The 72089-nt window shown below is 32.4% G+C and overlaps 1 protein-coding gene across 2 annotated transcripts; it reads left to right on the top strand.

Moving 5' to 3' along the window:
• The first annotated feature begins 14280 nt into the window (after nt 1-14280).
• Nucleotides 14281-66588, top strand: LOC125070868 (nephrin-like). Of its 2 annotated transcripts, XM_047680866.1 has the most exons (18): nt 14281-14536; nt 45194-45326; nt 45692-45900; nt 48729-48839; nt 51289-51492; nt 51837-51988; nt 55767-55908; nt 57460-57590; nt 58257-58416; nt 58956-59112; nt 59723-59862; nt 60146-60282; nt 62455-62617; nt 62725-62869; nt 63397-63554; nt 64453-64544; nt 65309-65464; nt 65766-66588. In XM_047680866.1, the coding sequence occupies exons 1-17, from the start codon at nt 14404-14406 to the stop codon at nt 65414-65416; spliced, it is 2475 nt and encodes an 824-aa protein (XP_047536822.1). In that variant the 5' UTR covers nt 14281-14403; the 3' UTR covers nt 65417-65464; nt 65766-66588. The 2 variants fall into 2 exon arrangements, with proteins under 2 accessions (XP_047536822.1, XP_047536820.1); XM_047680864.1 differs by having other exon boundaries at nt 65309-66588.
• Nucleotides 66589-72089: the final 5501 nt, after the last annotated feature.

Raw genomic sequence — 72089 nt, 5'->3', positions numbered from 1 at the left:
CAACATTTCGGCATAAAGACGTCCACTACTGAACAAAGGCCTCCCCCAAAGATCTCCACAACGGCCTTGCACTACTCGCATCCAGTAAAGTTTGCTTATTTGTGTATTATTCTGTCCTACAAAATAAAACAACGTGATTTTTTTATGGCTGTTGTTGATGGAGAGGAGTGATATATATTTTTTAAATGTATAAGCATGAGAGCGAATCGGTATATAAAATCTGTACGGCATATGTACCTCAATAAAAGTGAAAATTAATTCGAACGGGTATGTGTAAAAATATTTTATTTTATTTGTATTCAGTAAAGTCTGTTATATTTCGATGCCCGTCCAAATATATTTGGACGGGCATAATTAATAACGGAATATAATTATAATTAAGGACATACTTACAAAATTTGTGGTTATTAATTTTGGTGATGATTGCGTCGAACACTGACATGCCTTCTTTATTGAATTTGATTAAAACGTTAAAAAATTTTTTTGATATTTTTTTACGATTTTTAAGCAACATTTAAGGCTTACATGGAAGAATTAATGGTTAAGTACTCCATCGATTATATAATGATCCCCTTGAGTTGTTTTCCGGTGTGAAGTAATAAATTATTGCAAAAAGGTCAGGGTACATCTCCCCAACCAGCCATCCAACCAATTCCCTAATTGGTAATGTATATAAACTAACTCTTGTCTGACGTTTCTCTTGGACTATATTTATAAAACATGGAAAGACAGATATCAAGATCCAGTAAAGATCATTCCTAAGTCATACAATTATTTTTATTGGGCGTATAATATAGGTAGGTAGATGTGATCCACTTGTTGGTAAGGGGTCAGTACTGCCCAAAGACATCACCAATGCGGCATCAACCTTGGGATACTTCCCAATGTATGTAGATGTTATTTCCCTTGAGCTTGTACTACTGGTTAACTCATGCTTCAATCCGAAACATAATGCTACAAAATATTGCTGTTAAAATCATGAGTTACCTCGGATTTACCAGTTTTTTTTTTGTGTAAAATCGAAATTTTATCTCATGAAGTTGCATAAAAACAGTACTTTTATAAATCCAGATTTATAATTTATTATAAATGTTAGAGACGAGATTCATCAGGTATAGAGTTACTGTTTTGTGGTAGTTTTTAATCTAGCATAACATAATTCAATTCAAAAGTCCTTGCAAGCAAGAGTCTACTTGAATAAAGTTTATTTTCATTTGCCTTTCAGGAATCAAGGTCAGATAAATTGCTACAACCATAACTAAATATTGTGCGTTTACATCATTATCAGTCCAATCTTAGATCAAAGGAGAATAGATATTTGTCTTTTTTTTATTCTTTTCATTTTAATATAAATAGCTTCCAATGTGACGATTTAAGCAATGAATTATGTATAAAATCTTTTTTAAATCTTTCAGCGGGGAATTGGGGTCACGTCGTCGAACAGCTCCGATGAGTTTAACGAGTGGCTTAATACCTTCCGATAAAATGTACCTTTGTTAACTGTTGTTTCTATTAAAATATATGAATATACTTTATTTAAGTAGGTTCTTACAAGCTATTTTGGATCATCATTATACAATTTCTATTTAATTTTAAGTTGTTATTTGTTCGCAATGTTTTTGCAAAAATCACAATTGAATGGCGCAAAAATCAAATGCTACCAAAATAAGCTATGTATGTATGAGGTTAGAAAATAAGTATACCGATAATATAATATATTATTAGCTATGTATTCTATTTACTTACGGATTTGGTGCTTTACAACATGCCTTTTAAATATGCCTCGTATAAACTTCTACTATGAAAAGTGAAACGTTTTTTGAATAGAAACTGGGCATTAATCAACGAAATTTCGATTGATTAAAATTACACGAATCCCGTATAGTTTAAAATGAAGATTCAGTTCGTTGGTAAAAGTCAAATACTGATTTTTCATTTTCTCCGTCAATAAAGCAACGATATTACATTTGTTAAATAATTTTAAGATGCCTGCAGGGGTAACGAGTAGGATAAACACATCTTCCCTCTCCCTCTTACTTCAGCTTCAAACCGAACATCATCCATTTGTTCAACGTTGTTATTCAAATTGAATTTTAGTACAGTGATGTAGAATACTAAATTATTTACGAGGATACCGTTGTAATAAAGCGTTAACAGTAGATTTTTGTAAAAAGAGGATAGTTACTACTATTAACAGTTTAACGTAACTTTCTTTCTTCCTGTGGCGTCGAAACTTTTAAGCGGCTGAAGTTATTTTGACATATTTTTTGTTCTTAACAACGATTGAAAAAAATATGTTCAGTTGTTTTAATCCTGATCCTGATATCCTATTGGATTACTGGATTCAAATTTTTGTATCCTTGAACTAAAATGATGTTACAATAAAAAGGTCATCCTGACCTAAATTTGCAGCAGTATCAGGATCTTCGGAATGTCTAACCATTGGACTAACTTACAGTTGGACCGATTTCATTGATTTTAGTGTATCTAGTTGAGAAGTGTCTGACACCGAATTAGCGCTTGAAGAAATTAAAATTCTTACTTCGACCTGAATTCAGAACGGCCAATTTAAAATCTAATCAATTCCAAATATTCTTTATTTAAGTAGACTCATAATGGTAATAGAGCTTTTGAAACGTCATGTTACAGTACTGAATTAAATGTTTACCCGTGCAGAAAGTAGATTCTATCGAGAAGGACCAATTTTTAATTTTTTCAGTAGTTATCAAAAAGGGTACCATTGAAAACCAGCATTAGTTGTCCACGCCTATTAATTGCTGAATGGTACACCTATTTGGGACACGTCATATATGTTTATTATAATATAGACATTTTTTTTTCTTTTAATCCTTTTTTGTATCAATTCATAATAGTAATTTAAGTTGTTTTTTTTTCTTTGGTTAACTTTTTTTTATTTTCGTTCTAATTTTGAAGTAACTTATATATATTTTTATAATTTTTGTACGGTCCCAAATAAAAATGTTCTTTCTTTCTTTCTTTTCTTTCTTTCTAATTACAGTGTAAGTCAGTTAAGTACAATTAAATTTATATACATATATCCGACTTAGAAATCAACAAACACTAAGTCCACGCTTTTTATTTTTAATGTAATCTTAATTTTATATTGAGCTTTAAATGTTTTTAATTGGCCCAGTTAAAAATAACTGTTTTATAATCTTGTTATGGAATATAACAAATTATAATATTAATGTTTTATAATTTGTTAACGAATATCGTGCCCCGGAAGGGATGATTTAATTTTGCGAAATCGGAAACAAGGTGTTAATATTTTTTTTTTCTAAAAAGACCAAACATTTTTTGTAATATGGAAAAAGTTTTAATATCTGCAGTACGGCACCCCCCCCCCCCCCCCACCCCACAAAGCAAAATGCCGTAATACATAATACTACGAAAGTAACCAAAGTATACTAATCAAGCAGTATCAACATCAGTTAGTTGTCTAACTTTTCTAACAGTATTCTGCAAAGCTGATTCTCGCTGTCAGAGACGATAAATGAGGATTCCACTGAAGTTTGGAGCTTAAAGTGATTCCTAGAAATACTGTAGTGTTGGTTACATTTCGATCACGATTGTTTAAAGTTAACTTGAAATTTTGCTTTCTTACATAAGGTAAAAAAAACAATACGCATTTTGTCAATTTAGGATTTAGATAAAAAAAATACGTTTTTAACCAAATTTGTACCGGTGATAATGGATTGTTTACATCGTTATAATTAGGTTATTTCTTATCAAATTTAAAAGCAAATAATACATTATTTGTATTATTGTTTTAGTAACATAAAAAGGAAGATCATTTAGAAGAAGAAAAGAACCCAAAATTGATACTTGTAGAACGCCCATTCTTAGTAAAGTTTCAGAAAACTTTATTCTTTTATAAGACACCTAATCAATTCTTAGATTCAAATATAGAGCAATAAGATTAAGGGATCTATCATAAATACCGTAATGTTTTAATTTTTACAAAAGCTTTTCGTGCTATACACAATTGAATGGCTTGGAGAAAATCACAGAATTTGCCATACACATGATTTCATTCAATCATTATGATTTCTCCCATACATCGTGTATATGTCTAAGTAGTACCATTCCAGCATCAGTTGTTGAGCGACCTCTATTAAAACCGAATTGTTTACTATGAAAAAATAACATACCTATTTAACATAATATTTATTTAACAATTGGAAATACTTTACTACGTTTTAATAAACAGGAAATAGACCCGTTTCTAAGCAATTGTTAAAAAAAATTATATATTGATTATATGTTTGTTTAATTTTCATAGTGTTATTTACCAATGAACTAGCATCTACCTCTAAGCGACTGAATATTAAACAAAGGCCTTCTGTCCTTTGAAGGAGAAAGTTTGTTGCTTATTTCACGATAATCTGACAATCCGACGCGGCGGCGATGCGGGTTGAATATACGGAGTACACGTATATGGAGTACACGTGACGGAGTTACAACCGGCTACAATCATTTTATTTTCACCGCTGAATATGAAACACGTTGCGGATATAACGTTTGAAGTTCTTGTTAGGATTTGAATCTGAGACCTTTAATACCTAAGCACTACATTAATTAGACCAAAATGTATGATTGTTTTTAACTAAACTGTATCGAATTGGCTCTGGCACCTGCAAGCCTTCCAATATTGCAGATGTCCATATGTTTGTCACCTTTCATAAAAAAACATACTTTTTTAAAACTAATCTTACACTGACCTGCGATTTAAATCTAAGAATGCTTATTGAATTTAAGCCCAGAACTGAATTTGGTATAATATTATCAGAATATAACACAATAATTGTGTGGATTTATTAAACAACTTTAACTAGAGATTGTTTCTTCGCAATTCTACAGTTTTGTAAATAATAATTCATGTGTTTCATCAGTTATCATCATAATCAACATTCAGCCAATCACGTATCAGAACCAACTCTTCCAAGGTTACTTTTCGACAAGCTCGAGAAAAATCAACCCTGTTGTAATCTTTAATATAGGCGAGTCTTTAAGAGAGGCTTCTGTCGCCAAGAATCTATCGAAAAATCATTCCTTTACGATTTATCTTAGAATTTGTACCACGATATACATTCTGAACCAATATTATCTTCTGCGTGAGATAAGTGAAGAGTAATCTTACTTAAGAATTCCCTTTGAACTTTTAGATTTCAACTAATTTTACTCACTACTCGCAGTTAATATATCACGCAAACAAACATCGTTGAAAATATGTTATTAAGTTAATTAAATTTAATGAATTAATCCTATTCGGTTTGCACAGATTTTATCCATAACAGTTCCGAATATGCTGTATTGGTATAGCTGACAAATCAAATGACCTGTAGCCGACTTTACGACCTGTTTACTATTGACACTCCATTAATTACCAATACCCTTTATTGCCTTAGTAATAGAGTTCAAAATAGAAACTATTAACGCAATTATTCACGAGTTCAGCTCAGCCGTGTTATATTTTTATAGACGTCGTTTATCATCATTTTAAAGTTTTTTTTGACTGTAAAGGTATTAACTACGAGTTAATGCAGGGATTTTATTTTAAAAATGAAATTTTTGTTTGCGATTGTTGTATCTCGTTTCATTGTTCATTCAAAAATTGTGGCAGTTATTCTAGCAATTGAATAGAACTTAAATCTGCCTCACTACGATCAGACTAATATTATAAATACTTTCCATGAACTATTTACAATGTGATTAGATGTCCGCAAATACTGAGATCCTGCGCTCAAAGTCTAGGGTGGGTGAATAAAACTAAGTTTTTCTGTTAAGTCATTCTCAGTAGCAGATTGGAGTCTGGAATTTGGTAGTACTCCAAAACTCTTACCGTTCTTGTTGGATTTGCTGTTCCATCGGATTGTACACGTCTGAATTGATAATGGGCTGGCCGCCTTGGTTGAAATTTTTAGTTTAGTTAGATTGCGAACGGGCAATTGGTCCGCCTGATAGTCAGTAGTCACCACTGTTAATAGATACTGGCGCCGTAAAAAAATTAACCATTTCTTACTTACTGGCTCACGTATCCTTCAAGCTGGAACACAAAACTACTGCTGCTACTGCTACTTGGCGGTAAAATATCTGTTGAGTAGGTGGTACCTATGCAGATGGGCTTGTATAAATCCCTTCCAAGTAAACACACAACATCATAAATGGAATGGAACAAACAAAGTACCTACTTCAAGCAACACTGAAAATAAAAAAAGTCGAGCCCAAAAAAACACTCGTGATTTGTTACTCTTGAAGTGCTATTTTTTTATTTTATACATGAAATAATTTTCAAAACAATTTAATAAATGAACAAGTTTTGTGGTAACAAACTTTAATTATTTATATGTATTGTGTTATTTTAAAACTTTGTTAGAGAAAGAAAGAAGTTTTTTTTTTAATAATTATTTAATTACAAGTTATAAATAATTTGGTGAAACAGTCGGCTTGTCTCCAAGTCAAGATTGTGGGATATATACACACACACGTAGACTCGACTCTGACGAACCAATTCCACACGTTAAAGGACTCTTCAAGCATATAGCCGGTAATTGAGGTAACTGGAATTGACAGGGCGAGTCATTTTTGTCTAGTAAGAAGCAACATTAGCAAGAGAATATAAATAGGCCCCTAAACAAACCCACCGCTTGAAGTAGTCGACGAGATACTTCCGGTCACCAATTAGCAGCACGGACACACTGATATTACACATACGTGGCATGGCGAGGCAGCCTCGCGAGCCCGTAAGATACGCTCGAGCCTTTCTACCACGGGCGCCAAGCGGAAAAACAATTTCTTTCTCATTGTCTGACAGGTCAATATAATTTCCACCGGCATTGGTTTAACATTCCAACACTTATTGCGGCAAGGCTCGCTTGGGTGCTGACTGTACGATGGCTGGCCTCAAAACGCGGCTGCAAGCCACTTTATGAGTTTTTCCCCATGCGTACGATGGTAACAAGCCAGATGATTAATTCTACCACCAGATGAATAGATAGTCGCTCAGATATTCCTTAGTCGCCTCTTATGACACCCATGGGAGGAAGGGGCGGTGAATTGTATTCTTCCTCCGTCACTGCACGGATAAATATTGTATTAGATATTTCTTTTCAAGTGCGACGTTATTATATTATTATGCATATATATTATTGCATTACAAAAGTTTAATACAATTTATAATAAATATATTTTAAAAAGGTGAACGCTCTTTTTATTTTGATCGTTAAATTAACTGATACATGATTGACACGCATATATATTTTGTCAAGAGGCTTTGTTTGGTCAACCAGTAGATTGATTATATTGACATACTTTCCTGACATATCTGAGTAAAATTTTCGACCATTAATAAATAAATTAAAAAATATTATACACGCAATCATTCACACTGATATTATAAATGAGAAAGTAACTCTGTCTGTTACCTCTTTACGCTTAAAACGCTGAATCGGCTTAGGTGAAATTTGGTATCGAGATAGATCGAGTCCCGAACAAAGTCGCTTACCGCTGTCTGTCCCTATGTATGCTTAGATCTTTAAAGTTACGCAATGGATTTTCATGCAGTTTTTTTAATAGACAGATTGATTCAAGAGGAAGGTTTATGAGTATAATACATGCGCTTTACATTGGAGAAATACTGATAATTTTAGAGATTTCTAAAGTTATGTCGTAAATAATATACTTACATTGCAAACGCCGGCTGAACCGTACGAGATATATCAAAATAATGTACTACAGTATTGTACACCTTAAAAAAGTCTTCAAAAAAGTCCGCGATGGTATGTATCTATCTCTATCTCTTAGGAATATAGCCCAAAGCAATCATTTTTTATCCTTTACTTTTTACGAGAAATAATGGCTTATTTTGAAAGCTATTTAAGCAATATCGCATTAGTCCTTATCCAATTAATTAAATCCTCAAATACATTGCGCATTTAATATAGATCAATATGGCCCTTTACAGCATGTAATTTAAATGAATATTTTCGAAGGTATTATAGATTTAAAAGGCTGAGACACAGCGGACATCGTTGTACGATATTCTGTAGTATATTCAGTGGCAGCATTGCACCCGTGCGAAGCCGCGGCGGGTCGCTAGTAATCTACAAATTATTATTTCTCTTGCGTGAAGAACGATTGCAACGCTTTCATAAATTCAATATTTTATAGAGAAATAAATTTATTTATCAACATGTTTTACTGTGATATTTTAATTTATTAATTTGCAGAGCTTTAAACGTCAATTTTCGCGGCTGCTTTTTGTTTATGTTACGAAATATTATTATACATTGCGACTGATTGATGAGAATTTATTTTATATATCAGAAAAAAATTATAGGAAGGATTTCCATGTTAAACACGCGAACCAAAAACTATTTTGCTATATATTTTCATGACCTTTTAAACTAAATTTCATACACAATTAAAACCCATTCAAAGATTTATTGAAAATAGTTGTAAAGTTTTTCAAACAGGATAGAAGCAGACCATACTCTTTTTTTAAAGTCGGTTAAATACAATTGTCAAATCTGTCTGATGTTAATTCGGTAATTCGACCAGAGCCAACTATATTCCCGTTTATATCTTGGAACTTGAAGTACAATGAAGATGGTTGACCCGTATTCTCAGAACTGGACCAGTTGCCGCCAGCGAATAACATTGTAGTTAAATTCCGGTTTATTGATTTTGCTGCACTAAAGAGGCTTAATAAAGGTTAGGTATTGCAAATTGTGATGGTAATTTTAATACTGCATAATAAGCAATAGCTCTCGTCTTTGCTTAAATAATGTATATTTTTATACAAATATAGTCAAGCTTATTAAACCGATTTGGAAAATTATGTTAAAGCCATCTGATGGTAAGTGATCACCCATAGACAATGGCGTTGTAAGAAATATTGACCATTCCTTACATTGCCAATGTTCCACCAACCTTGTTCTCAATCTAATATATTATATCCCTTGTGTCTGTAGTTACACTGGCTCACTCACCTTTCAAACGGGTATATAACAATACTGAGTACTGCTGTTTGTTTTATGAGTTAAACCTGTTTGAGTCAGTGGAATAAGTTCCATCCCTTTATCTCAATAGACGAGGAGGCTTTTATACAAGACACATTTACAGGTTTTACTTGTAATTCATTCATACTGCCCAGTATATAACAACAAAGATCTCTTCCCTTACAAAACTAAAGAACTAAATATTTAGATGTGTCGGTTTATTTCACGATAGCTTTGTATTTATACGGATAAAGATAAATATAAATTATGACAATTGGCCACTGCGCCATTCTCAAGCAAGACAGGAAATATTATAATGTACAAGTGTCGGCAAACAAAGGTGCATTCTCTCGAACGAGCGCTCTCTCAGTAACTCGTTAATCAAACGTTCATGAATACTATCGTGTTGCTGAGTTTTATGCGTTTCGAGTGATATGATAATTAAAAATTAATCTAATTTTTCATACATAATCGTATTTACGAAACTGACAGACAACTGTCACGAATTATATTATATTAGTAAAAAGTAGCAAAATTGCCTATGAGTATAATATATTTATTAGTATATACAGGGTTATTGGTAATTCGATGTATTCCCGTTAGGAGGTGATAGGGGTGACTATTTGAGATAATGTTAATTATAATTTCCACCAACGTCTTATGTGGTCATATTTTTTTCGGTTGCTTTGATATAAGTTCCTAGTTATAAATTTTTGGAGAGCTTATAAAACGATTACGGTTTTAAATTAATCTGCAGGACAGGTTTCATAGTTTTTTTTGGATTTTAAGGCATTTTTGTAGAAAAAAAAGGAAAAAAATATTGAAATAATATCGTTTTCCTTCTCGGATTTTGAAAGTTGTTTTAATGTTGATAAATGACCAGTGTTTAATCATTTTTATAAATCAGAACAAAAAAATAGATTTATTCTTTTCTTAAATACATTTTGGTACATTCGGTAGAAGTCTTTGAAGGGAAGAATAGGGTCTATACCGGGGATATATTATATCATTACTATTCGTCGCCCGTGGCTACACTCGCGTTTTAGGGATTGGTAGTCAGGTGTACTGTTAATATAGATAGCGTGTCAATATTTACTAAATAAGACTAAGAACTCAATGGTGATAATTATACATCGACCTTCGCTAGTCGGAGAGGCATTAGAAGGAGGTAATCCTACCCGATGAAACCTCTGTCAACTGTCTTTGTAAACGCGAAATAAAAATTAAAATGAATAAACAATTTATTTAAGACGTCACTTATAAACACGTTGAATTTTAAAGCTACCAACAGCTCGTACTGTAGATTCTATGGAGGAGAACCGGTAATAAAATGAGTATTTGGAGTTTTTTTTACTGGCAAATGGGCCACCTGATGTTAAGTGGTCGCCACCGCCCGTAGACATTGGTTAGAAATATTAACTATCCCTTACTCCACCTTGGGAATCTTGGGAACTAAGATGTTATGTCCTGTAGTTACCTGGCTCACTCATATTTCAAACCCGAACAAAACAATACCAAGTATTGCTGCTTGGCGGCAGAATATCTGATGAGTGGGTGGTATCTATCCAGACAGGTTTGTACAATGCGTTACCCCCAAGTAACGTTTCTAAGTAATTACAAATAAAATATTATTCATTCGGTCAACTTGTTCTTTATAAATGTTTTAAACGCTTTATTTATCAATGTTAATAAAAGATTTATATTTATTAACTGGCAAAGTTAAATGTATTTGAGGAATTTTATTATAGAGAGAACACCTTGCCCGAGGAAGGATGAATCGACTACGTGGACACGGGAACTCTGTGTTCTTTTAAAATAATATTATATAATACACATAATATTGTTGTAAAAACTCTGCGATTCTACTATAAGTATGCCATCTTCGTTAAAACATCCCAAAGGGAGTCGAGCACCGAGCTCTGATTAAGTTAACGATTCTTAGATGGTCGTTTTGTATTTCTGACTCCTTATTCCTATTTGATTTTGTGCGAGCCTCAACTTTAGCCGGTCTGTTTGCGAAGTTAAAATTTAACCTATTTATTAAACTAATTTAATTAACTAATTTAAGCCGCCATAAAAATATATAAAATTAGCTATCTTATTTCAATCGTGCTATTGGTAGCATTTACGCTAAAAAAATCACATTAATTATACACTACCATAAATTGAGTCTACGGAGAAAATACTAGGTCTGTCAATGCAGTCTGTTAAATGATCGCACTACGTATTTTGACAACCACATTCAAGTTGGTAATATTTAATTGTTTCTCAAATCAAAGGCACGTCTCACAATTATATATTTGGTAAGTACATTTAATATGGTAAAAATATATTTTTTTTAATTAATTTGATGGAGAACTTTAAGGAGTGTAGTGTTGTAGTAGGTAGCGTATTGTTATAGTATTAGTATGTAAATGTATACGTAATGAATTAACATAAATATATGAAGTCGTTGTACATGTTTTTATAGTGTAACGAACGAACGTAAAAAAAAAAACATTTATTATGTATACAAATGCCACATCCACAAAAAAATAATTTCATGTATTTAACTAATGATGCGACGCTATTAAAGTATTCTGCTAGATATTAAAAATAGTGCTCTCAGGCAGACTGTGCATATTTTATACGTAATTGTTTGTACTAAGACTAGCCTAGGTCAAAGGACCGACTACCTCAGTAGCCATATTACTAAGCTGTATATGCTTCAATAGGACGGAGCCATCACGGTTCATTCGGTTTAGTTGGTTTTTTCATTGAATAAGCAAAAACATATTTTCGTTAATAATTATATTATTATAAGAGCCGAGATAGCTCAGTGGTTAGAACGCTTACATCTTAACCAATCATTTCGGGTTCAAACCCAGGCAAGCACCACTGAATATTCATGTGCTTAATTTGTGTTTATAATTCATCTCGTGCTCGGCGGTGAAGGAAAACATCGTGAGGAAACCTGCATGTGTCTTTCGACGAAATTCTGCCACTTGTGTATTCCACCAACTCGCATTAGAGCAGCGTGGTAGAACATGCTCCTAGCCATCTCCTTAAAGGGAGAGGAGGCTTAGCCCGGCAGTGGGAAATTTACAGGCCGCTAATGTTAATAATAAAAATACCTTTTTCATATTATTATTGTAGTATATAGTAACCAAAAAAAGGGAGTAGAGAGCGGCAGCGGAAAAGGAGTACGATAGGATAAGAGTGATACACAGATCACAGCCGGCCTTACCCCAAAGCGCGCCAATAGACGTATGACATTGATAATCGCAAACAGGCAAATCTCTTAGGAACCACTTGAACTATAGTCGAATCTGTATATTTTAATTGTATTATTAAAATAACAAAATAAAATAAAGCAAGTATATTCTGTATTATATAGTAGTATTTTTTTTTATAAACCAGGTGCGTGGGTTTGATCTCGGCTAAAATAGACTCATCGATTTCCATAAATTTTTAATTGCTGCGAGGCTCCTTTGAACATTTTCCTTATTGCTTTGGATTTGGATATTGACACACTATAAAAATATAAAAAATAAAGTACAAAGTTTAAAATGTATTTTATACGTTTAAATACAGTATCACCTCACCAGTTCTCTAACCTAACACTTTTTCATGTTTTAGATTTTTTTTTAAGTATTAGAATTATGCATCTAGTAAGTGCTTTTGCCTATTATATAGTTATAATATTCATAAAAAAATATTAGGTCAGAGTTAACGCATGACGTGTTCAACACTGACTCTATATATTCGCATCAACGCTTTCCACAATCAGTTGTACATTTATTAAAAATGACTTTGAATAATACTTCTAAAACGTTTTTAACACACAATTATATTAAATGTAAAGCATGTACCATCGATTAAAAAAAAGGTATATTAATAAACTGTAACTAAATGTATCTTGCCTAAAAACGATACAAACGAACTCCGCTTTTTATCATTTAGCGACCCGCTAGCTCTGCACGGGTGCAATGCTCATACCTACTAAATATACTACAGAATGTCTTATAACGTTCACAGTTTTTCAGTCATTAGACAATACAAACCGCCATGTACCTGCGTTTTATATCTGTGATATCTTCGAAAACATTCATTTCAATTACACACTGTAAAGGGACGATCTATATTAAATGCAGAATGTATTTAAGGTTGGATAAGGAATAACGCTGTATTGCTTAAAATCGCTTCGAAAATAAGACATTATTTCTCGTTAAAAGTCAAGGGTCATCGCGGACTTTTTTGAAGACCTTTTTAAGGAGTACAATACTGTAGTACATTATTTTCATTTATCTCGTAGGGTTTAACCAGCGTTTGCAATGTAAGCTAATCAATATATATAGGTATCTATTGAAAAGAACCGCATCAAAATCCGTTGTGTAAATTTAAAGATCAATAATACAAAGTCGCTTACCGCTGTCTGTCCCTGTGTATGCTTAATACACAGGGACAGACAGCGGTAAGCGACTTTGTTTTATACTATGTAATGATATAATTTTGTATTTACTAATCGTGAGTACTAGTAAAATATACGACGTATGTAATAACATTACGTGGAATATTCTCAAATTATTGTGACGTGACGCGGGTAAATAATATTCGCGTTTATATTTTTGTCTAACAAGCACATAATAAAACTTGAAGTATTAAGTCCTAACTCATAAATTATCCTACTTCTAGAGAAGGCCTCCTCTAAATTATGTTTTAAATAGGTAGGCAGACTAGCATTTGGACCACCTTAATGTACGTCGCCACCATATAAATAATATAAATTCCTTAGTTCGGCTATGCACTCTCAGTCTTAGGTATGTCCCTTGTGCTGTTAATCACTGTGGCTCTCCTCGTCTTTCCAAATTCAAAGCTTCTTTGCCGGTCGGTGGATAACTGATAAACATGTGGTCGAATTAAAGCGGACCTCCACACACTTAGTCACAATGTTGTCTTTCAGAAAATACGGCATGATTTATTTATTATATTAACAAATTATACACATACATCAGTAAGTCTTGAACCAACAAACTTCGGTTAACTCCACGTTATCTATTCACTAAGTCATCTTGACATAAAAATATCAGTTGATTAGTTACACTATGTATAAATTATAAAGCTATCATAGGTATATAATAAAGAAATAATAAACTATTTGTAAGCCAATCGCAATGAGAGTGTGAATTAATAACGATTTAAAATAAACTTGTTTATAACGGAGCGCTTTCAGCTTTAATATTATATCGGTGAAGTGATCAGTTCGCCGCGCGCCGCTGTAACGCACGCACGCAACTTAACGAGACGATTTTTATGTGTATACAATCACGTGTTAATAGCCGTTTATGGACCAAAACAATATTGAGATGTGACGTTTAATTGAAGATGGTTTAAAGTGTGTTAAATGGAGCGAATAGGTGTTGCGTGGGGCAAGTCGGGCGTTTGTATGCAGTGCTTAGTGATTTTGGTTGCCTTATCAACCATGGGTCGGGGGCTTGTGGAGACGGAGGAGTTCATGAGTGACCTGGACTTACCTAGTAAGTATGGGACTTAAGGCTTAAATAATATTGCAATTGAATGATTCGTTCGCTTTATATATAAATAATGTGTTTATTGTCTTTTTAATATATTTTGTAGGGATACTAATGTGTTATAATTTAGAATATTTAATTGGAATGTAATTCTGAAATTATATAATTAATCATTGATTTAACTTTATGTTATTTTACTTATTTTACTTCTATACATAGATTGTATTATAGTTGTTTTTGTAGTCGTTGCTTTAGAAGCATTTTTGGTTAATATATTATAATATTTTTTTAGTTATTTATTGATATATAGCGTATATACAATGAAATCGTCTGACTTCCACTGATCATCGCGAAGGCGTTCCCCAGATTACGAGAAATTCAATGTTGCAATTTTCTTACAGTAAGTAAGCTGATCACAAATGTTGCTCAATGATGAGTTGATTCGGAAGTTCACTTTTTTATATTGACTTTTCCATATATACTTATTTTGTATATGTGTGTCATATACAACTTCAAATCGACTGGATAGAATTTGACGATTGTTTTTAAGTGTGAGATGTTGTAGATTGGAACAGGTGGGTACTGTTTAGAGAATATATATTCTTTTAAAATAAAAATCTTATTACACCCATTTTAATTTTTAGTACGGACATTATGGATGTGTATTTATACAATACAATCATAAAAATTCTCATTCGTCATTTTGACGGGTAATATTAGACTAATATTTATGTGTAAATGATAAAAGTACCTTACCTAAATGTTAATTGAATGATAATGATTGTAATTGACGTTTTATTTTTTCTGTTTATTTTATCTTTTAAAAAATGCCTACTGTGTCTAGGGATCTGATTATGGTAATGCTGAACTTGAATGTTGATTTCATTTGTTGACATTAAATATACTATTGGCAATCTTTATTAAAACCTATCAATTGTAAATGACCTTTATTGCCATAGTAGACGATGTATAAAAAGTCGAGATGCTTCAATCGTAAATCTTAACCAAACATTCTTGGTTCAAAGCCGGGTAAACTTATAAATATAAAGGAATTATATGTATCTTAATTTGTGGTAAGTGACTAAGCCGGTTAGCCTTTAAACGGGTATTAGTTTGAATTAACTGAGTCAGTTGTGTGTACAGATATTCAAGTATTGTACGAAAAATCAGCTAATCTAAGTCGCTCGAATTTTAATGTATGTTATAAAATACTTATACATATATAACTTATTGTATCAATTCATATATAACGAGTTGTTCCTGGCTACTCCATACACGTCGAGTTTTTTTTTTTAAATTAAAACTCGTATATCATGACAAGCTCAAGCTACTTCAATATCAAATTTCACTATGATCAGTTTAGTGATTTAGTCGTGACGTGGCAACAGGCACAAAAAAGTTTAACTTTTCGGTCGGCGTGTGTGTTTTTATATGTTTCACACACGTATAAAACTTCATAGGGTTCTCGTATGTGTGGCGCCGAATTTAGATAAAGATAAGGGCGTTATGATATGGACCCGAGGGATTGCGTAATACAGATCTATCTGAAGTTCAGGCAATTTATTCTTGACATCATGAACAGATAACAGATAAAACGATCCTGTCCTGCGGACGTGGATGTGTGAACACATCAAACGGGGCTTTGTGATACCCTTTATATGCGTCACGTTGCATATTTTCTGGTATTGTCTCAATATCGACTAGACTTACAGGCTTCACCTCCCGATGGTCCATCTACTCTTCCAATTTCCGCATCCAGCTAGGTCCTGCCACTTAGGTACTGGACGACATCCTAAGTTAGTTGATTCACGGCCTACTTAAATACTTTTCTGTTCTAAGGGCCAACAGTCCTTCACAAGACGTGACTGACATTTTGTATCCATAGAATATGCGAAAGTGTGGTTACTTGTTTATTTCTCCGTTGGTATAGTAACTGAGCAATACGTTATTCTGTACAAATAATCTCTGATCCAGAGAATAATTTCGAACCAGACGATTCTAATGGCATGTACGTTACCTGTCGTTATAAGAGTAATACTGTTCTGCGTGGAGTTCATTACATCGCTCGCAATAACATTAACAGTAGTTATTTGACTTTAAAGGTTACGTCATATTTTTTGTTCGAAATTCGAATTAGCCGAAATTGTCACGTCAGGAAAATGCATTATGACCGCTCCAGGCGATCTTCCACTCTTTCTAATTCTATTGTATATGATATTATTTAAACTTCTTTTTTGTTTTTGTTTTTATTCACACGGGATTTTTATTATATATAATTGTTCTAAAATATTATTTATTTTTTTATTGTGTCTATTATTAAACATACAATATATAGGTAAGTTACCACCTACCATTACAACAGTCACCATGACACTTCTCTTTTTTTAAATATACGAGCATATACTTCAGATTTAAAGCCGAGATGGCCCAGGTGTTATAACGCGTTCATCTTAACCTATGATTACGGGTTCAAACCCAGACAAGTCCACTGAATTTTTACGTGCTAAATTTATGTTTATAATTTATCTCGTGCTCGGTGGTGAAGGAAAACATCGTGAGGAAACCTGTATGTGTCTAATTTTAACGAAATTCTGTCACATGTATATCCACCAACCTGCATTGGAGCAGCGTGGTGGAATATGCATCAAACCTTCTCCTCAAAAGGAGAGGAGGCCTTAGCCCATCAGTGCTAAAATTTACAGGCTGTTAATGTAATGTAATGTATTATTTAAAGCTGGGGAGTTGCTTTTAACGCGTTAATCTGTGAATTATTTAGTATGATCTAAAAAAATTACCATAAATATCAAATTAATTGAAAAATGTTGTAGTTTATATAATAACATCACGCTACGACTTACGGGCGGCACGCGGTTTGAACCGCGCGGAGCAGCTTATCGTACAAGCGACATTAAATTGTTCACTAATTGCAATTAACGATACGTCATTTCATTTATACAACAAATAGTTAAAGGATATATACCCAATTATTTAAGTGATAAGATAATTACGAATTACCAAAGGTAAGTAAGGTAAGTTCATATAGTACACTTACCATTCCGTATTCCTTCCAAGCTGAAACAAACAAAGACTATTCTCATGAGTGTAAACTTGTAAAGCTCTTCTTTGTTTACATTTCATTAGATACGGAACTCGAGCGTTCAACGTTGAGTGGATCGTTTTATTTTTTATTTTTATACACAACTAGCTAACCGTCCCGGCTTTGCACGGGTAGAATAAGGTAACATAAGATATTCTTATTGAAATACAAACGTTGAAAGAGTAACTCTTGTCTTTCTGTGTGTTCTTGTTGGGCCATTCATCTTCGTGATCGTTGATCAACTCACCAAAGATTAATCACAATCGGATAAATTATTATTATTTATTTAGAAGACTAGAACATTCGTCTCCTTCGTGCTATTAAAACCATAAATAATTAGGGGGCCTTTCGGAAGATTTTTTTATTTAAATTTTCGTGTGCGCGCGTGAATTTTTATGTTTACTCAATAGTCAGTCAGCCATCTGGAAATCAGTGTTGTGCATTAGCACAGCATATACTGAGATGAACCCCTTGCTACCTACACTGTATTCCGTGAATTTAATTATTTTCTTGTGTATAATCGTTGTAATGCATGTGTATGTGTAGCAAAAATAAATAGTTTATATGGTTTAAGGATACGTTTGTCCAATCCCAAAAACTTATATCATCATCGTCATAATTATTTCTTGTAGTGTGCTGAAAATAATGTCCTTTTGAACTGATAGACTAAATGAAGTTAATCAAAGTTCTACAGCGCCCTCCTTTAAGCCAAAATTTCACACAATTCTGCCTTTATGTTAGACATTAATTACAAAACGACCTTCTCCTCAAGACAAATAACTTAAGCTAGTTTAAGCTGTACGTCGATAGTCTGTCGGGACATTGACTTTTAAATATATATACATTGTTTTGTTTCAAGATATATATATTCATCCTTTATAAATCCTTCATTTTTTTTTCTAATTATTGGAACGAAGTTGAGAGTGAACTGGTAGAAATTGTCACGTAAGAAAAAATCATTATGTACTCTCCAATCGACTCTATCCCTTTGTTTTTATTTTGCTGGAAAAACGCGTTACGCGTTCCCCTCACGCGGAGTGCGCCCCGATACACTCAGTCTCTTCGGTGAGCGCCACGGGATCACTTTCGCATGCTACAATATAGCCCTGAACTTTACTCTGTCCTCCTTTATCTGTTTCTTTCTTTTAGGGTTATATAAAAACTGTTTCTTTCTTTTTGGGTTTATCTGTTATTCCAGAGCTGCCCAAAGGTTTGAAATGGCAGTGTTGATAATCCTTAAAGAAGAAGAGAAAGTCTGAAGTTTCGGTGATCGTTGCTACTGCTGTCACAATTGATTATGAGAGTAAGGGAAATGATAATGCACGCGTAACTGCGCATGCTTGAGCACTATTATATCTTACTTATATAAAGCGTACTTGTTTCACAAAATGTTATATTTTTTTCTCGTTTTAAATATATTCTACGAGTGTCTTTTTATGACATTGGTAGACGAAATAGCAAATGGGCTACCTGATGGTAAGTGGTCATCACCGCCCATAGTTAATGGCGCTGTAGGAAGATTAACCATTCCTTACGTCACCAATGTGCTACCAACCTTAGGAACTAAGATGTTATGTCCCTAGTGCATGTAGTTACACTGGCTCACTCACGCTTCATACCGGAACACAACAACACTGGATACTGGCTGTTTGGAGGTAGAATATCTAATGAATGGGTGGTACCTACCTATACGGGCTAACGCAAAGTCCCTACCACCAAGTAAAAGAGTCGAGTGTGCGAGTAAGCCACAGATGGAACATTTATTTAATACAAGGCTTCTGACTGAAACTGCCAAATTTACCTTACCGATTTTTGATTTACTTTCTACGATATTCTTGCTGGTGCTATTTTCCAAGGATACAGAGAGGTCTTGGAAATACATTTTTTAATTTGCGTACATTTTTTTAACATAAAAGGAGACCCTTTGCAACATCTATATCCGGGTCATGGAGGCTAAACATCCAATCCCTTCTAGAAAATTTATTATACTGCAACATAACCAATAACTCATATCAACACATGCAGCTTTTCTCACGACGATTTGCTCCAACTTTGAGTACGAGATGAATTGTAAACACAAATATAGTTCTTGAAAAATTCAAATTTGTTCGGATATGATATAAAATGCGCTAAGACTTGCATGTTTTATGTACTGGCTGTATTAACATAGCGAGTATATTCGAGGGAGGGCCTTGAAGGCAAAGACGGCTTATACCATCTTTGGTCGTTGGTTTTGGTCGCAAATCTGTTATATAATATAATATATATTTATTCTGCCTCATACGTATATATGTAATGAGATGTGAGAAATGTTTTTTATCATAGTTTGTAAAGATTTTATCATAAGAAACGAAATTCGTTGTCTTTAAACAGGTACAATGTTCTAAACTCTGGTGTCTTTTCGACATAAGTTTTACCTGATAGAGTTTTATGGAAGCCTGTCTGCTAGCTACTACTTATTATCTATGGATTATTATCTTTCATTACAGTAAAAGGATGAGTGAGTCAATGTAACTCTGTAGTTAGTTGGCTCAAGATTTTATGAGCCTCGTGCACGAGGGATATTATTTTCAAATTATGATTAATATTTCTCAAAATGCCAATGTCTAATGAGAATGACTTACCACTAGGTGTTATATTTGCTAGTCTGTCTAAATTAAATGATAATAATAATAAAAACTTGGTACATATCATAGATTGCATTGAGCAACAACAGTGAAATTTTTTACACTTAACTTTTAAAAGGACTTCTGAAATATACTTTAAGAAATAAGGTGTGGGACGTACTTTGTCATATTGTATGCTTACTCGGCGTGGGACGGTTATGGGTGGAGAGATCACGCGTGATACTAATGGTATCATATATAAATAGAAAACATTAAGCCTCATAAATTGGGTAGTTAGTCTCGTATAATCCTTTATTTATCAATATTTTAATTCCAGTTTCAGGAAAGTGTCAGTTTTCCGTGTGTTAACTACTATTTTGAAATCTGCTTTTTTGTTGTTGATAAACTTTAATTCTTATCTAATTGTGTCTGTGCTTAAATTTTTTTTTCACTGAATATTTGTAATTTGTAAGATAAAATATATAACACATAAAACTATTATAAAGAATTACTCAACAGCTTAAAGTGCAAGTTAATGAAATGCTGCAGATAATTAATCAGGTTGTCAAGAAGTACAAAAAGACGAAAACGACGCAAAATCACAAGATCGTAAGCCGAAAATATTGATATCTCTTTTGTTTTTTAAAATTGCATTTTGCTTGTTTATTTATTTTTTGCATTGGTAAGTCGATCTTAATATGGAAATATGGAACAATAGAACGAACAGATTTTTGAAATAAGTAAATTCCCGGCAACATTCTGATACGAAAAACTAGTTAAAAATATTGTTTTTAGCATGCACAAGTGCACTTAGTGAGCGAGATCTTAAGTTTGAAATGCTTCTATAATAAATAAGCCATTTTCTCAAGAAATCTTAGAACTTCCTTTAGATAATAATAAATCTTTTATGAATATTTTACAAGTATTTAATATAAACACCAATAAAATAAATATAAATAAAAACCTCAATAAATTTTCATTTTACATTATATTTTGTTATTTTAAAATAAACTGGAGTGGCTGGTTCGCGTGCACTCTAGACTTGCAGATAAAGTTTTTGGTTATCCTCTGGTAAACTTTCGAAAGTTGTAGCATTTGTAACGAAGCGTACAGGTTATGTCGTAGAAGTCCTACTAATATTACAAATGTGAAAGTTTGTTTTCTTGGAGATATTTCCCTCATTCATAATATGGATGGATAGATGGATTCTTTTGATGTAAGATGTTAGGTTAGTTAGGTTAGGTAGGCTTAAAAATCTTCAACTAGATTATACATATATGTACTCACGACATCTATGTAGTTTGATTTATTTGAAATCAGCCATATGCAGTATATGACATGATAAATAGTCCAATATACCTATAAACATCGTTGAGAGAGTTTTAAATAGTCTTTTTTGTCCCACGTCGGGTGCCAAAATTGCATTTTAAGATTGGATGTTCATCTCTTATGCAATCAGAATTCCGTGAACTTTCTTGCCTCTCTACATTACAAAACGAAAATCGCCACTTAGTATGTCTTATATTACATGTACTCACTTTGTATACCTTCTATAGTAATTAATCAGTCAGACAGGTCATTGCCCTTTGTCAAATATACATCTTTGAAATAAGTGAGTTTTTATTAAGTTAATAAATAGTTAACGTAAATAAAGATTGACAATTAAATTGAACTATTCGTATTGAACAAAAGGTCTTCATAAAATCAATTTATATGTATAACAACTTCTAGATCGTCTTTCTAGTTTGGAGAAAATCAATTGATAGTCTGCTTTAAATTCATATTTCTTAAATTAAAATAAGTGTGATTTTTTAAACTAATTAAATGTTTGAGACCTCTTGGTAACAATTTTCTTTCTCTTTTTTCTTCAAATAAATTGTATTTTTTTGTACAGTTAATGTATTATTTTAATATATTATAAATATTTAGAACTCTTGAATTTTGAATCTAGGCTTTTCTATTGGTATCGGTATAAAGGCAGTTACCCTCATATACAGTAATCGTTGGTCCGAACGATTATCTCGCGAACGTTGCACAACTAACAGACATAGTAAAACTTTGTGAAAGGAAAGTTCAGATCTTATAATTTCAAACTCCTTTTTATTTCTTTTAAAAGACTTTAAAAGTATATAATTTTAAAAATAACACAAAGTAATTACTTTAGATTTTAAGGAAAAGGTTTTACGACTACCTAGACAGTAAAATTTAAGAAGATATTACATAGATTAATTTATACAATTATCATTTAAGAAATATCAGTGAGTCGGAGCTACTACAGTACATGGGATATAACACCTTAGTTCCCAAGGTTGGTGACGCAAAGGTGTTATGAGGAATGATTCACTTAATGCCTATGGGTTAAGGCCAGTGGTGAGCACTTAACATCAGGTGGTCTATTTGCCAGTTTGCCTATGAATGACATAACGTTATAAGCGACATTACTAATATTTTCAAAAATTGATATTTATTAACAAAAATAGCCTCGAAGTCATCCGAACCAGCACACGTATTTCCCCCTCATGTAACCTGGGTTCCTTTAAACGAACCCGAATAGGCATCTTGCGGGCCGGCATGACGAGGGCAGCTAGTTCAGTTAATTTAGTTAGTTTTATTTAAGCTCGGTGTGCTCAGCAAGGCAAGACAGTATTTCACGTCGGCCGATCGTCTAAGTCTATACAAGGCGCAAATTCGGCCTCACATGGAATACTGCTCTCACCTCTGGGCGGGTGCTCCCCAGTACCAGCTCCTTCCATTTGACCGTATCCAACGTTGAGCGGCTCGAATTATCGACGATCAAGCCCTTTCCGATCTGCTTGAACCTTTGGCTTTGCGTAGAGATGTTGGATCGCTCTGCATCTTCTACAGAATTTATCACGGGGAATGTTCCGAGGAATTGTTCGGATTAATCCCGGCTGCTGAATTTCTCCTTCGGATATCTCGTCAAAATTCCAAATATCACCCGCACCACCTAGATGTCCGAAAATCCACAACAGCGCGATTTTTAAGACATTTTCTGCCTCGCACAACCACTCTGTGGAACCAGCTTTCGCCGGCGGTTTTTCCGAACCGATACGACTTGGGAACCTTCAAGAAAAGAGCGTACTCTTTCCTGAAAGGCCGGCAACGCACCTGCAAGCTCCCCGGTGTTGCAGATGTCCATGGGCGGTGGTAGTCACTTTCCATCAGGTGAGCCTCCTGCTCGTCTGCCACCTTTTGACTTAAAAAAAAAAATCCTGCGTGTACTGGCCGTTTGGACCCCACTACCACTTACCATCAGGTGTAAGTGGAGTTATTTACGTACGGGGGAAAAATATATATATTAAATGCTTCGCATAAATCGCCTCGACTCCAAGTGACATTAAAAAAACGAATAATGCTATAATATGTACCGTGAATACGAAGATATTATTAATTCAATCTTAACCTTTAATTAGTGTGTTTGGTATATTACTTTTGGAAATAGCTTTTAATTTGATAATGAAAACAGTGTATTAATAATAGCATTGATGGTCACGCGAGTAAGAAATATACACATAGTTCTATGGAATACAAATATAACATTACATTTATGTATGTATATGTAGATTATCTATATAGATAATAATAGCCCTTCTAGTATTGCTAGTCATACAAATTAAGGTAACTCAGAAAAGTGTAGTACAATCCCTGCATCTAAAGAAAATTTCTATTTTAGATGCTCTTAAAAGTTCATGTCTCAGACAGAAAATAAGCATAGTCTCCTCCGAGTCTTGATATAAGACAAGTCCTTCAAGGTAGGGTATCTTTAGATGTTGAAGAGATATATCAGTCCACTTATATGTTACGCGAAGAAAGAATGACAACAAGACATGCTATTTCTGGATATTATAATACTATAAAATTCGACTTAAAATATTTTAATAAAAAATTAAGTTTTTTATTTATAATAAACGTCGCTTACACAAAACATTAACAGACAAAACCAAATATAGTTTAATATTTAAATAAACAATTCCAATATACAATTATGATATATTAAGCCAATACGTGAAAAAACTTTCCACTTTGTCGCAATCGAATCGAAGTATAATTGTGCCCGTATCGAATTGTATCATAACCTTAGTAAATTAATAGAATCATCAGCTACGATCCAGATGGGTATATTTTTATGAAGAATATTCTAGAATAGTTTTTTAATCTGAAATAGAATTATAAAGTGGATCAGAATAGAATCGGGAACCAATCGTAATCGTTAGAATTATTGGAATTGGCTCTCAGTAGAGCTATTTTGTCGGAAAAGACTGGAACTCACCGCAGAACATGATCATGTAATATCATAAGGTGATATATGACATTGACTATAATAACTACGTATTACATGCCTTAGATCAGGGCCGGAATTACGGTATGGCTTTTTGGTATTCAGCCCAGGTCCCCGTGGATTCAAGGGGCCCAGCTAAGTCAATTCAAAGTCAAAAATAGACGATAATGGGAAAGAATCCATCATTCTATTAAATTAAACGATCGTATGGTTTGCAGCCCTGCGAATCCTGCAATTAATCAAACCCATTCAATTAATTAATTCAAGTCTACGTTCAGGTGTGTCAGTGGGCCCCCTAAATAGTATTAGCCCAGGGCCCCCTAAACTCACGGTCCGGTCCTGCCTTACATAACACTCAAATTCGGTTTTAAACATTTTATGATTGAGATTACGAATTGAGTTCTTACCGAGAAGCATTGTTGAGTATTATTAAATGATGTGATTCTTATTTCTAGTAAAAATATTAATAATAATGTGTGACCTAATTATTTTTATAGCCTAAATATTGTCATGAAATTGCAAAACATGTTCGTGCCAATAGCACGCAGATTGTTAACTGGTTCCAAATTTTTGAGATATTTTATGATGATATGATATACAATAAAATAATAGATATATAATAAATAATATTTTATTTGCTAACTGATTACTTGTTGTATGATTTGTGAAAGAAACCTTTTATTTACCTCCTTTTATAACAGTCAAAGGATAGAATCATTCAGCCAGTATAATTATACAAAAAATATTGACAAATTATTATATATTTTGTGATAAATGTATTTCATTTCATTTATATGTATTAATGATATTCACGTTTGTCACATATTCGAATTTTAAAATGAGTGAAACTTCGAAAATATACTAAAAGCTTTTTCGAGACGCGTTCCATCTTCTTTTATATATTTATGTATTTTGGTTTACTATTTTTACATTTGGTTTATTTTTTTTTAATTAAAATATATTGAAATTTTTTTGCTGATTACCGATTGCATTCGTTAAAAACTACGTAAACAGCGTCGAGATGTCACAACCTACAGTGACGCGATGAATGTATTATTGCCAAACCAATTTTTGTAATGTTGAAGAACTGAAGTACGAGCGCAGCAATGAATAGTGCCCTTAAAGAATAGAACACCCGTTGGGACGGGGGAGGGCAGTGTTGTATCATATTACGTTAATACATTAGTCCTGTCAGTGCCTTCGGGTATGGGAAACAAATACTTGACTTTAATTCCAAATTGCATCTTTGAACCAATTAAGGTTAAAATATCTAATTTTGGGATAACAGTGCAAACAATATTTCTAAAGGATTAAACATCCCGTAGTCGCTAATATCAGGAGAGCTGGTTCATTTAATATCTATGTAATTGAAAATGCGAAAAAAAAAATCTTGGTAGAATTTTTGTGTTCACTTGAATAAAGTTTTCAAATTAACGCATATACTTTTTGATTATATTATAAGAATGCATGTTCCTAATTCAAATAGCGTCACTATAACCTAATGTAAACACTATTACATTTGTATAATAAGTTCGTTACTACCAAAGGAGGAACCCGAGCTTCCTAGTTAATCTGTTGGTCTATCACGATTTTTTTTATAAAATTTTAGATAAGCAATACCTAGTTATGGAAAATTAAGATTAACCAGTTATTCGAACTTATTAGCTCAAGATTTTATTGGAACTAGTGTAGATATAGGATTAATTTATGAGTATTTCGCGTATCATTATATATTTTTATTACCTTTAATTTTGAATTACTTACCTTTTTATTTTCAGGCAGTACCACAATCAAAATTATAAGATTGTGATGCCTATGTCAAATAGAACGTAACGTAAAAAGAATGTAGACGCAACGGAAGTGTGACACTCCCCTTCCTTTGAAAGGTCAAAGGAATGGGAAAGCCAACTTCCCAAATCCGGACTGTAAATGAGAATTGTTTATAGTAAAACTCATTAACTTTGATGGCAGTGCCTGTACCGTACCTGTTAGCAAGCAAGCTTAACTAGTGATATTAGGTAGGTTAAGGTGGTATCACACGGTTCCTTTCCTCGCATTTTGCTTGTTAATTCAAAGTGATATCACCTTTATGTTGGCAATCAACACTAGTAAATAAATAATTTGTATTGGTGTTGGTATTATAGAGATGTCCATTCCTGTTTTATCGACAAGGAAATAAAAGCTCAATGATTAAAAGTAACAAAATAACATGTTTATGAAATTACCGACAATTCATTTGTAATGTTTAAGCATTTTTTTCTCACCTTTTTATCCTTGAAAGCGAGGGATGATTAATGTTCTTTCCGCTGTAAGTACATTCTTATACAGATAATATGTAAATCACTTAATAAATAGCTGGAGCATCTTCATTTTGAAAATTCAGTTACATATTTATACTTTTTCATAGAAATGAGTGTTAAATTAAGAGAAATAGAATAAAATAAAAATTAACCTTTGTTCAAAAAGAATATTTTTGAAAGATTAAGAAGAGAAGAGAGGAGATATTAAAAGATTAATGTGATTTTATCACATCACCACCCATCTCATAATCTATGAGCTATCCACACCTACCCACACCGTTGGTTGCCTGGAAGAGACCGCTTCGTAGCGATAAGGTCGCCATAATTGTACGCTTTTATTTAGGCTGTATACATTTATTAATTTTCTCACTGTGGTGTACAATAAAATGTAAGTAATATTTGTTAAAATAACATTACACATTAACGCCGAATAGAGGTGACTGTTAATGCTTGTGTGTGGCCGTCTCTTGACTACTAAGTACACGCTCACTAGTTAAAAAGAATGACGTTTCGCGAGTGTCAAGCTTAGGTTTTATGCACACCAAGGTGTTACAGTTGGCTTGTTTTTGAAGAGCGACTCTCTCTAGACATACTGGTATAAAAAATCCAATTTTGAACGTTCAGATTAACTTTACAGACTTAAAATTAAGCGTAACAGAAGTGTATATAAATTAAGCAATGAGTTGCTTGCAACGCAGGTACGGAAAGAGAACACAACACGAATATTTCTCTACTCTGCGATTCATTGTGATGCGAGCATTAAAATTTCTGAGCGACGTGAATTTTATTATTATTACATATTTTCTGAATTCGCGACGTATGTAAATTCGCGAGTAATGACATAAAACATAATTTAATTTGTCGTGTACCAGTTTTCTTATTCATTACCAAGACTACTATAAAAGTAACTAAAAGAGCAACTACGAAGAAATAACAAATTAATATCAAGTCATTATTTCAACATTATTAACATTATCTCAACTCTTCCTTTGTTCGTTCACTCAACAACTATCTGTTCTGAGCACCTTTGTTTCCGTGTAATTTAATTACGAAACAGTTAAATATCCTAAGTCTACTGCCATTTTTTCGTACATAGTTTGTTTCTTTGTCTTCGTCTCAATATCTATACTTCTATAATATATATATATATTTATAGCTTATAAAAGCGAAAGTAACTATGTCTGTTACGATTTCACGAACCATTGAACGGAATTTGATGTCATTTATTGTACAACACTAGCACATAGGCTTTTTAATATCCAACACCAGACGACTGACCTCTTAGACACAAAGTCATAACTAGTACTTATAACATGGAACTGCGAAAAGAAATAAAATAAAATCCGTGTTTGCTTTGGATACACTTACATTGTATTATTTATCTATTTTCAAAATAGTTTTATTATAATATCATCAACAAAAAAAACAGCCGATTGAATCACAATGATTAAAAAACTAACGCTATTCGTTATTTTTATATTGACGCGTGTATTCTATATTGACGGGCAATGCTTATTAAATATGATGAAATCATTGTATCTCTCTTTAATTCTTAAAGTCAAATGAATATAAATACTATTGTTATATTCATATACTTTAAGAAGGTTAAAAACGCATTTTTTATATCATATACAAATCAAATCAAATCAAATTATACTTTATTCAAGTAGGCTTTTACAAGCACTTTTGAATCGTCGTATAACAAACTATTCAAAGTAAAGCTACCACCGGTTCGGAATGTAGATCCTACCGAGACGAACCGGCAAGAAACACAGTAGTTATTCTTTTTCAACATCTAAAAATACAGTCACGTTAGTTAAATACAATTAATTATGTATGTTATGTCTCCTGCCTGAAAGTCGACAAGCATTAACTCCACGCTTTTTTATCATCAATATAATCTTGTATCGAATAATATGCCTTCTTTACCATTGTATTTTTACAAATGACTTGAATTTATGAAACGGCAAAGTTAAAAATGTCTGCGGATTTTTAATATAGAAGCTTAAGTCCTTAAATAAATAATATTTAAGGACTAAAAATAGTTCCTGTATAAATCTTTACCGCGTGGAATGGTGGCAAGAATGCTGGCAGCATTTCCCCGTTGAATCGCAATTCCGATCCTCTGGGCAAAAATCGAACCAGACCTCCTGTCAACACTGGAGGCCATAAGGCGAGGTGTTATACTTTTAATGAAGCTTTTTGTACTACTACTCCAAGGACAAAGTGTTTTGACGGCTAATGGGACAAAAAAGTAATTTCACATAAGACAGGAATATTTGAATTTTTTTTAATATAATATTGCACTGGGCAAAATGTCTTCCTAATTAACATTTAATCGTTTGAATCCAATTAATTGTAAAATTCATCTCACTATAGAAACAAATACCTCGCAGGGGTATAAAATATTATATTTTATTGGAATTGATAAAATTAAAAACTTATAAATTTACTTGTTAGGTATCATTCATCACGTAACGTGTCGTGTTGATTTCGTAGATTACGTTATCTTAATTCCAAAGGTTGGTGGTGTTTTGATGATGTAAGTGATAAGATGGGTAAAAATTCTTACAGTGTCATTTTTTATAACCAGTAGCCAGGTAAATTAGGTAGCATTTTTTTCAAAAACCTCGTGTACCAAATACTTGGTGGTAGGGCTTTGTGCAAGCCCGTCTGGGTAGGTACCACCCACTCATCCGATATTCTACCGCCAAATAACAATACTCTGTATTGTTGTGTTCCGGTTAAAAGGGTGAGTGAGCCAGTGTTATCACAGGCACAAGGGATATAAAATCTTAGTTCCCAAGGTTGGTGGGGCATAGGTGATGTAAGGAATGGTTAATATTTCTTACAGCGCCTTTGTCTATGGGCGGTGGTGACCACTTACTATGCTCGTCCGCCAACCAATGCCATAAAAAAAATACTATTAAATATGATGATACTAGGGTAACATAAATCCTTGAACGAGTTACACAGTCCCTTTTACGTCTAGATTGAATTACTTTTCAAATGAATATTAAAAAGTTTTTATACGAATTGTCTGTTGTATATAATACTATGAGTTAAATTTAATTATAGTTTCTAGTTAGACAAAAGTTTACAATATAATGTTTAGTTTTAATTCAAATCCAATTATTATAAATTTCGAAATGGTTGGTGCTTAAAAGTAATAGATACTTTAAACATCGACGAAAAGAGTACTAAGGTCATACAAGATGGAATAATTTGAAAGTGGTTTAATCATTTATCAGGAGTAAACGAAATTGAAATTTAAAATTTTAGCGGAGATAAACCCGTAGTGAATTTTGCAGATTATGAAAATTGATACTTAAAAGAACATCACTTTGGAACTGTTTTACAATAATAAACCTTAGTTAAATCAAGTCAAAGTTTTTGCTAACTAGATGATTTGTTTTAATAATAATTTTAATATTTTATGGGAAAAGATAGAAGAACAGGTCTTTAAGATTTTTTCGAACGTAGCGTAAAACTTATGCTTTTGAAGTTTTGAAATTTCTCGTAATGTTTTTCTTACATCTTTCAAAAATAAAAACAACTATGTTAAAAGTAACTAGTTTATTGGAATGTTTTTACATTTCAAAGTAATATTAATATGACTATGATATTAATTTGGTCCTTCGAGCCGGATTAAAATCGTCAATGATTTTATATTGTAAGTATTTGTATCTATAGGAAATAAAGATCAATTTGCCTGTTTGATCGTCTAAATTCCTGCTGAAAATAAATTTTAAAACTAAGTGAAATACAATCTAGTTTCATAAAGCTAGGTTATGTTGCAATTCATAAAACTGAAAAGTAATATGAGATCAAACGATATCCGTTTTCAGAAGCTGCTGACAAAAGCCAGCATCCGATGCCCTTATCTTTGTTCCAATAATACTTGATTACAGTCGAGATAATTCCAGTTGGGTCGTGCTCCTCTAACTTTGTCGACGCTTGTTCCAATTTCAAATGAAACTAGTTAAGGTTCGAGATATTTTGAATTGAATTATATTAAAATTTATTACTAACACATAAGATTTTATGAGTTCTAATTAATTTTTTTATGTTTTATAGTCAAAGTATGAAAGACATACTTTGTCATGTAAGAAATCGGAATTGAAGAATAAATGAAAGTCTTTTACAGATTGCTGTTTATTTAAGATTTTCTTTTGATACTAAGTTTTAGAAATGCTACCAAGTTAAACATGTATATAATGTACAATATTACTTGATATTAATTGAGAAGACGGTATTATAGTGTGAGTTAACAAAGGGCGTCTCTATTCCTGATCGTTCATGTTCCACTCTGATGGCAAAGGCCACTTGACCTAAGAGTATCAGGCCAATGATCAACATCTATCCATGTTTTTAGAGAAGTGACATTACGGACTGCAGTTCAGAATTTCTTGAAAGAAAAATAACAATTTCTGCCTAAAGATTTGGTTAACTCAAGATTTAAACTCAAGATTTCAGGAGCTGGAGCCTTTTTCCATCTTAGTCAGTAATCAAAGAATCGGTAGAAAATGTATGTATTTGAATGTATATGTGTGTGTATACGTAATATAAGACATCGTTGAAATTAACTTCATCTCAAATATTTAATAAATAGCTCAGAAATATCTTTTTAATATAAATCTATTCCCCGTTTGGATTTTCGTACGTTATATTATATACTAAATTCGACTAAAAGCTCAGCTTATTACCTGAAAGGTAGTTGAAAATATTTGTCAAGGTGTAATATTACTCGTGTTAGCATTTGTGTAATACCGTCAGCTGAGAAAAAAAGAGGGAGGAGGGGGAAATGAGGTGAAAGAAAGGAAAATAAATAAGTAAGGCAAGGAGGTGCAGAGAGCCAAATCATATTTGTAGTATAATGCACATTAATTTTCAAAAATATATCGCACAGAGCCTCGACCTCGTTATAGTTTTATTATATTTATAGATTATGAGGTCAAGACGGATCTACGTGACCTGTAACTTAAAGAACCTTGGTTTTAATAAGAGTTTTATAAAGTAAAATACGTAAGTGCTAGTTTTTAATTAAATTTCATTATAATGCGTGACTCAATCTGATATTTTAATATAGAAATTTGAATATTAAGCGAAAATGCTTTAATTATAACAGTTAAACCTTATTGTTATCATAAATGTGTAATATTTCATGAAGAAATTAAATTTAAGACACGAGCGTTTATTTAAATATTTTACTAGCAGCATAAGTTTTTGAGAATTTCGGTTGATTCAGTCTTGTGGATCTGTTAAAATTTAATGTTCAAGATATTTTGATGTTTGATGATGTCTTTGGTGGTAGGGCTCTGTGCAAGACCGTCTAGGAGGATACCACCCACTCTTCATATATCTTATCGCCAAGCAGTAATATTGTTGTATTTCGGTTTCAAAGGTGAGTGATAAGGGACATAACCAATTCCGAAGGTCAGTGGCGCATTGGCGATTTAAGGAATGATATTTACGACGTCAATTTTTTTTAGGCGTGGTGCTCACATTTATTAATAGGCGATATTTAAAAAATCTTAAATACATCGAATTCTTGAGCAGGGGCGTATATATATATATATATATATATATTTATTTCTGAGTGTTTGACGTTTGTCAAAAGCGGCTATTCTTACCTAAGAAATCGCCCACACACTTTCACACACGCACACATCCTTTATTCTACTGCCAATTAGCAATACTTAATGTTATTTGAAGGTTGAGTGAGCGCACAAGGGATATAACATCTTAGTTTCCAAGGTTATAAAGACTGGTTAATATTTCTTAGTGATGATATCACTGGGCACGGCACTATGTCAGTCTACCAACAAATATTCAATAAACAAAAAAATATGTCTCGGTTTATGGATTATTTCATTTTTATTACTGTATTGCCTGTAAGGTCTTAAAACTTGTGTCTTGTGTGTTACTAGATAAGAGATAAGGGCTGTGAAGGCTAAGTAGTCCTCGACATTGTCTCGCGGGAAATTATCTCCGTATATCTCCATTCCGGAGGCTGTTCATCACAAAATATGTAATTCTTGTCTCGAGATGATCGTTTTCGTCAATCTAATTTGACTTTTATTATCATAATACTGAGGTTTGGTTTAGTTTAAATTATAAAGAAGTAAGCAAAGAAGCGGTAAATATAAATATTTTCTCTATATAATTATTATTTGTTCAAAAATGGACGGAAAAATGTTAAACATATTATATACGTCGTATTTTCCAGCAATTGTGATGCTAGGCATTGTTAACACTAGCAACAAATGTCCAATTAGAAAAAGTCTCAAAGTATCTTTTATGTGGGACGATGTATACGTTTATACAACAGGATCTATAAATTTTTTGATATTTATATTAATTATATGATTATAATTATATATTATGATAATGATTTATAATTTGATTATATATTTATAATGATTTTTATGGAATTGATTGATTTATTTTAAGTCTGTTTTCAGATGGCCCAGTGGCTAGAACGCGTGCATCTTAACCGATGATTTCGGGTTCAAACCCAGGCAGGCACCACTGAAATTTCATGTGCTTAATTTGTGTTTATAATTCATCTCGTGCTCGGCGGTGAAGGAAAACATCGTGAGGAAACCTGCATGTGTCTAATTTCAACGAAATTCTGCCACATGGGTATTCCGCCAACCCGCATTGGAGCAGCGTGGTGGAATAAGCTCCAAACATTCTCCTCAAAGGGAGAGGAGGCCTTTATCCCAGCAGTGGGACATTTACGGGCTGCTAATGCTGTTTCCACAACAACTTTCAGCGACGTAAACTTAGTTGTTCGATTTCCATACAATATAAAATCAGAGCTTCAAATAACATTCCGCATATAAATAAACAGAATGAGATTTCTTATTATTTCCAGTCGAATACATTCAAAATACACAACATATGTCTGCATAATCTTTATTATCTTCGTTTGAGCGATATACTGGTTTGCACAAATAAGCTCGAAGTACTGGAGCGTGTTGCCAGTTTTAAGTAAAATATATTAAATTCTCGAAATTCTTAAACAATAAACGTATGAAGCAGCTTGTGCATTTCAGAGTTTAAAGTTACACGTGTAAATTAAATAGTTTTAAATGTTTCCTGTGAAATTGTATGATATTTTGGAATATTATATTTTAAAATATAAAATGTTTCAGTGGATTCAGGTTTCAAAACTGTTTTCTTATCTTAAAGCAAATAACGCGAATGTTTCTTTAAGATCGTTCTTAAAACTCTCTTAAGTTTAGCCTTCGTAACACAAGGTAAACATAATTTTTCAGACTTCAAAGGTTCGCCTTTCGGAAAGTTTTCATCTTGTCTATATTTTTTTGGTATCCTCTTCGATTATGAACTCATTTTAAAGTTTATTTTTTATAGAACGTACTCCAAGCACCAACTATTTTAATTTAAAATAAAAAAATTTAGTTGTTAAGGATTACACTAAATATTGACTATAACTCGACATTAGTGTTTTTTTTGTGAATTGAAAAAGCCAACAGCCTGAATAAAAATTAAAAAAAAAATCGAGTTTTATTTACCAAGGAGTGCCATTATATTTTTATCATGCCGGTAAGTTGGCTGATGAAACGGCCAAAAAATATCACCAAAATTTTGGATGTTATGTTTCTTGTATTGACTGCATTTATACTAGCGGTAGAATATTTGATGAGTGTACCACTAAGTTAACCTACGAACACGCTAATTGCTTAATAACCTTGTGACAAAAGTGGTATTATATTATTTGATTTGGACGCTTTCAATTTCCGTTGTAAAACCGAATGCTTTGCGAAACAAGAAAGTTACTGACTCTATACAATCGAGTAACAGGAGTACTAAGTTTGGTAACCTCATTGATGTAAATTATTGTAATATTGGAATACGCACAGAGCTTCGCGGGTAGTAACTATTACTGGTTGCTTTGTCTATTGAAGAGGTGAGCAAAACCTTCGTTCCGCATCTTGCACCTAGTTCTTAATAAGTGGACTTACTTTATTATTCTTAATTATAATTGTCTATTCAGCTACAACCTTCATCCTTTAATTTACAGAATAACTTGCGGTAGCCGCTGCGTTACAGATAATTAATTTGTTTAATATATATTTGCTATAATTTTATTCGCTTGTGGGAATACTCGAACAAAATTTTTGAATTGGAGTTGAACATTTCACGAGCGAGATATATTTGCGGATATTTAGTTTATTTTTCATCATCACTAAAACTAAATAAAACAATGTATTCATCGAAATTGAGATTTCTTTAAAACTCGCAATTGAAAAGTTAAACAAAACATATTCAATGTTTTTCCCAATCAATCCGAACCAACAGAATATACATTCCGTTACTTATTCGAACAGATACTTTTCAACAGAAGCTTACGTCGTTCGTATAAAATAGGCGATGAATGAAGCTAAACTGAATAGAATTATGGTAAAATCATTGTAACTGGATCATAGTTCTAGAATTCGTCAAACGTTTTCGCCCATTACTTTGACAATTTAAGTCATTCTGTATTTAGTGTGAATAGTTACTTCAATATAATCATCGTCATTGATATGTGTACCGCTAGAATCATTTTAATACGTTTGAGTTTCGGTTTTTAAAGCCGAGTGAGTCAGACACAATTCTTATTTTTTTCAAATCTCATGGTTAGTTAATAAAATAATAAATAAAAAAAATTGAATAGTCTTGATTTTCATGCTGTATAATTAATTCGAATTTTGAATTCAGAATACTCACACCAATGTAAAAAGGTAGACGGTGCGTTTGTAAGCGAACGTTTTCTATAAAATGAAGCATCATTTGAAATGTCTGTGTATATATATACTTATACCAGGCGCTATATGCTAAAATGCTGCCGCTGCAAATCCATTCATCCCGCTGTGACACATTAAATTATAATTGATCACACCAAGGACAAATAGAATAATACAAATCTCAAATTTTCAATTTGCCATACGTAAAATAAAGTTTAAATGTTTCGTTTTCGTAATAAATATCACTCATGTTCGGGATGTTTATATGTTGGCACGCTGGTCACACCGATGACATTACGTGAAGTTTTCTGTTTAATTACGTATATTTATTGTTATTTTTATGTTAAATAAATTCAATAAAACACTCAAACTCAACTCAAACAAATTAATTTTTATAGCTAATATTTAACTTGCGATATTTGTTAAGTTAAATCTTGCATGCTTCTTCTAAAATTTTACATATTAGTCGAGTTCCGATTATAATGCATTTTTATGTAAAGCATAATTTGATTCCACGCCTAGAATCGTCTCTGGAGGAAGGAACGTCTCTATAGTCAGACATAAAATAATACTATTCACTTATAAAAAAAAATCGCGCGTGGTATTTTACAAAGTTTGATAGAATAGTTCAAAACGCCGCTTAGCGTTGAAGACCTCGTTTATAGCACTAGTAGTGGCTATTTAGCACTCCTGCTATTTCGAGTGCAGTTTAACGGCTATAGAAAATATCATGCAGATTGCTGTTAATATTGAAGTTTTCATTCATTAGTTAAAGTGTTTAAAATGTTAACTTTTCTAAATATCAAAAAGAAAAACAGATGAGCATCGGCAATGCTCTATCCTGTAGTGATGTTAATCCTTAACTATATATAACATTACAATTGAAATAATTAAACTTTAAATGTAGAACAAGATTCACATATGAAAATAAAAGCTATGATACGTTTTAAAATTGTACAGAGCCCTCTTCACGCGAGACACACTTGGTCGGTCGCTTTGCTTTTATGCATAGATCTGCTTAATTAAGGGTAGGTGTAGTCTGGTTTAATTTACAGCATAATTGGTACGGTATGAATATATAAAGAAAAATTTAAAACAAAAATCTATGCGAAAAATGTATAAAAGACTCACGCAGACGGACCAATTTAAAAATGCAAGAATGAGTTTATTTTGAATTTTAATTGTAGTGGTTCATGAAAGGCGAATAAAAACCAGCGGTTATGACGGCCACTGAAATAGATTGCTTTCATTTTTAATAACGGTAATTATTACTGAGAGGGATGAGCAAACACACACTCAGAAATATAACTTACTCACGTATTGCGCTTATTACTAATGAATCATTTTACTAGATAGTATTAAAACGTACAGTTATTATAGGTTTTGTATCTGTATTCAGGCAGAAATAAGACAGGCAGGTAATGGGGATAAAGGGAAGGTACCTACCCAAACGGGCTTGCATCAAGTAAAATATACATATTATATGGTGTTTAACTAACGCTAGTTTCAAATTTTATTATACAAACAATGCAGACAAAAAATCGTCAGAGTGAGTTCTCTTGTGGAAATATTTGTTACAGTGGTGGTGACCACTTATCAGTCTGTCAATCTATTATAAATTGAAAGTCAAATCACATCCAATTACTGCGAGGGAACTAAGAACTAAGTGAATGAACCAGATAATTTGAAATGAACTCGATTACGCCCAAAATGTATACAAACGCACATTATACATAGCTTGAACTGTGTGCGGCGGTCGATTCCTAAACTCTATTCGTTTAACAAAACAGACTTGTGCTGGCCGTCCACTGAATAAGAGCTATGAAGCGTTACGCAAAACAAATAAAGATTCACGTATTTTATGATCATGCGTTGTGACATATTGGACGTAGGAGTTCTAAGCCCAAGACGATATGATGGGTTATAGAGATATGTATCCCTGATACTTCAATTAATAATGTACAAAACATTTACAAATTTTAATTTATTACATGCCTGGATACGGAACCTATAACTCTACATTTTAATACTATTTCATTAGTTGTTATAAGAGCAATACTTCAATTATCTCACTCTACTCATCAGGTATTCTGACGCCAAACAGCAGTACGTATCGTTGTGTTCCGGCTTGAAGGATGAGTGAGCCAGTGTTATTTTAGGCACAAAAGACATGAGATCTTAGTTTCCAACGTTGGTGGCGCATTGGCGATGTAAGGTATGATTAATATTTCGTACCGCGCGATTGTCTATGGGCGGTGGTGACCACTTACCTTTTCACCTAGCTATATAAAAAGTGATTGGTAAGTTTTTTCTAAAAGCACAATGAGGATCATGAAATATATCGGTCAAGTATTGATTTCAAACTTCTTTAGGATTTTTTTTAAGGTTGGAGGGCAAATAGTTCGTGGTAATTGCTTGTTATGGCAGCATCCAGTTATGACCATTGATTTTATAATATTATAATTTTAAAATAGGAGGAGAAAATCTTCTAGAGCCCATGGGTAATGCATTTATGGTAACAATAATTTCCACTATATGAAAGAATGCATATTATTCGATACAAGATTATATATATGAAAAAAAAGCGCGGAGTTAATACTTGTTGACTTCCAGACAGGAGACATAACATACATATATAATTAACGTTGAAAAAGAGTAACTACTGAGTTTCTTGCCGGTTCTTCTCGGTAGAATCTACATTCCAAACCGGTGGTAGCTTTACTTTAAATAGTTTGTTAAATGACGATTCAAAAGTGCTTGTAATATTTGTTAATAATTTCAAATTAAATAAAAATTGTTTTAAATCGATCGATTTCTGTGAATTATTTGATCTTTATTATCAATATGAAAAATAATTTAAGAGCAGTATCGATTGCTCTGATATGTTCGGGTAAAATATTTAATCAGTCAACGTATAAACCAAAAGTGGTAACGACACGCCGTGTTTGGACGCTCGGCCTATTTGTGTGACAAAAATAAATTATACGGCCGTCCGTTCGTTTGAGGTAATTATTCCCTTTATGTGCACCGACGACTTATTTCGGTATGCTGGCATGTTTAGGCACAAAGTAGGTATATAGCTCATATAACTCAGTTATATATATAATTATATATACTTTTGGTTAGGACAAATATTAAGTGTGAATATAATAAAAACGGATTCCTAATTATTTTTTTTAACGTGTCTAGATATCACATGTGCACTTTCTGTACCTTAAATCTCAAGTCTAATTGATGACCGAAGAGAGTCAACTGCAGGAACATCCGCTGTATTTTTTTTCCTAGGCACGTGAGTTCAAATATCCAGTTTATTACAAAAATATTTTGTCAAAAAATTGCAATAGCTACATAGAAATCCGGGATTCAGAATGTGGGATTTGTAGCCTGTCATGGCATGATAAAAATTTATTAACAAAATAGTTTCCTGAGGGTTTTACTAAGGTGAGCTGGCCGAGTCACTAGATCAACGAGGTAGGTCCGTGTTGGCATTTAGGTTATATAACTTACGTATTTTACATCACCAATGCGTCGTCAACCATAGAGACTAATATGTTATATTTGTGCCTGCAGTTACACTGGTTCAATAACCCTTCAAATTGGAATACATCATACTAAGTTTGCTATTTGGTGGTAGGATATTTGATAAGTTAGTGCTACCTAACCAGACGGGCTTGAAGAAGCCAGAATGATTAATTTATTAATTAATTTTAAAATAATTCATTTGAGTGACACTGTCGAGTGAATTATATTTTAATTATTTTAAAATTAATAATTACGATGATTTCATAACCAAATCAAATAAAAAGATACTTCAATAAGCACCTTTGAAGCAATTTTGTATCGCTGTTATAAAAGATTAATTAAAATTGAAGTAACCACCGGTTCAGAATGTAAATGTTAGCGAAAAAATCCAAGAAACGAGTTACTGTTTTAAACGGATTACGATAGATTCATATTGTACTGCACTGTTCTCATTGCATGTTTTAATTTTATACATCCTGTATAAAAACCAATGAAAACGAAACATTCACACGATAATACCGTTTTTGTAAATAGTGTTCTAATTTTAAATAAGTTTGTTCGTTTTTAGATTCGCACAAAACTTCGTAGGTAGGGGAATAGTCTAATTGGCCAGCGGATGGTAAGTGGTAACCACTGCCCATAGACATTAGATCTGGAATGTTATTTCATTAATATAATGTATTGCTGATTTTTGTAAACAGTTATAAATATTTGACGTAAAAAAACCGCTTAGTTTCTTTTGACGTTTCTTTCGAACCAGTGGTAAATTTTATATTGTGTATTAATTAAATATAATAATTATTCTATTTTTTGTAATTCAAAAAAAATGTCATACCTTGATCTATGGTTTTCATGATAAGGCGTAAATGTACATGACTTGACACTGACTGACTGACTTCCAAAAGTGAATAACGATTATATAATATGATACGTATACGAGGTAATGTGACATAAAGGAATCCTATGTACAATTTAATGACTTTTGATAACCATAATTTTGTTACATATATTTAAATATTATGATATTTTATTTGTCAGTATAATATGTTTCGTATGTATTCCAAATATACTTCAAAATTTAGTTCACAACTTAGTCGGAAGTTAGTGAGCTTAGGACAACATTTTCAAAAGTTTATTCTCGGAATATACAATGTCACGTACACCATTATAAAGTTTTAATAACAATATCGTCGTGTGTATAATTATATATACCAATACTTAAACTATTTTTGGAATATATATCAATATATGTTAAATTATTCTAAATAGATATAAATTAAATCAGTCTGAGAGTAATGTCAAACTCAAAATAAACATCGTTTTTGTTTCTGGCTGTCTCTCTTTTTAAACGAAAATAAAAATAAAGTTAGGTACAAATTGAAGTGTTATAGGAATAATTCCAAGGTCCAAGTCTTCATCAAGATCGGTTCAGACTATCGAAAGGTATAAAACTTAAAATATACGTTCAGACTTGTTTCCCGCTGTTCTGGACTTATAAATATAATCAGGAATCAAACGTTGCTTTGCTCTCTTTACTATTGTTCGGTATTTATTGATTTATGTTATGGTACATAAACGCGGGTAAATCAGCGGTTCGCGATTTACCCGTAATTAATTAAGTGTTAAGCTTGTATTAAAAGTGGGAATGAAAATACTTCAACTTACCCTCAACAATAGAGTTACAACTATTATTTACGATATCCTCCTGGATGAACCCGGCGACGGTCAATCTCAAGGGAGAGTAGGATACTGCGCAGGATACATGGATAGCCCACAAGTGTGTGGTCAAACACACATGGACATTTTTTTTTTCGAATTGACTGTTACTGTTGGCCAGGGTGGCATCTACAGCGTCTCAAGGCGGGAGGGCGAGTCGCGGAAGACTCTGCCGGATGTATACATGGACACTTTTTATTCACTTTTATAGTCCGTTGGGACGGCAAATACGATCGGAAAGAGTTCTTTACTAATTTGTCGATTAAAAAAACAAATACAAAAAAAAAAATGAATGCAAGAAAATTTGTAAAAGTCTCATTTCGTTTCTTTCGTCGGATCGTCTGAAATCTCAGATTTTTGTTTTACGAACCGATACTATAGTTTATGCAATCCATAAACAAGTGTAACACTTTATTTTGAATATTTTGATTTTGGCGTTGAATGCTGTGTTAGAATAAGCTTTTAATATTTTGTATGCAAACAATGAAATCAGATTTATTTAGGCTTTTGAGCCTGTAATTGAAGTGGCTCACGCAACGTTGTTTGGTGGCAGAATGAAATTTTTAGTGTAGTCTGGTTGGGTTTATTCTGTATCCTATAACAGCAGTGGTCGATTATTCTCGTCTACTTTTGATGAATTTATTGAATAGAAAAAAATTAAAAAATATCCGCTCATAATAAAGGTCAAAGGGCGATTTTACAGCCTCGATCGTCAGCTGACTGAAAGCGAATTGGATAAAATGGAATGACATTGCAAAAGCTGTTTAGCTGTTAAGCAAAGTGAATGAAATTACGAAACAAAAATTTTAATCACGACGATGGAGTTAAGTTCTCGCAACCGTGGCCCGGTACTAAATGAATTTCATAAAATTAAAGTGACTCGAACAATGTTCGCGCAGTACGGTTGTATTAGTGTAGTGTGTTCGCAGCATTATATGGACATAGATGAACAAACTCGGGTAGTCGACGTCAAACGATGCAATTATATTGAATCGTGGGGCAAAAACAAACAAACGGGCCTCAGTAGTCGCAGTGATGTGTATCTGACATCTCACTCCGGAATGAACATAATATATGTATACAAGATTAATATTATACCTTCTCGAAAAATGGTTCGGCCGTCTAGTATATTTTGGTTATTTTCACAGTCACAGTAAAATCAAAACATACTTTATTCAAGTAGGTTTTTACAAGCACTTTTGAATCGTCATTTAACAAACTATTTAAAGTGAAACTACCGAGAAGAACGGGCAAGAAACTCAGTACAGTTCAGTTACTCTTTTAAAATGTTTAAAAATACAGTCATGTTAGTTAAATACAATTTTATATGTATGTTACGTCTCCTGCCTGGAAGTCAACAAGCAGTAACTCCACGTTTTTTTATCACCTATATAATATTGTATCAAATGATATGCCTTCTTTACCAATGTATTTTTACAAATGATTTGAATTTATGATATTTCACTTAACTACTTATTACTTCAAAAGTTCCGATAACAGTCCGACGTTCAAAACGCCATTTTTATAGATTATTCAAGCTCTCGACCAATTATATGGCGTCAATTCGATGTCAATGTTGTTTATTTTGTTTTTGTCCTCTTGTTTTGTTGGAGTACCCCGGAAGAGAATAGTTATAAGGCATAATAGATAAAGTAAAGTATGAAATTGAGCTAAAAATATTTTCATTCTACGTTCAATGATTTTCAGAACCATGAGTAGAAGGACGTAAGTTCCAGGAGTAAGTTTTAAAATATGTAAAGATACGTATAAACATTCAAGGCGTTCAAGTATTGTAATGTATTCATGCACCGTGTCGGGTCGCAAATGTAAACAATATGTCGTGGTAACAAGTGATAAACTTTAGCGTTGTTAATTTTAAATCGTTTATTTATATCGTATCCGTACGACATTAAAATTTGATTATTATTTATGATGCCGTTAAAAACTAAATATATACTTGTGTATGATTTTGTAGTGGCTTGAAGGGGGTAAATCTCAAGGTCAAGGAGTAGGGCCAGTAAGAAATATTGTTATTGAGACTTCCTGTCAAAAAATGTATTTTATTTGTAGCATATAATGCGTATACAGCTTAGATTACTCTAGAGCGATATTATTATCTTATAATGACAACGAATCTTGATCAGTAAAACATTGAATACAAAAGATGTTAAGGTGTAATCACGTGATATGCGTTGAAAGATTGTTAAAAATATAATATAAATATATACAAACTGGCAAATGGTCCACGTGATGGTAAGCACTCACCAGCCACGGAGTTTGTAAAACTAAAAATTGCTTACTTGGTGGTAGGGCTTTGTGCAAGCCCGTCTGGGTAGGTACCACCCACTCATCAGATATTCTACCGCCAAATAACAGTACACTGTATTGTTGTGTTCCGGTTAGAAGGGTGAGTGAGCCAGTGTAATCACAGGCACAAGGGACATAACATCTTAGTTCCCAAGGTTGGTGGCGCATAGGTGATGTAAGGAATGGTTAATATTTCTTACAGCGGCTTTGTCTATGGGCGGTGGTGACCACTTACCATCAGGTGGCCCATATGCTCGTCCGCCAACCAATGCCATAAAAAAAAGATTGTAAAATGGATAAAATTATATTCTCTATGACTTGGACCGAACACCAATCGACACGTATGTAAACAGATTTTTATGCATTTCGTACAAACCCAGTTGCAGGCGATCAGTAATTTATTTGTTGTACGAACCCTCAAAGTATTCCTTGATGTTACGCAGCTGCGTAATGAGAAACGCCTCGAAATAGATCAACTGATTGACAAGTTTAAGGTTGATTTTCAGATAAACCATAAAGCTTATCCTCTGAATTTTAACCGGGATCGAAGAAAGCATCGTAAATTTAATTTTGTTTGTTGTTAAAAGGTCCAGTACATTTCATTGTTAAGTGGAACCGATGTTGGTGGTATGGTGATTAAGGATTAATTAATTAATTGATTATAATCGCAATTAACTCATATATCTGATAAAAATAATTACAATTTCGAAATGTAAGTGAGTTGAGTTTTTGCCATTCCCAGAGAATATCAATGTGAGCGCTACCTTCCTATTTTTAGTTCTGATCTCTTGCTTTTAAACGAAAATATTATTTATTTAAGATAAGCCATTTAGAATCGCTATTTTTCAAGATTTCTTTAGTAAAGCTATAATTACCAATCAAAAGTTGGGTGATCCAAATAATAGTAACTAGTTAAATAAATGAAACAAAACTGCTTGTGTTACGATCGCAGAAGTGTAATTTCCTCGTAATACGATTCGAATAGAGTACAGCTATTCTGTAAGTTTATAAATAGCCCACTATTATGCAAAGAGCTGGATTTGGAAATTAACAAAGTTGCTCAAATGTTCAAACACGTGCAGACTTCATCACGACATGAATGACAAATCCAATTAAAGTATTCGCATTTTATTACTTACCTTTTTTCAAATATATTGAAATATTCTCTTTTTTTTGTTCAATCTCTAATATAATAAATATAACAAAATAAATGAATCTTTATATAATAACATGAAAAGCTGTTGGTTGGTTAATCTTTAACACAAAAATGATAATGATCTCTTGACCTGACGCAGGATCAACTGTTTCTGCTTTTCGAGGCACGTATTATCAACATTCAGATTCTGGGCTAATGTGAATTTTCAGCCTCATTATAGGCTCCTATACTCTTGTAAGCTAGGCACTAACCATCGAGGTTGTTGAAGTTTGTCAGACAAACGATACAGGTATGAATCGAAATGTTTTTGTATAAAGATTACGTTAGCCGATTTTATTTTTTTAATTATACGGAACCAAAGACGTGGGCGATGCATGTTGATTAATACGCGTTGTCCCTTGTGACATGTTATATGATATCCTATATATCGTTTCCCATGGCAACAGTGTCTGTTGTCAGTGGATATCGTGTGAAGGCTGCCTGTCATGCTCCATAGATGACGGCCGTTCACCTACCGGATGTCTTCATGTGTGAAGTACATTTGATATCGAATATCTAAATCAAATATACATTATACATAACAGCAGCTGGTCTGCATGGGAAGTATTGACATTTGTGTATTATTACTGCGATTTAATTATTTATTATAAAACTAGTAATTAGAAGAATTAAGTTATTTTCTGATGATGTTGTCCTTCACACTGATTTCGGCTACACCGGCTGACGGACGACGGCCGAAATCCATATTCTAAGATTTATTTTTTATTGCCATTTAAATAGTAATGCTTATATTACTCTGGGATAACATGTATTTTTTAATTATTTCATTTGTAATTAATCATAATTCGCCATATTTGTAACTTTTATCCACATCAGCACATTATTATCTTTCCTTGTTCACAGTTCCCACTGCTCATGTAGCTGGCGTGGTTGGGAAGAAGGCAGCACTGCCATGCGACACACAGCCATTATCGTCTGATGACGGGGCTGCAATGGTGCTATGGTTTAAAGAGGCGGACTGGGAACCATTATACAGGTAAGATAATTCATACACAAAGCTTATGATTCCCTGTTCTTCATATTGAGAAAATGGACAGGGAATTGGAGGAGAAGATTTAATCATTTCTTTAAAAGATTTCTGCCTGAAGCTTGCATTTCAGATAAAAATACAGACGTGTCTAGATAACAATATTACTACTATTAGTTTTATAGTTTCGACGAGAACTTTTAGTTCCAGGTGAAACCTTGAAACTACTACGTAAGGAATACCGGTTGCTGATATATTATCTGGCAAATTTTATTGATAATTTAAGAGATATTTTATGTAATAGTATTTTCAATAATATGTTCTAGCTCAGTAAAACTATTTTATATGATATACTAAAATCTAGCTTCTCTCAGCTATGACATCAGAGGTCGAACACCGAGCCAGCCCAAGCTGTGGTCTTCCCCGAGTGGCTTCGGGTCTCGGGCGTATTTTCGTGCTACAGCCGTACCAGCGATCCTGCTTCTAGATAACGTCAGCACCGCAGACACTGGGATTTATCGCTGCAGAGTTGACTTTAGGAACTCACCAACCAGGAATTTGAGAGTCAACTTTACAGTTATTAGTAAGTAAACTGCTCAAAATTGTCTTTGTATTTTATCGTTTTAGTCCACTGGTTCTGTAGTTGTCAATGCAAAAATAATTATAATATACAAATGTACGAATATAAAATTCTATAAAATTATATAATAAGTAGCTTATTTGCTAGTAGAATAAGCCCGTTTGGGTAAGTAACTATATTTAAGATCACACATTCTATCTCCAAACAGTTATACTTCTTTGGTTGAGTTTCGTAAATAAACCTGTGTAACTACATGTATAAGAGACATATAATCTTAGTTAACAAGGTAAGTGGCGTATTGGCAATGTCGGGAATGGTTATATATAGACATAGATATAAATGTACATAATCTAATAGAAATTAAAAATTAATTAAGCGAAACAAAACAACACTCGAATAATGGCAACGAAACAAAAATCTATGGAGGAATCAAAATCGGCTGATAATAATCTTCCGCTACTATCATAGTAAAAGTTGTAAAAACTCAATTCAACTGCAGCAGACTTTCCTAGGCTACGTTTCATTTTTAATTATTTTTCTGAGGAATCCATAACTTTTGCGAATACGAGACAAAAATATTTTTAAATCTCCCGGGACATCGTATTCTGGAATATTGAAAAGCGTAGATTGTGCCTGTCTCTTGTCTATCCAATATTTACTTACTGGAAATACGGCTGAAAAGATTCTGTATTTATAACTAAGCTGTGGAGTGGATTTTTATCATTTGCCAATCAATAATTTGTCTATTTACCCATCCGACACCGTATAATAAAAAAAAAATTATATAAAAGGGCTAAAACGTAATATTAAAATAATAATTGAACTTTTTGTATAAAATCATTCGTTACATAATTCGTAGCGTATCTTATGAAACTATACTACGACTAAGAGTCGATTTAGTTCTTTATAACGTTTTTATTTTATTATACTTTTATAGCGATTTAAATGTGAACCTCGCGAAGATAAAATACTGGTTATATTTTTAGGCTTCCAACGTTTTTATTTAAAATTATCATTTTCACTTTGTTCTCTTATAATTAAAACCTCTTGTAATAATTCCAATGTCAAGTTGTTATTACTCTTTTAATTGCACTTTCAAACATTTGTTTTAAATTATATTCGAGCAGGCATTTAAAGGTTTCGATGTTTTCACGTTGTGTTGGGTGATGCGTGTAATATTATTATACATATACTTTGCTGACATTTATAATTGAATAAGAACATTTTATCTCTATTTTACTCTATATAAAATATAAATATTACCTCAAACGAAAGTGTACTATTGATATTCATATAAAAGGTTGTATAATTTATGTGCTGATTTTTTTTTTAGTTTTTTAAATCGTGTATATTTTGAAGTTATACTTCTATTGGCACTTTAGAAAAAAATTTAGATATTTTTTTATGACACGCGCACACAGTGACACCGAGTCTACAAGATTATGTTGCTCGCTAAAACGCCATTTAAGTGTCAAGTTGCTTTAAATAGACAAATTTAAATATCGAATTTTCATATTCGTAAGTTAGTATTATGGGTGTCGGGGAAAAGATAAATTAAACTTATTAAAAAAAAAAAACTTTTTATTATATTATTGTTACGCTTGATTTGCATGCAATTAAAAATTATTTTCTAATTAGGTCGAATAAGTAGAACTCCTGACGTGGTTATAGAATGTACACGCACATTTTTTTTAAATAAAAATAAATTAAAATTAAGAGCTTTAAGTGAAATAGTTCCGACATTTTTAATATAACACATAGTGTCTCTCACACTTAGTTAATTTTTCAAGCGATTCAACGTCGATGTTAAAATTTTCTCATTAGTGTAAATATCCTCGCATTACCGTTGATAATAATGATACATTCGTGAAATTACAACGTAATATGACGCAAATTTTCCGACCAATAAGTACGATTTCATAAAAGTTAAAGAAGATTTCGCATTCGCAATTTGAAATGAAATGGTTTTACGTGAAATCGTGTATTTCGTTATTAAAATCGTTCAAAACTTTTGAAACGCTTAAAACATTTATACAAATCGATTTCAAGTTGAGATTTAATACCGGTAATATTATTTATTTGGTAATATCGCAACGAAAATGGAATTTATAAACATTGGTGTTAGTGAAATGAGAGTATTTAACAACTTACCACTTTCAGCACGACTGTACTCTTTTATTACGTTATTTTATTTATATCCTATACGTGTAGGTACATTCAGGAAGACAGTGCTTTTCAATTTACTGAAATGTCTATTAGAACGTATTCTTTAAGCGTTTGTTAAATTCTGTGTGTTAATTGAATTTAAAATGGAATCACAATTTTTGTGTTTGTATCGAGTGTTTTAATCCAATGTACATTTTGGCCCATAATGGCCAAATGGCTTGAATGCTTGTATCTTAACCGACGATTGCGAGTTTAAGTTCGGGCACCACTGAATTTCCATGTGCTTAATTTGGTTTTATAGTGCAGTAGTACCTCGTGTTCGGCGGTTAAGGAAAACATGGTAATCGGTATTTTTTTCAATTGTTCTATTTGATGTCTAAACTTTATCAGTCTTCCCTTTGTCGATAGGTGAAGTTTTAAATAATTTAAATATAATAATATTGATAAAATGTCGTTAATTTTTCTTTACTATTTAATACAATTGAGAATACAATCCAGATAGTACCGTTAAACTATAAAGAGCTATGTTAGTACTTATAACTTGGACTGATTAAGTTCTCTGTACAAGTTTCTTCATCAGAGGATTAGAGGAAACTTTGCCTGCCAATACGAACCTTTACCTTTATGAGGTTTTACCTCTTCCTATAAGCATTAATTCCTTACAGCTCCACCGAACCGACCAGTCATAATAGACGCAAAGACCAGGGACCACACGCGGCTGCTGGAACCGTACGATGAAGGTGAAACCCTGGAGTTACTCTGCGAAGTTCATGGAGGTAAGAACAACATATATTTTAACCATAGAAATAGATGATGATGACGTACGAAATACAAAACGAATCGGCCTCAAATTTTTTCTTCAAATTTAAACGAAAAATATATCAAATAAACAAGAATTTTCCAAATCGTATCATAAATCAACAGTCATTTACTACTTGTTGTGTATGTAACTCCGTCTGGGTAGGTACCACCCGCTCATTGGACATTCCACCGTAAAACAATACTTAGTATTGCTGTATTCCAGTTGGGAAGGTGAGTGAGCCAGTGTAACTGAAAGCACAAAAGGGCATAACATCTTAGCTCCCAAGGTTGTTGTTGTGTAACGATATTTGGAATAATTAACTTTTCAAATCAATGCCAGTAAATGTTTTTGGGTGGTGTTGGTCCATTAGTCGGTTCATTTACCACTTCGCCTATCTTTATCATAAAAAAGTCCATCTACGTCACATTAATGTAACCTGAAAACTCGATCATATTCGAACTATACTAACAAAGTCGTATCATAAAACAATTTAACGTGATTTCACGAGAGCTGGTTTACAATAAGTCGGACGAACAGTTTTGTCGGTGAGTCTCGACTCTTGGCTGTTAAATCTTTAACCGTATATTAATTATACAGTACTTTAATAATAATTCATAGAGTAAAATAAAACTGTGTAAAATTAAAATAAACTTTATTTAAGAAGAATTTCATAAATGTAAATAAAATCAGAGGAGGTCATTGAAATTGGATTTATGTATAAAATGACTTCAATTATATCCAATAGAATGATTTATCCGACGGTTAGATAATGTCAGAAATTTGTCGCGACCGATAGTTTAATCGTAGCTGTAAACAATTTCCTTGTCCTTGTTGTAACACATACGTCATATCTCAATATGCATCCGACACGATTGTCGGAACGATAAATATGTCGTTTCAAGGTAATGTGAAGAGGCCTCGCTGTATTAAAACATTAATTTCTTTAACAAGATGAACCGTTATTACACGTTATATTTTCAGCCGGCCCCGGAATAATACGGAAAGTATTGAAAATGCATTAATATGTTTAACAGCAGCGCAAAATATAATTACTGGTTTTTTGTAATTTTAAAATGTAATTTAATGTACGTCGGCTCGGCAATTATTATTTTATACTTTCGATATAATATCATTTAAAACATTCTTTACCGTGATTTTAACAATTGTTCTTAGATTAAACTTCAAACGGTTTTAAAATTTTATCAAATAACTTGATGTCATTATTTACTTACTTTATTAAAATATGTTCTCAAGAGGTTTGCCATCTTTAGAATTTTATTTTAGAAGCTTAAATGTATACTGGCTGATTCGGAATGTTACCGAGAGGAGCCGGTTAGAAACTCAGTTACTTATTTTGAATTTAGGCATCCTGCATCAATGAATAGCAGTTAAATTATATCTGACAGTTTACATGTCGTGTTGGTTATTGTTAGACGGTATATTTATGTGTAAATTTATTAAATTTCTCTGAAAAACGTTTAACGAAATACGTTAAGGCCGGCTTCTATTTACATTAGAGACATTAATTGGTATTACAAAATACTCGCAGAAATACGTTTTGCAAGACAAATTCTCGGAAATGATTAATATGCTGAATATATTTAGGCAACCAGTGACACAAATGTTGCTACTTAATATATACAAATAAATAAAATTTATTGTAAATATTTGCAAGTTTTCAAAATAAAAATGAACATTAATTTTATTGTTGACTGTTTGTGATCTTCAAATTTTTTTTAAATTAAAAGAATAATTACATCTGAACAGACTGAGTCTAAGTTATACTTAGGTAAAGCTGTGGTATTCGACCGCCAAACAAAAATTAGAGTGCGTGTTCTAGTTTGAAGGGTGAGTGAGCCAATGTAACGATAGGCACAAGGATCATAACATCTCAGTTCCCAAGGTTGAACGCTAATTGAAGATGTAAGAAATGGTTAATATTTCTAATACCGCCAATGCCTTTATGGGCGGTGGTGAACACTTAATATTTTATAAATAAATTAACAAGACTTATCGTTTTTTCCTGGGTTATGACAATTTGAGTATTGATATACTGCCATTGTATTAATATCATTAGGTGTCAGATATACGAAGTGTTTTTATATTAAATTAAGACACTGTGATTATGGTACTCCTGTAATAAGTGGCAGCTTGACCTTGCCATGTTTGGTACCTTCTATTACACCTTTTAAATATGTGACGCCAATGTTCCCCCTGCAGAAAGAATTGATCGTAAGTGAGATTGAATTTAAAGCGTCCGATTTTAAGGGAAATGTTGTCAAAAATTACGTTCGGACTTCCACGTCTCCAATACGCTAGTATTAAAGACATGAATATTAAACTATCTTATGACAGAGAACGTTTAAATGTGCGTTATTTGCATTATAATTATTTAAATTTAATACATTTATTTCATTTAACAGGTGATCCTCGGCCGAGTTTGATATGGTATTTAGAGAATACAGTTATAGATGACTCTTATGAACAACAAAATGGCGGCGTGACGGTAAATAATCTGACGTTCCCGAGCATCGGTAGGCAGCATCTCAACGCGAGGCTTATCTGTCAGGCATCGAACACTAACCTCGCGCCGCCACAAGCCAAACTTCTGATATTAGATATAAATCGTGAGTAATTTGCCAGTGTCGAAGGCTAATTCGCCTTTCAGACTGTGAAATTAGTTCTTGAATATAATAGGCATACGATTTTGGTTTAGACGAATGGGTCGTTCTGAAAACTTACTATTTTAATATGCCAGAGAAAACATATTACCAAAATAAAAATTAAAAAAAAAAATTGATAAATTTTAAATTTTTAATAGACGTGTCTTGGTCATATCTTGGCAATTGGTCAGTTCTTCCTATTGTTCCCATTAACTCAAAAAATACAGATTCAAACCGTTAGCTTTAATAATATTGAAGCCCTAATTGAAATTGGAATGAATTTTATTATAAAAGCCGTTTACTTACAGTAAGGCCGCTCACCGTCCAGATATTGAACAAGAACAGACAGCTCTCAGCAGACAGAAGCTACGAGGTAGAATGCAAAACATCTGGATCTAGACCCGAAGCCCAAGTCTCTTGGTGGAAAGGCTTTAAGCCTTTGAGGAAAAAGGCTAAGAATGTAAGTAACTAATTATTTTTTTCGGTTCAATAATAAATTGGCTTAAAAATCCTCATTATTAACTTAGAATTATTATACTATTGGGTGTAATTATTGCAAATCTGTCATTTTAATTAATTACATTATTTTTTCCATGATTTTATTTAACTATAATAATAATAATGATGATGATACCCTGACAAAAATGACTGTCAGTTTTAAAAGAGTTTAACCAACTGCACAGGTGATATAGTGCATAAGTGTGTGCACAAACAGTGCTCTCTCTAATCCTTCGCTATCATAATCCGATTGGATCGAAGCCCAACACAATGGAGAGAGTTCGCACATCAACGGCTTTATGGGCTTTTTGAGTCACGAGAACATAAACGCTGTCAAGAAACTATCCACTAAGCCAACGAAGGAGTAGATATTAATTTTATTTATGAAATGACAATTCTTTGAACAAGACAAGTCGAGACGTATTCAAACGGTCGTCGTTATAATTTTGTTAACTATATATTAAAATTATCGGGTATTTTGGTAACATTGATTTTAACATTTATAAATAATTGTAGTGTAATAATTAAAGGTAACATTTGTATTGACGTCGGCTTAAATTTATAATAATAATGTCATTAAATTATCTAGGAACTATATTGTGTTTAATTTGTAATAATTAATTTGTATAATGAGGTTATATATATTCTCTATAAGGTCAATGTCAAGTTTAATGTCAATAATGTTATAACAACATTTAGAAATTTCAATGTTATTTGTAGATATAATTAATATATTTATATGATTGTTTGTATGTAACTGAACTCCTAAATGGTTGGACCAACATTTTTATGCGTGTAGTTGTGACCTGAACGGAAGGTTGCTAGTTTATATACGTATATTTATGTATATATATATATTTATTATTAAAGCGTTACAAAAATGTGTATTCAAAACGTGTACACTCATAACCACTTTCGATTCAAACTTGATACCACTACGCGGTAATTACATTAAAATAGAACCTTCCAGAAATGCCAATAGTATACTTTTAAGGTCGAGACCCTATATATATTGAAGTGATCAAAACGCTAGCGTGATTCAGAACCTCCAAATTGCATAAAAATAATTATAGTATAAACATATATTTAATTTTTTACCAGATATACAATTAATAAATAACAAATCAAGGATAACTATTATTTTTTAAATCGTTATAAATTGTTCTGAGTGTCAATCAAGACTAATTTGACGTTATTTTTTTGAGAATAATCTTTCATTTCAAACATTGAGTTTAAAAAAGCATTCGTACGGTAATCAACACTGTATTACGTAATCTTTTTTGTATGCTTAATTTCTTCATAGTTTAAAAACATATTTCATTTAATATAATCGGCGAAATAAAATATTGTTTGTTAAATAACCTGACGAGATAGATCTATTAAATAAATAAAGTATTAGGAAAGGATGGAAAAGGAGGAGAAAAAAGTCTATAAATATCATATATACGTTCCGTTTGTTTAATTAATCCTTCAAACTTGACGTGTTTAAAAAGCATTTATTATTCATTGCATATCCAGTGACTGCAGCCGCATTTAGAATATCCGTGTGTTTGTTTATTGAATTTTTATAAATTTCTAGTTATTGGTGAGGGTGGGGGACTGGTGATTGGGTCGATGCAAAATTTTTATGGCATTCAGTCGAATGGTAGAGACTCGAAAGAGTAACAAAAAAATTAAAATATACTTTATTCAAGTAGGCTTTTACAAGTACTTTTAAATCGTCATTTAACAAAATATTTAAAGTAAAGCTACCACCGGTTCGGAATGTAGATTCTACCGAGAAAAACCGACAAGAAACTCAGTAGTTACTCTTTTTCAACATATAAAAATACAGTCATGTTAGTTAAATACAATTATATATGTATGTTGTCTCCTGCCTGGAAGTCAAAAAGCATTAATTCCACGCTTTTTTATTATCTATATAATCTTGTATCGAATAATATGCCTTCTTTACAAATGTATTTTTTACAAATGACCTGAATCTATGAAACGTCAAAGTTAAACAACATGACGAATACGATTCCACATTTGTAATCAGTTTGTTTTAGGACCAGTCTAAAAATAGTTAAATGTTTTTTTTTTGAATATTTCGTATTTTATTCCTTAAAACCTGCCTTTGCTTCGAACGAGTGAGATTTATTAATAATGAAAATGAGAAGTGATATTCTAGTTAATCTTACGTTCAAGTAAATTTCACGGAAATATGGTATGGTAGTCTATAGATTCTTCTTATACTTTTAGTTTGCCCAATTACTAGTAAATAAAGTATATTAATAAAACGTTCTTTATAGTCTATTCCAACCACAAGAGGACGAAAGCAAAATATACAACATTTGACAACGAATTGACGCGATGTCATTGGTCGATGGCTTGAATAATCTATGATATACATCATGGATTTGCGAAAAAATTGTGTTTTGAATGTCGCCGAAGCTATTATAGGAAATTTAAAGTGAATATAAGTAGTGAAGATGAATATTTAATCATCTTATATTATACGACAATATATATTAATCAAACGCTCTTAATTGTTAACCATATAGCCGTAGAATCAAAATTTTGAATTGGTGACAATTTTAAATAAAATTTAACCTAATAAAATGAATATTAGAAGACCGTATATTTTCATTGATATGCATATTGATGATTGATTAATAAATTTATGTAAATAATATATAGACGAAACAACATTAAACGTAACGTACTCTTATTAATAGATATATACGTCATTTCTTATAATCATTATGTTTTGTTTCTTCATCCAAATGTAAATTTATTGATGACAGAAAGAGAGCCAATACTTTTCATCTATACCTGCTATACAATCTTTGTAAGTATTTCTGTAAATTCATAGCGGTTATGGCGACAATAATAAACCATTCAAACCTCAGATATTCAAACATTAAAATATGAACTACTAACGATAAATTCACTCGCTTAGTTAGTTATACACGATAGCTTTATACGGCATGCCGTGCCTAAACACGCTGTGTAATCAAAGCCTTATCCCTACTACATGGTATGCAAACTAGATACGCTGGCAATATTACTTGCAGAACTAGGCTGCAAACTTGCCAACCACATGCGTTTGTACAATGAGCAAATTCTCATACTAACATTATAATCACGAGGAATTATCACCTTTATTGCTTGAACAGTAAGACTGTTATAACACGCGATAATTTAAACCACAAATTAAACGTTTGAATAGCACTCAAATGTCAAGTTAATTTTTATGTTCGACCTGAAATTCCTCCCGTTTGTTAGGAATTGTTCATTTTGCATTATAAAAATAGGTATAGAAAATAGAACGGTCACACATCTCTTACACTACATAGTGTGTAATTTATACTTGATCGATTTGCAAAATGTTTTCCTATTCTTTCGTTATATTATGTAGACACAGAGATAAAAAGAATTGAATGTGTGATTGTTGTGTTTGTATTTATAGTAACGTCGGGAATTTCTTTGATACAATTTCCTTTGTTTTATTTCGTATCTTGAATTTCTGAATAGTAAACGAAGATTACTTCAAACTACCAAAAAATATAAATGTAACAACAATAGGAGAACTTTTGTTTTAAATCGATTTCATCGTGTTGTTGGCAACGAATTCTCGGAAAGGGCGTAAGAATTCTTACAGTGCTAACTCGTCTTCGCGACTTGTGTGTTCTGTGTTTAATACTTAGCTCAAATTTAAGCTATCAAGAATTATATTAATTTGGGTTTTCTCCGTATAGTTTTCTGATAGTAATTCAACCACGAGCATTCTGACGTTTGTTCCTGAAGCTGAAGATCATGATAACCAACTGATCTGCCGAGCTGAGAATCCTCGGGTCGCCAATTCCATTATAGAAGATAGTTGGCGATTAAATATACACTGTAAGTATTTTGTGTTCAAACTATTTTATAAGAAAAATGGTGTGAAAGAAAAAAAATATTAATTAGGTTATTCCAAAGAATTTATTATTTAAATCGACTTTGAAAGTAGAAACGGGCTTAGAAAAGTTTAATATGGCTTTTTTAAATTATGAAAAGAATATACGTGGACACTTTCAGACATTTATTGGAAATTTTTATATGTTTATAATTCATTTCGCGCTCGACAGTGGAGAAAAATATTGATAACCCCTAGAACATGATAATCAGCCACATGTTTTCCAAACCTTGTCTTCAAAAGGATACCTCAGCCCATCAACGGGTCACATACAGGCAGTTTTGTTTATTTCGTACATATTTTTTATCTGTATCGTAAATACAAATTTTTCCATTATAAATTTCTAAATCTAAACAAATAGTAAGTTATGTGTTGTTTAATATTGGAAATGTATCTAAGAACGGTAACAGTGTTCATACACAATGTTATCAATTGAAGGTGTCTTTGTTCCTGCCCAATTGTTCGGTTGCCCAATCGATCACAAGATAATTATAGCACTGCAAGTAATCAGAGGAAACATCCCAATTCACTCGCACCTAATCTCTCTTAATTAATATAATGACAAGGAACGTTATCTGGTTCGGCTTAAATGTGTAGTAATTTGGCACTTACTTCTTGGTTATCTGTACCTATAAAGGTCCAATTGTATAATATAATATATGAGCCGAGATGGCCCAGTGGCTAGAACGCGTGCATCTTAACCAATGATTTCGGGCTCAAACCCAGGCACCACTGAATTTTCATGTGCTAAATTTGTGTTTATAATTCATCTCGTGCTCGGCGGTAAAGGAAAACATCGTGGGGAAACCTGCATGTGTATAATTTCAACGAAATTCTGACACATGTGTATTCCACCAATCCGCATGTGAGCAGTGTGGTGGAATATGCATCAAACCTTCTCCTCAAAGGGAGAGGAGGCCTTAGCCCAGCAGTGGGAAATTTACTGGCTGCTAATGTAATGTAAAATGTATGTATAATATATTCAAGGAACATAAGACTACCATAAAAAGGCATTTCTGATCAAGAGCACATGTATTGTTCGTATTTAATCTCGTATTTGGTTCTTCAGGAAAACTTCCTAAGAAAATTTGCGTTTTTCTGAGAAATCTTGACATACATATCTTTCATTTCCCGTTAGCAGCGTGGTTAATTTAACTTTCGTCTACTGAATGAGTGAAAAAACTTTCAGAAACGAAATAGTTAGGCTGATATTTATTTATATCTGCAAAGTTATTGAAGATATAATTGTAGATCTAATTTGGTTTTATACTTAAAATTAAGTTTGGTTCTTTTATAGTATAAGATATTCAATTATTTTCATTCTGTTGCTTATTTTATTCTTTCAGAAACCTAATTTATCGCAGACTTCTTTTGTAACGTTCAAGTATAATAGAGTTATTTCAATATTACTTAGTGTTTTATGTTTAGATTAAAAAACCTTGATATTTTAAGTTAACAAGTATTATATATTTGGATAAAGAATATTAAATTTTCAGATGTACCAATAGCGACTCTCAAAATGGGTTCGAATTTAAACCCTAATCACATAAAGGAGGGAGACGATGTCTACTTTGAATGCAACGTGCAGTCCAACCCCAAAGCGAACAGACTGGCTTGGTATAAAGACGTAAGTGCTTTTCAAAACCCATCTAAAATATATAATTATTGACGAAGGAATAATCTATCTATAAATATTTTATCTATGTATTTGTATAGAACTAAAAGTTGTTTTTATAAGTTTTTATAGGTATTTTTAAACGATTCGACTTTTACGGCTATTTACTTCGGATAATGACCTGCTCAAGGTATACTGAAGTGCTCAAGTGTGTAAACACACGTGCAATCTTTATATTTACACTTTTATAATCCTCTAGGATAGCAATCCAACACGACTGAAATAATTTAGACGAAGGACATGTTTTCCAAGCCACGCAAGTGTAAAAACTCCAGGTCGTTACTGTACATTTCTCGACAGAATAAATCAATTAATCGTTTTTGATTTGACATAAGTAGGTGATCCTAGGACCTCAAGATTTACAGCTATAAGCTAGCCACTATACCATCGACACATTCGTAACAAGTATAATAAATTTGGGAAAACTATTTTTTGTCGGTCATGCTGACCGCAAATATTTATCTAACGAAGTTATCTGAAATACATTTCATTTAATACCGAAGAGAATTCTGTAAATGAAATATGTATTTGAGAATCGCAAAATACTCACGAACGATTTTTTAAAAGTGCATTTGCTGTTTATATTTATTGAAAATAATAATGTTTTTATTTGTCTAGTCACAAGAGATCCAACACAATGCCAGTTCAGGAATCATTCTTAGCGATCAAAGCCTTGTCCTGCAAAGCGTGAACAGAACAGCATCAGGCGATTACAGCTGTCTCGCCCACAATAGTGAAGGCAGTGCTTCGAGTAACCCCTTCTCTTTACAAGTTAGATGTGAGTTTCGAGTAGTTTGATTGGTTTCGAATGATCGTTGAACCATGACTTTCGATTGCAAATCTTACTTTTAATATGTTGCAATCTTATTTTTATGATTATGATAAATTAAAAAACGAGAGGAAAAAAGCTATCAATTTAGTTTAAATATAATCTGTTTGTGTAGTAGTGATATTATTAATACATAAATATTTGACTCTGAGATAATGTATCTGTATATTATATAAACTAATGATTTTGTTTTCCAACAGGACACTAGTAAAATATTACTAAATAATGTAAATTATTTTTTTGTTATTGTTATTCATCTTGTGCTTAGTCGTGAAGAAAGACCTACATGTGTCAGATAAAATTCTGCCATATTATCTCTAGCCCACACTCTCCATAACAAACTTAATTAATAAATTATTTAGTAAATAATAGTTTTTTTTTTATATTTGTAGCGTTGTTAAAACCAATGAGAGCTTGACTTATTAAATCTGTACTATTTTATCTAAACTATTCTTATAAAAAAATAAAATCTTTAAATTTTATCACAGATGTTCCTACCTGCAAATTACCAGAAGTTGGTCAAGTATTAGGTGCACTAAAAGCGGAGTTGATACAATTATCTTGCATTGTTGACTCCAACCCTGAACCTTCTAACTTTGAGTGGACTATCAGCAGAGCTGGTGACCAGAGTGAAATACCTCCTAGGTAAGTTCTATTTTAAATGCCATATTCGCATTGGTGTTACTAATTAATAATTGGTTCAGAATTTTCGGAAAACTGCGAAAGTCAATAATTACGTGTGGAAAAAGTTCTTCGTTTCCAATCCAGGGAAACAATATTAACTTTATGTTTATGATTTTTATCATCATTTTTATCTAGCGCTCTACAGAAAAAAAAACATTGTGAGGAAACTGTATTTGTCGCACGAATTCAGTCACATGTGTTAACTATCCTCTTAAGTTGAGGGGGCGGCGTTGGCCAGCTCTTACGTGATGTTGCTTTACCTTTTTTTATGAACAATCTCTGCTCTTAAATATTACTTGCTGCTACATGTAGTGTAAGAAGATTTGACTTCCATATATAAAGTTATAACATAAAAAAATCAACACCCATAAATCGCAGAAGTGGCTATAATAAGATATGATCTCATAAGCCTGTGTTTGCAACGAATGGCTTCTGCGTGATACGATAACCAGCTACAGAAATCATTTTCAGAATTGCGTTTGCACAAACGTGATTTTTAAACAAGCAATATTAATTTTATTTATTTTTTAATTAAAAAATCAATTTATTATTATCATTTTCTTGTTTGTAGCTTGTATAGGATAAAAGGTAAAACATCCGTGCTGAATTATACTCCAGTTGAAGACAGAGATTTCGGTACGATATCCTGCATAGCTACTAATTCTGTTGGAAGACAGGAGACACCTTGTATTTACAACCTCGTTGCTGCTGGTAGAGTATATATTTTATATATGTTCGTGTATTCCGTACCACCGATCTAAAAATTGTCTTGAATCTATAATGTCTTCCTGTCTATCAAAATAGTTTTTCTATTATTTAAGTCGGATAATTAAATTTGTTAACCATGATAGTAGCCATAGCTATACATAGCCAGTACAGTTTTAAATAATAATTCATCCAGTACAGATATTATATATATATAATTATATATATATTATCCTTGATTCTTTTTTTGTGTGGACTTTATCTAAATAAATTGTTTTTTGTTATTTAGGTCGACCTACAGCGTTACAAAATTGTAGTGTGTTAAATCAAAGTGAAGATAGCTTGCAAGTGGATTGCTTAGAAGGCTTCGACGGAGGACTCCCACAAGTGTTTATTCTTGAAGTACTTGAGCTACCGTCCAAAATTGTAAGTAACACTTTGCATTTGAATAGTTAGAAGGTTATAAATCATTAAATTATCTTTCAAAGGCATTTGTTATTGTTTCTTAAAAGTTTTTTTTTAATGTAAGTCATATTATTTTTACCTACAACACTGGCGTGCTTCGTATCCCCACACATATGCAAGATTGTATTATGTGTTTGAAGATAATATTGCTTATCACTACATTCATAGAAACTGCAAGAGATAAAGTACGTTAAAAGCGAAACTTATATTCCTTAATTTAATAAGAACAAGCGTTGAATTTCAAGAACAGTTTTAACGTCCATTTGACGCTATGAAATTCAAATTTTTTTCATTTCACTGCATTGAGATTCAAGTTAGAATATTTTCATAATTTTCATTATGTACTCTTTATTTCATTTCAACTGAATAAAGTTACAATAATTTTCAGGTGATGAAGAAATGTATTTACAGTATATAGTTAGTTTTTTAAATTATCTCTGTCGTGATTACACTTACACACATAAACATGTAACAGTAATTCGTTGTTTCTACGAATAAATTGTTTTCTATTACATAACGATAGGTAATGGTCACAATGATATTCGATTATCTGTAAGAAGTCATGACCACTTTGGGTATAAGCCTCGTATAATTTTTTACATTACAATTGCCTCCACATATCCGGTCTAGCTAGGCCAGTTACAGTCTCTTCATATTTTGATGACCTCGTCGTTCTTTTGAACTATCTCTTGCTCTTTATCCATCCCTTGGAAAAAAATCCTACTCCATTTTGGTGCCTCTGTGGTCCGCGATTCGTTGCGCATGTTTTATTGCGACTATTGCTCTGAGTCTTGAGCATGATGTTATTGCTATTCTGCCTTACAATCAGTTTGATGCGTAAAATTAGATGTACGTATGTATAAATTACAGGTGTATATACTTTAAATTATACATAAAGATACTGTTATTCAGCTGCGTCTATATGCATTCAATTCTAAACATAATTTAAAACATACATCCTGTTATTCGTACTCTATTCCAACCATAACAGGAAAAAAGGCCAAATAAATACACAACTTTAAAAAGTAAATTGACGCGATATGATTGCGAGCTTGATTAATCTATGATGTTCACTATGGATTTGCGAAAAAATGGCGTTTTGAACGTCAACGAAATTGTTATCGGAATTTTGGAAATATAATTAAAATGACTTATTTCAGTAATTAAGTGTTGTATTATAAATAAATATATATTTGTCGTAAAATCTTAGTGATATATGCAAACCGCATGAAATACGTAAATCTAAGGTTTGTTTAACTTTTTTTCTATTTCCATTGGGATAGGCTATAGAATACCTTCTATTCTAAGGGGGTCACTGAAAATCAGCTTTGAACATTGAAGTTCTTTGGTGGGTATTCCCCCGTGTTTAACAAAATGAACCGTATAAACTTGCTTTTTGTCATATATTGTAACCGTTTATGTATATCTTGTTCTTTTTTAGTTCGTTTTATGTGTCTTACAGATGTGTGTATTCTATTCTTAAATAATATACAAAAGAAACATTACAAAATTAAATATGTAATTTATATCACGCTATATTACCAACGGTACATTTACTAATCTGACATGTATTGATCTCTCTGGTTTCCCATCAACCAATGAGCATCCTGATCAAAGTCAAATTAGTTAATCTCACTTTGATCATCGTTTCAGAAACCGGTGGTTAATAATTAGTTAAGCGTATTTACTAAATCATGAACGTGTAATGGCAATGGTTAGCAGCATTTATGCGGTCAATCGTTATTTCGATTCTCGGGATAACGAAACAATTGAGGCCATAAGGTGGTGTTTTAGGGATTTAATCGATTTAAAAAACAGAGGAGGTTCTTAATTCGTATTTGTAATATCATTTTGCGTCTAGTTCCTCCTATTAGTTTAAGTTTATATCGAAGGGTCTATTCTATCTATTCAGGAATAATTTTGAGCAGTTTTGAATTTTAGAGATTTTTTGCTTAATTATAGCAATAAATAAACAAATCTTAAAGACCTATTAAATAAATCGGATTCATACTTCAAACAATGTCTATCTTTTAAACGATTATCTATTTAAAATTCAATTGCATATGCTCAGAGTCTAATGGAAATATTTAAATTACGTATGCATTACTTTATTAAAGAATATATATTCCGCAGGTCCATGCGAACATAACTTCAAACTTCACTCCTAGCTTCGAACTGTTAGGGTTGGACAAAGGAATGAGTTATGCCCTCAATTTGTATGCAGCGAATGCGAAGGGTAGGAGCGAAGTGGTAGCCCTATACACAATCGCTGTCCAATCGCCAGATAAATATACAGGTAATTTGTCGTCTTGGCCGTGTGGGTGGAATACAAACATATTTTATTTTATTCATAAATTCCTATAGAAAATAAGCGGTTGTGAAAAATCTTATATTAATTCTCAGGAGTCAGCAGCCCATTTAACCTCTCTCCATTGATCACGTCACTTGTTGCAATGTTAGCGCTTCTCAGCGCTGTGGCGTGCGCTATTATCATAGCGGTGTATCGTAGACAATTTATAAGGCGACACGTGAAGCAACCTCCATCCACGTAAGTATGAACTTGAGATGAACTGAACTTGATGAAAATGTACGCGACTCATCTTCTGTTGTAAAATAATTTTTTTGAGATATTTGAATATAAATTAAATAGTAATCTCCTGTAAATATTCCACTGCTGAGCTAAGCCTCTGCCATTTAAGAGAAGGTTTGAAGCTAATTACACCACGTTGCTCCAATGCGGGTAGGTAGATGCTCATGTGGCAGAAATTCATTGAAATTAGAGACATGCACGAGATGAATTATAAATACAAATTAAGTACCTGGAAATTAATTGGTGCTTGTATTTGACACCGCAATCATCGGATAAAATGCATGCGTTCTGACCACTCGGCTTTCATGGTTCTTATTTAAACTAACCAATATACAAATCTCAAAAATATATAAAAATCACCTTAAAATTGTATTCACTGTTGAAAATAAATCAAATGTTAACTTATCATTATCAAAGTCAGTCTTCCTGATATATCTCGAGTTATACTAGAAAAATAAAGTGAATGATAAACACCGCTTAAACAGGAATGCTTTATACTCGGACGACAGTGTGGAATCCTTCCCCAAGAAAGATAATCCCCCGACGTACACCGCTTCCCCGAAAGTTGACTACAGCAGCCAATATGAGCTGAAGATGGACGTAGAAATGGACGACGATCCTGACATTATACCCGTCCAATTTGGTGAGTCATGTGGTTTAAAAGAAAATGGTGTCGATAGGGTGCCTATTTCTTACGACGAGCCTATAAGTCTATTAAATTACCTAACAACGCTATTTCGTATATATCAGACATGAGAAGCCACTTTAAAAATGTATGCGTGTGTATTTTGGTATTACACATTAGTATTGAATGAGTGATTAATGTTTTTTTGCATAAATGAATAATCTGTAATTTATAGAAGTGATAGATTAGTTTTTTATTTTCAGGGAATAATTAATAAAAATAAATGTTTTATTTTTTTTATTTTAGCATTCAATTGTTTGATTATATTATTGCATTTTTTATAATTATACAATTTTGTGTTATATCGTATTAGATTATGATATAGGTACGATATTTTGATAAATCGATTATAAATTTCCTTTCATTACGTCCTATGCGCTGCAATTTGATATGAAATGGTTTGATTTTCGTACATCAGAAAACAATTAATATAAAAAAAAAAAATTAAATAAATATTGGACAACATTACATACATTACTCTGATCCCAATGTAAGAAGCTAAAGCACTTGTGTTATGGAAAATCAGAAGTAACGACGGTACCATACGGTACGGTAAATATATATTAATTCTTATTGAAGCCAATTTACGAATTCAGTAATCCATCTAAAAATATTATGTGCTTACTTAAAGTTACGTTTATATTTTGGTGCAATGGTTAGTGCGATAATCACACGTTTTTTTTAATTATATATACTATGTTATAGAGGTAAAATTTGTTTGTTTATATGTAGGGGGTTATATCGCAAACTAATGACCCAATTCAAATATATATAGCTACATTATTCCTGAGTGCTAAATGGTGGTTTATTAAAAAACAGACCATGAGCCATCTAAGTAATTATATTTGTGTTGTAGATAAAAAACCAATTGATGAATATTGTAAATCAAAGTTGGGATTGGAGGATACTATGAAAACCAACCAATCCATTGCCGTAGCAAATAATGGGGTAAGTACAGAAATACATCGCGATTCTCTGAGTGGACATTGAGATATTGTTTGTTAAATCTTCATTAACAGTTAAAAGCGGGCGGGTTTCATTTATTTTTAAAAGTAAGTGGACTATCCGATGCTAAGTATATGCCTTCACCTTATGACCGAATCTGAAAGAGATATGAGGCATTCTTTACACCGTGCTTGTAATACACTGGCTTACTACAACAGCAATATAGAGTACTGATGTTCCATGGTAGAATAAAAGGTGCGTTAATGGAGTCAGATGAGCCAGATAAGTCCACCGAAAGCCCTATCACCACAACAATAGATAGACGCCACGTCATGGTCACCACTACCACACATTATCATACACGACATGGCTTCCATTAAGGAATTAGACACACTGAAATTGATATGTATGTTTAAAAGTAGAGTATGTAAAATATTTTATATTTTAATTCAGCAGCATAATAATGTATTTAATTATGAGTTTTATGTTATTGACACTGGCTCACTCACCTATCCCTTTTTGATAGGTGAGTATGCAACAATACAAAATATGCCTACTTGGCGGTAGAATATATGATGAGTAATTACCCAGGTAGACTCCCACAAAGCCCTGCCATCAAGTAAATCATGATAGAACGGCTGTTAAATAGTGTAAAGTGTGTCTGTATTTTGTTGAAACTATAATAAATAAAGAATAATAAAAGGGTGTAATAAGATAAGTGCCTTCAGCAATAAATATAAGAATCATAATCCTTATTATTTCTTCAGCACATATCATTCGTGAACCGAGGCGTGACAGCGAGGAGCGTTGACATCTCCGCCTCGAGGCACGAAGTCGTCACTGCCTCGAGGCGAGTGCGGGAATCCTGCATATAGGAACAGTAATTCGCTATTCAAAAATGTCGTACCAAAATTATGAAAAATGTAAATAAAGTATATTTTCTTGTGGATACATTTTGGTTAGAATGTTATGTAATAAGTTTTAATTAATATTTATGACTCATTAAGAACATTCGATCTAGACATACCTATTTATAGTTAAATGTGTACGATTGCCATTTAAGATAATGTCTTATTGCCTACGGAAAGGAAGAATTTAGCAGGAATTGTTATTGTATATACCTAAATTTTCCACGCTTCGTATGTGGAACTACCAAAGTCAGTCTGTAAAAAAATCTATGAGGATGATTTTAATATACTATTTGATTGTTGTATCAATTTGCAGATATTATATCTAAAACAATTTGGTCGAATCTAGCTGATTTAATGGCTTGTCTGGCTAATGGAAGCGCATTGTACGAGAGATAGAAATTAACTTTGAAATTAATTTTATGGTCAATTGGTTTGTTTTAAGAAATTACATTTTGTAACATTCAACTTAAAAAAATTAACGTATAACTCTGTCTAACTGCTTTTTCAAACACTGTTGTGAAAGTAGAGATAAGGAAATATTTAAGGGTAATTTTCACTATGGAATATAATATGTATGTTCTATTACATCCAGATATATAAATAAATATCACATGTATACTCGTGTCCATATATTATATATATTTCGACCCAGATTGCAAAATTGAGCTTATATCTCGAGAAATAATATACATTATATCCCACAGTGATAAGCCGGCTTTATTTTTGTCTGGTTGTTTTACGTAGTTACGAATACGTACATGTATTACGTCCTCTATATAAATTGTGCAATATATTTTTCGTCGTTAATAAAATATAATTCCCGAATCTTAATTAATATAAAAATACGAATTGCTTATTTTATATAGAGTATTTTTTAAGTTAGTTGATATGCTGATTTAAAAAATCAAATAATTCAACATCATGTTTGTGTGATGTCGAGATGAGTACTTAATTGGATTGGGGAGCGGTCAATTGTAGGCTATGACGTAATTTTATTCAAAATTGTTAAGAAATTGTGAAAAAACGAATATATGAGTTTCTATATTAAGGTTACCTAAATTGTAAGTTCGATATTTTTACAGGGTTATTTTAAAATTGTAGCAAACATTTTAGTATTTATATTTAGTATACCTTCGTTGCGCATTTAAGATCCAAAAAATCAAAAATCATGATTAGTATTCATTTACTTCGTATAAAATATATTTATTTTGTTGTAATTTGTAATTGGTATTCCATTTCATATGTGGATCAAATTTAATTTGGAAAAATAGAAGTGTTAATTTCTTTCCGATTCTGCTGTTAAATTGAAAATATAAATATTCTTTTTTGTCAGTCTAAATTAGTTTTTCCTTATTGGGTGTGCTAGAAGATTATTTATTTATAAGAGTAAATGTTACAAGTTCTCTTTTAACTTTCGTGTTTTATATCTGGTACGTATAAAGTAAAAAATAAATAATAAATTCGGAACAATTTCAGATTCGTAACTTAAATCTATTTATTTAACAATATTATATATTTTTTTTAGGAAAAAAATTCTCAATTATACGTATGTTTTTTTCATTTAAATAAATAAAATATATAGTTTATAACCCTGTAAAAAATTGTAGAAGCTTAGTGGCAGTTATTTCGATACAGCTCAACTATTTCTCAGTCCTTAGGAACATTTTACATTAAGACTAAATATAAGTCTTATAAACAAATTACCTTTAGCAAACAAAAGAGTCACTTAAGCCGGGTTATATGTTTATAACGAATCGTTATCAGTAACCGACCCACTAAGTTACAATCCGTTAACCGTCTATACGTTACGGACATATTATTTGAAAAGTATTTTGTAGAGACACTTTTGTTATGTGTAGAGTCAATTTTAGCAAGCATGGGTATTGGTCGTGAATAAAACAGGTGTAGAGAAATTTCACATTAGCTCTATAGTTTAATTTACTATACGTTTCCAATTCGAAATAACTGCAACATAATGTACAGTAGATAAGTAAATAAATACAACGCGTTGATTGTTAGATAAATAAATGGTTGATTCAATTGTTTTAGGCCAATTCGACTGACAACGTAACAGTGATATCGTAACAATGATTGTGAATGTTTTATTAAAATAAATACTTGGGTATTGTTGGGTTTTTTATTAAAACTGATACAAACCGATCCTATAAAATGTCGATTGAAAAGTGATCAACATTATCAGCCTGTAAATTCCCCACTGCTGGGCTAAGGCCTCCTCGCCTTTTGAAGTTTGGAGAATATTCCACCACGCTGCTCCAATGGATACATATGTGGCAAAATTTAGTTGAAATTAGAAACATACAGGTTTCCTCACGATATTTACCTTCACCGACGAGCAAGAGATGAATTATAAACACCAATTAAGCACAGCAAAATTCTGTGGCGTTTGCTCGTGTTTGAACCTGCAATTATCGGTTAAGATGCACGCGTTCTAACCACGGGGACATCTCGGCTCTTTGAAAAACCAATCGAAGGAGAGCGTCTCGAAAAGTCATCGGAAGAGCCTAATTGTTTTTTTAAAAGTAGGCAAATGGATTACATTTTGCTAAGTGGTCATCACTATACATAGACATTAGTGCTGCAAGAAATATTACTCGTCAATAATACTCGTATCCAATCATAAAAACTATGATGTTATGTTCCTTGTCTCTGTAGTTAAACTGGCTCACTCCTTAAGCCGGAACATTAAAACATAATAGTTACCTACTGCGCGTTCGAATCGAGGCAAGCGACAATGATTTTCATGAGTTTGCTTCTTTTATGCACTTTGCTAGCTTTTGATTTTTATTTTGTCAAAATTATTTTACTATTGATATTATTCGTAAATATTCAAACCCTGTTCCACGTAGAATGTTCAAAACTTCGCGAAGTCGGAAACTTAGTGTTACAAGTTTACCCGTACTTCGCGTGTTTGTGCAATATTTGTCATTATTATCTCAAATTCATCGAATTTGTTGTTAATAATATATAATATATTTGTTATTTTACATAGCATCGAATACGCGTTACAGTTTAATATTAGGTTAAATAAAAAAATAAATAAGACAAAATAATATAACTATAAAATAAAATGACTGCGATAATTCATTGTAGAACGCGAACGACTTGAGATTACATATCTACACACACACACACACACTACTTACTACTTACACACCTACAGAGATTACATACTTACATCAGATCCAAAGGTTACAGTGACAAAAGGTAATAACTATAAAAATATATAATAAATAAAATTTTAACAGCCTTACTATTTCGAGTAGCAAGTCAACACAGAAATGGTGGTGACTGGTGTCTTTACAGTTTAAACATTTATGTATAATCAAGACTCGGACTCAGAACTGCAAAAAGACTGCAATTTAAGGTTCAAGATGAATTATTGAAATAAAAATGTATTCCACTAAGGAATATTAATATTAGTATTATAACGTGAATTAGAACAGAAAAAGTTCACAAAACAAAACGTGGCCGTCACCAGTCGCGGGCTTATAATTACAGAAAACCAATAAATAAATATACATAATAATATAATAGATAGTATCGTAAATTAATTAATAATTTTCTTTATATGCGCCATGCACCCATGAGGGAGTAAACACCGACGGAGAGGGAGCATGAAGGCATAAGAGCGCTTCACGCCGTTTTCGTCACAGCTATGAGTCGGACTCAAGCTCAAAGCTTACCAATAAGTATATGTTTCTCAACATCGTCTATGTCAATCGCCTGCACAAACAATATAAAACCTATAAATCATAAAAATTTTTTATATGTTTTTTATAAGGTAGATAGGCTAATAATGTATCAGTGACATTAACTGGTCACTACTGAACAGAGACATTGGCATTGTAAAAAACATTACGCATTACTTACACACTCTTCATAACGGAACTCAACAACACTGGGTGTTGCTGTTTGGCATTAGAATATCTGATGAGTAGTACCTACCTAAACGGACTAGAACAAAGCCCTACAACCAAGTAAAACAACTCGGCACTGATTTTCAAAAGCGTAGGAGCAACGACTGCAAATGCGAGTAGCAGCCAAGCAGTCAATAAATCCTTTTTGGGGCAAGGTATCAGTTTCTATAATAAAATTCCGTAGAATTTTTTTAACTTTGCCGTTTCATAAATTCAAACCATTTGTAAAAAATACATTGGTAAAGAAGGCATATTATTCGATATAAGATTATATAGATGATAAAAAAGCGTGGAGTAAATGCTTGTTGACAATGTTGACTTCCAGGCAAGATATATTACATAAATATATAATTGTATTTAACTAACATGACTATATTTTTAGATGTTGAAAAAGAGTAACAACTGAGTTTCTTGCCGGTTCTTCTCGGTAGAATCTACATTCCGAACCGGTGATAGCTTCACTTAATGACGATTCAAATGACGATTTGATTTGAATTAATAAAGTAAATCCACATTGATAAGAATACCCTGGCTATGTTTCTTGAATAATTATGAGGATTGAAACTATGTACATAATTTTATCTACCTTTTATTTTAAAAATGATATTATGATAATACTGCACATACAATAGAGTTATTATTGCTGAAAACGCAGAACGCTGTATTTGATGGCGTTGGATAGTAGCTTACAACACAGGCTGTGTTAAGAGTTAGCATACTTTTTATCCATATAAATAAAATTATTCTCAGTAAAATTAATGAATAAAATGCCGATTGGGGCTTATTTCATACTTTAATGCGAGTCGGTGGAATTTATTTCAAAATTTCTGTTATCGCCGTCCGATTTCCGGTCAAATTTCGTCTCAACGGAGGGCAGCACTGTGCAACGTGAAGTTCCTAGGAGTCAACTTCAGGGATACGCTAGCGGAATCAATTACTTCGGAACAGTGCTTTGGACAGTGTAGACGTGTCTTTGTTGCTTAGTTATTACAAAGTATAATAAGTTATAAGTGTGTATAGTGTTGTATTGTGTTGATTAATAAAGTAGTTAATATCAGAAGTGGTGAAAGTAACAACGCCCAGGATGCCTCGTAAACGGCAAAAGAATAGGAATCCATCACGGAGGCACTCTTCAACTTCTAGTACGATATCATCATCGTCAAGTAATAGCGCTGAAAGTAATTATCACCGCAAAAGTAAGAGGCACCGGCACCGTTCGCCTACTGTGAGTCAAAATATATTATTATCGTCTGTTATACCTGAGTTTGATCCCTTGTTAGATGATGTGAATATGTGGATTAATGTTATAGAAGCAAACGCGGGTAGTTTTGGCTGGTCAGATCAAATGATTAAGTATCAAGCTCTCCAAAAGTTACGTAATACTGCAAAGACTTGGTACGATTCCCTACAAAAAAACGAAACTAGTTGGACTGATTGGAAATGGAAAGATTGGCGTAATAAACTAAGAGATACCTTTCAAATTAAACGTAATGCTTATCTTTTGCTTAAAAAACTTCTGGAAACCAAACCGATGGAGGGTCAATCATTATACGAATTTTATTTCCAACAAAAGGGTAGAATTGATAAATTACATTTAGGGTTTACTGAAAGTGATGTAATATCCATAATCGTGGGTACAATAGGCGACAGTAATTTATCTATGGCGGCGGAAGCAGGTAGTTTTAAATATTGTGACGATCTGGCTTCTTTTCTTCATAGTAAAGTTCATGTAAATTCAAATTTTAAGCAGACGTCATATAAAAATACAACTTCTTTTCAAAACCAAAAATTGCCTTACGTAACTGATAGAAAAACTGAAATAAATATCGATCCTTCTACAAGTAAAAATTCGAATAATACGTCGTATAATTTAATAACTTGTTACCGTTGCGGTCAGACCGGGCATAAACGTAATTTCTGCTCTATTCAAGATAGTGTAAAATGTTCACATTGTAACAGAATTGGTCATTTGGAAAAAGCTTGTAAAAGCAAATCTAAAACTAAGACTGAAAACGAAACAGAGGTTAAATTGTTAAACATACCCGCTGAAAAAAATAAATTTTATAAAACTATTTTTATTAACGGTAAAAGTTGCAAAGCTTTTATAGATATGGGTAGCGATTGTTCTCTGATTACTCCAAATATAATTAATAAGTTTGGATTAAAAAGTTATCAACTCAATAGCCCAATCAATTTAGTTGGATTTACAAAAACAATTACGTTTACAGTAACAGAGGCTCTGGACACGTTAGTTAAAATCGATGAAGTTCAATTGATGATCACTATGTACATTGTAGAATCGGTTACGGATTGTGATGTCTTGATTGGTCGAAATTTTACAGAAAATAAAGATATTATGTACATTCGCGTTGGTTATACTCTAAAGTTTGATTATGCTAAATCATTGCATATTTTAAAAATTACTCCAGATACGTTAGATCATAGTAATTCCAAATACAAAAATATTCTAAATGATTTATTTAAAAAATATTCTAGTTGTTTTTCGGAAGATTTATCGACATTAGGTAAAGCATCATGTATAGAATTAGAAATAGAACTTACTACTACAAAACCTATTTATCAACGTCCGTATCGAATGGCTAATCAAGAAAAAGTAATTACGCGAGAAATAATTGAAGATTTATTAAAAAACGGTATTATTCGAAATAGTAATTCTCCATATGCGAGTCCAGCATTAT

Source organism: Vanessa atalanta, chromosome 18, assembly GCF_905147765.1.
Source record: "Vanessa atalanta chromosome 18, ilVanAtal1.2, whole genome shotgun sequence".
NCBI classification, from domain to species: domain Eukaryota; kingdom Metazoa; phylum Arthropoda; class Insecta; order Lepidoptera; family Nymphalidae; genus Vanessa; species Vanessa atalanta.
Note: the sequence above shows the minus strand (reverse complement) of the source record. Positions and strands in the feature narration are given on the sequence as shown.

Excerpts from the sequence above, each read along its gene's own strand:
- LOC125070868 (XM_047680866.1), top strand. The coding sequence starts at position 14,404 with ATGGAGCGAATAGGTGTTGCGTGGGGCAAGTCGGGCGTTTGTATGCAG. Across the intron at positions 14,537-45,193 it reads GAGTGACCTGGACTTACCTA|TTCCCACTGCTCATGTAGCT; the intron begins GTAAGTATGGGA and ends CCTTGTTCACAG. Across the intron at positions 45,327-45,691 it reads GACTGGGAACCATTATACAG|CTATGACATCAGAGGTCGAA; the intron begins GTAAGATAATTC and ends AGCTTCTCTCAG.